Below are 63,596 nucleotides of genomic sequence, written 5' to 3'. Positions count from 1 at the left end.
GATGGAAGAGAAGAGTCAAGGAAGACATCGCCAGAGGGAGCCAAGGACTCCAAACGGGGGAGAAGAGGGGCTGGGGTGGCAGCCTGTGCAGTCCCGCAGGTCAGGGATGCAGAGCATGGTGTGGGGGACGTACGGGGTCACACCAACAAGTGTGACGAAAGCGCCCAGTTTATTGTAACCTCTCGAATTAAGCAACGCCTATTTATTGATGTTTCACAAGAGAGGAGATTGGCTCCCAGAGGGTCCTCCAATGCTAAGCTGAGACTTTGGGGAGGGAGGGAGGTCGGTCATTAATTACTAGGCACTTGAGAGCTATCAAGTTTTCTGAGCAGCGGGTAGGGATGATCCGGTCACTTGAATGTTCAATGTCTAAGCTGGGACTGAAATCCAGGTACTGTCTCTAAATCCAAAAAAGCAGGGGGAAAGGAATCCCTTATTAACCCAACATACACATGGACACGATGTAAACCTGGATCTTGGGCAACATTGGCAAATGACTCTTACAATGAAGTGGAAAGAAGTTTCAAAAAAGGCAAACATGATGCAAGGAAAAACTTCCCGACATTTATAGTTGCCCCAAAGTGATTCAGATGGACTGATTGGGGGAGTTTGGAAAGAAGGGGATGTTATATAAGAGCAAGGGCTGAATGGCCACACGTTGGGTTTCGTGATCGGGTGCCGTTTGAACTAAATGACCTCCAAGATCTCTGAGTTGACATTCATTAACTTCCCAGGAGAAAATGGCAGCTCAGCCAGGGTTTTATCCGAAGTTTTTCATGACAAGGTAGAAACGCTAAAACCTAGAGAAATCAAGACATGCCTTAATAGCTTGATGATGTGAGAATACATGCAAAGCAGAACTCACCTTGTTGTAACTCAGCCATTACACTGACATACTCTCAGAGACCTGTCTCCTACATTTACGTGCCTGCCTGCCCACACTGGCCGATTCCAGGCTTTTGAACCCACAAATGGACACAAGGACTGCCCCTCTGAGGCCAGCCGCCTACAAGTACAGACACCCCACCCCCAGACTGAGGCCAGCCCCCTACCCACACAGAGGGACACACCCATCCCAACCCTGCCTGCTTCCCGCCTTCGGCCCCCAAACAGCCCGGCTAGCTGAGCTAGAACCAACACAGCTGGCCGCAGCTGGCCGGGCCCTGGCGGTAAAGGTCAGGAGCATGGGCAGGCCCGGGAAGACTCTTCCCGCCAGCGAGGAGCCAACCCCGGGGCTGGTCAGAGAGGGAGCCCCGGCTCGGGGAAGTGGCTTAGCCCGACCTCTGTGTCCTCCCCACCCGGCGCTCCCCCTTTTCCTGTTGGGGCCCCCAGGGCCGCTGTCCCCGCTCCACTCCCTACCCCCCACCCCATTTCCCGCCAGGTGCTTCCTCTTGGGCTTTGCCAAGCCACCCTACTCCGCGGCTGCACTCCTCTAGGTCCTGGGTTGGCCATCGTTCCTCCCTGGGGCAGGAAAGTGAGCGTCGGGGTACACAGAGTGGAGCTTGAGAAGTCAGTGGGGAAAAAGGTCTTCCCTCCCGCCAGCCCAAGGAATGCTTCCCAGTCTGGTCCTCATCCTAGAACAAAGAGAGAGAGAAAGGGGGGGGGGTCTGGGATTTGCCCAATGCCTGGCCCAGCTGGGGAAAGGTTCAAGGTTGTAAAGGGATCAGGAAACCCCCCCATTACCCCGGGATAAGATTGGGAGCGGGCGGGCCGCCCTCCCACAATCCAAACCTCATCTCTTGGCGCTTTGGTCAAGTGGGAAATCACCCCCCGGATGTGGGGAGGGGGAGGGCCGAGTCTCGAAATCAGAGTCCCGGGTTCCCGGTAAGAGGAGGGCCTGGGGAGTGGGGGAGACGTGGACCCCGAAGAAGCGAGGCCCGCCTGCAGTGTGTCTGAGGCTAGAAGGGTCATAAGCTAGGGAGGGGGCTTCTGGAAACACAAGGGCGCCCTTGGCTGCCCAGGTAGCCCCCCGCTCGGGGGCTGCCCAGCTCCACTCCTCACCCCCCTCTTCTCTCTTTCTATCCATAAAAGGGAACGGCAGGGAGCCGGGCCGGGGAGGGGGCAGGGAGCGGGCAGGGAGCGGGCAGGGAGGGGGCCGGCCCCGCTCCGCGCCCGCTCCGGAGCTGTCAGGGGTAATGGAAGCCAGTTGCTTCGTGGTGGGGAGGGGGCGGGGAGACGGGAGGAGCAGGGCTCAGGGGAGCCCAAGAAAACTGCCCGAGCTGCCCTGATGCTGGAACCCCGGGGTGGGGTGGGCAGCCAGACGGCCCCGCACACCTGGGGATTCCCTGGGCGCGCTCCAACAAACGCCTCTCTCCCTCTCCCACCCGCCCCCCACTCCTCCTCCCCCCCAGACTCCGGAGGCCGTCTTCAACCTCCACTTCTGCCGTAGTCCTACCAAGCTCCCTAAATCTTGGACCCCCACCCGATTGTCTTTTCCTCTCCCCGATCCTGGCCACTACCAGAAGCCCCACAGCGACTCCCCAGGTCACCCTGACCCATCCCCTCAGGAGGAAGAAAAAGATTTCTTTCCAGCTACAATTTTCCCCTTGGGACAGCCCACCCATAGAAACCGAAAGAACCTTCAAAGTGTTTTGTCATTCCTAGTCCAGCTCCTCTGGATCAGTTTGAGGGCCCAGTGTGAGCTTGGGATCCACTTCCCAGAAAGCGGAATTCTTTTTCCTCCCACTCTGTGGACTCAAACCCCTAGGTTGATTCTGTTTGGAAGCTGAAACTCCCTAAATATAGAGAGCCAAGCTAAAACCAAACTTGTTGGGATTGCTTCAGGTTCCCAGGGCCAAAGTGGAATACACCCATCTCTAGGGGCCTTGGAGCATTTTCCCAGGTATATATTCATTCATTTCAGTGTGTTAAGTGTTTCCTACCTAGAAAGCAGTCCCACAGAATCACAGAATTTCCTAACTTGAAGGGACTTCAACCCAAATCTTCAAAATTCCTCTACAATGGACCCTACAAGTGGCTATTCAAACTTCACCTGAAGATCTCCAGTGGCAGGGGTCCCACCAACTCTATCAGTTTGGGACAGCTCTAGAAAATGCTTCTATTATTGTTGGGGGGGTTTTGTTGTTATTGTTGTTTTTTAGTTTTTGCAAGGCAATAGGGTTAAGTGACTTGCCCAAGGCCACACAGCTAGGTAATTATCAAGTGTCTGAGGCCAGATTTGAACTCAGGTACTCCTGACTCCAGGGCCCTTGCTATACCCACTGCCACCAGCCCCCCCTATTGTTTTCTTTACAACTTTCACTTTCTTTGTTCCTAATTCTGTTGACTTGGTCTATAAACAAAGTAAATCTAATCCCTCTTTCAAATGACAATTTTAAAAAGCAATAATTATGTCTTCCCTCCTCACAGAGGTCTGAAAGAAAAGGGAAGGCAGGGTTATATTTACCACCCTATTTTATTCTCCACTCTCTAGGGTTTTCTATTCCCTGCAAATGACCAAAGAGAAAAAAGTCCCCCCACCCCCCCACCCCAGATGGGTAGGATTTGTCTGGACTATTTGACTTAGACTCTAGGAAAACTGAAATCATGTGTGATATACAAGGCAGAAGGGTCTACAGCTGAGAGCTAGAGAAACTGGGGTGAGAGATATTGAAAGGAGTTGAAAGTTTGTAGGAACTACTGTATGATATTTCCCAGAAACCAATAACTGAATAAGGCATAAAGTTCAGCACAGCACTTAGGAAAGAGAGTCACAAGTCAGCCACAAGCAGAAGACTGCTGTAGAAAAGTTTCAAAATGAGATATCCTCCCCCCACAAAAAAAACCCCCATAAAAATCATGGTTAGTAGTACCAAAGCTCATGGACTTGTCTAGGGATGGTGAAAGCAAAAACCCTGCAGTTCAACAAAAGGATGATATAAGATCATGGTCCTCAGCTCTGGAGAGCAGTATAGTGACAAGGAAAGAGCATCTCATTCAAAATTATCTAGTTTCACACCCTTCATTTTATACAGGAGGAAACAAAGGAACAAATAAAGGTAGAGATTATAGCAAATGGCCAAGTCAGAGTTCTAAATCAAGGCTTTTCATTCTTTGGGCTTTGAAGGGAAATTGATTTAAGCTACACTGGGAGATATTAGGGGAGGAGACTAGGCCTTTGTCCTTAGATTTAGTTCAATGTCTTGAGTTTACAAGTGAGGAAGTAAGTACAATGAGTTCCTTATTGAAGGTTGGGCAGCTAGATGGCACAATGGATAGAGAACTGACCTTGGAGTCAGGAGGACAGGAGTTCAAATCCAGCCTCAATCACTTGACACTTACTAGCTGCATGACCTTGTGCAAATCAACTTAATCCTGATAATCTCCCATCAAGGACCTTCTCCAGTCATCCTGAGCCATATCTGGCCACTGGACCCAGATGACTCTGGAGGGAAAAGAGAGGTTGATGACTTAGCACAGCACCCCCTCACTCAAATCCAATCTATGTACTTGTCATGGCATCAGATGTCATGGTCATCTTCAAGAATGAAGGACAAACATCATCATCATCATTCAGTCACACAAATGATAAGGAGCAGAGCTGGGATGATGACTTGGAATCCTGTGTTTTCTCCATTGAATGCTTGTGTTACCACTTATCTGTGGAACCTTAAGCAAGTTGCTTCACTTTGCTGGACTTCAGCTTCCTCCTGGGTAAAAGCAGATACAGTACTTATTTGATCTGGAGACCTGGATCAATTGATTCCTGCAGCCTTGTTGATGGAATGGCAGCTAATATTTTTACACTGCTTACTATAACTTGGTACTAAGTACTCCACAATTATCATTTTATTTGATCCTCACCTCAATCCGAGAAGATAAGTGTTGTTGTTGTTATTATTATTATCATCATCATTATTATTATTATTCTCATTTTACAGATGTGGAAACTGAGACAATGTAAGACCAATGAGTTGCCAGGCTCAGTGAGCTAGAGAGTGTCTGAAGTCATATTTGAATTCGTATCTTCCTGATTCTAGGGCTATAGCTCTACCCACTGCATCACCAAGCTAAATGTTAAGGGAGAACATAACAAACAAAATGCTGTGGTCTTAAAATGAAGTATAAAGAAATATTTACAGTGTGCTACCCCTTTCACTTTTTAGTCTTGATGGAATTAAGAGAGCAGTCATATGAATAGTAAAGATTATTTTTAAAAATGACATGCTGGACCCCCAGTGGGAACATAAATCCATTGTTGGTAAGTCTGTGAATGAGTACAACAATTCTAGAAAACAATTTGGAATTATACACAAAGGGTTACTAAACAGTACATACCCTTTAAACCCAGCTCTAACACAGATCTCTATCCCAAAGAGGTGAAACAAAGAAGAAAAGGTCTTATATGTACAAAAATATTTATAGAAGCTCTTTTTGTGGTAGCAAAAAAAACCTGAAAACTAAGGAGTAATTGGGTAATGACTGAACAAACTGATTTGTAAATGTAGTGGAATACTGTAATACTGTATGAAATGAGGGTACAAGATGATTTCAAAATAACATGGAAATTTTTTCATGAATTGGTATAGCACAGTGAACAGGACCAGAACAATTTATATTATAAAATCAATAATATAGAAATGAACAATTTTTAAGACTTAAACTGCTGAAGCCAAGACAATTTCTGTGACAGCACTATAAAAACAAGCAACTCTGAAAGCTGTTTAGGACTCTCATCAACAAAATTATTATCTATGATGAAGTATGCTTCATAGAGAAGTGATGGAGTCAGTGTTTCAAACAGAAAATATGTATGTGAGGGAATTTGTTTTGCTTGACTATATACATAATGTTTTGAGGAATTTATTTTTCTTTTTTCTTTATCCTTAAATGGGGGAGAGGGAGGGAATAGACAATAGATTTCTGTTCATTTTAATTTTAAAATTTTTTAAAAAGAAATTAGAGGACAAGGGGCAGCTAGGTGACACAGTGGACAGAGTACTGGCCCTAGAGTCAGGAAGACCTGAGTTCAAATTCTGCCTCAGACAGTTTATAATTACCTAGCTGTGTGACCCTGGGCAAGTCACTTAACCCCATTGTCTTTGCCTTGCAAAAACAAACAAAAAAAAGAAATTAGAGGACAGTCAGCCATCTACCTGGCAGAAGGCTTAACTATGTTCTTGGTAACAGGGACTAGCTAAGAGAATATATATATGGTGATAAAGTGGAAAGAGGCCTAGAATTGGAATCAATGGAACTAGGTTAGAAGCTTCTCCCTGAAATTAGGGCCCATCTTTTGACAAACAATGATATCCCTCTAGTATGTATGCTTAAGGAAGCACAGTCCCTTAAGAATTAAAGTTGAGGATTACCCAAAAGGCAATAGAGGTATATAGTGGGTACAAGTGAGTTTTGACATTTTAGAAACAAAGAATTCTTGCAAAGTAACATAATAGATGTCCTCAAGGAAATATGTAAGCAAAAAAGATGGGCTGGCCATATGATAAGAGAGAAGGATAGTGATGGACAGCCCATGTTCTCCCTAGTTTCCTCAAGATGTCAAGAAAAAAGCATATTGGGTGGACCCCCTCTGCTGAATTATGGAGAGACATGAACAAGAGCCATAGGCCAGAGGGTCTTGATGGGATGGAGGTAGGGGATGAGATGAATTGTTGAAGGGAAGAGCCAGGTCAATGAGACCACTGGAACACTGTCATATTATCACAAATAAGTATTAATAAAGTAGTACTTTAGTGAAGAATAAAATGAAGGCTATAATTATTTGACATTATTATTATTATTATTTGCCCTGACACTTTGTACTATCTGCTGCACATGAGGAAAGAGGAGAGAAAAACTGGAAGGAATGGTAAGACAGACTGTGGTCCATACTGCCCAAAGCTTCTTGCTATGAAGTCCCACCCAGGTTGGATTGCCACCTAGACTGGAATGGCCCCAGTTAAGTCTCATTTAATCTGTGGATCTTTCTTCCCATATTAATATGGACATCTGAGAAAAGAATAGTTCATCATATCTATTTTTCTACTGGCTTCCCTAGGCCTGGGAAATCTGAAAGTGCCAATTAGTATGGCCTGGTTACCCACTGACATTAAACCTCTACCATAAGCCTAATGAAGATAGGAGAAGAAAAATAGCATATATGATAACGCCAACCTCCCCACCTGGTGTTCCAAAAGTGTTAGTTTAGTTTTAAGCTTTAATAATTTGACAAACAGAAATGCTATAAACTTTTTTTAATCATTTGAAAACATAATTGTTCAAATTTCCTTTGAACTTTAATTTTGTGCATATTAAATTATAAAAAATTTTAATTTTGACACAATGAGCATCTGATTATTTTATGTGCATGATATGCACAAAAATTTCTGTATGATGCTTTCTCAGGCTAGTGGATGTGGTATAGGGTCCCCTCAGTCATCTATCTCCATTAGATTTTTTCTTGTGGAGTCATATCAAAACTGTTATCTATGCATCAAAATTTCACTCCTTGGATTCTCTTAAAGTCTAGGAATCCTTTCAGTCACTGAGCAGCAACTGATGAAAGTTTTACAAAGTTCAGAAACTCCAAAACATGATGATTATGATGAATTTTAATTTAAAAAAATCAATATTTTTAAAATTAGCCTTAATTAGCCTTTCAAAACTATATGACGACTTAAGACACTCCCTGCATGTGTCTCAGAATTTTATAGCTGGAACCTCAGTAATCTAGTCTAATCCATATTCAAAAAGGAAACCCGTTCCTGCATTCACTCTAGCCCTCCTTTCTCTCAGTTTCTGCTAATCAACCTGTCCTTTAAGTCTCTTTCCCCTTAGCTCTCAGCAGTATTGAGACTTACTAGTTAGTTACACAAAAAGTTGTGAACTTTTTGTAATAACTTGTAAACCTTTTGTGTAATCTGTGAATTAAAATCAGCCTTTCTTAAAAAAAAATCCACCATAACATATCTAAAAAAAGATCATTCACTCTCTGCTTGAAGACCTACAAAAAGAGAGAATCCTCTAGTTCCCCAAAGCACTCTTTTCCCCTTTTTGTCGTTATTCATTTGTGTCTAACTCTTTGTGACCTCATTTGAAGTTTTCTTGGCTTATAGTGATTTGCCATTTCCTTCTCCAGCCTATTTAACAGATGAGGAAAGTGAGGCAACAAAGATTAGGTGACTTGTCCAACTAGTATCAGTGGCCAGCTGTAACCTTGGATATGAGGGTCTTTCTGATTCCAAGCTCTGACTTCTATACACTTTACCACCTAGTTGCCTCATTTCCATTTTTACCTATGTCACATTTTCTCTATCACTTTCCCAGGTCGAGACTACCAACAAAACAATAAGTCAAGCCCTGTGTTGTGGCATCATAATTTTTTTAGCCAGTGAATTTTTGTTAATAGCTTATTCCATTAAATTGTATGGTTTAATTAATTTTATTGAATTTATTTTCTATTTAATCGATATAAAACTGGTTAAATTTGGTTGAGAGTTTGAATAGATATTTATTCTGTGATCTATTTGTAAGCTTCTTGATTTTTTCATAAATGTTGCACTTATATTACTATTTAAAAGATATTTTTAAAATTTTGCTTCTAATCTGAGACATTAAAGCTGTGAACTCATCCAACCTTGCTGGAGAACAATTTGGACTTATGCCCAAAGGGCAATAAAAATAAATGTGCTTATCCTTTGATCCAGCAATACCACTACTGGGTCTATTACCCTGAAGAGATCATGAAAAAGGGTAAAAACATCACATGTACAAAAATATTCATAGCAGCCCTGTTTGTGGTGGCAAAGAACTGGAAATTGAGTGAATGTCCATTGATTGGGGAATGGCTGAACAGATTATGGTACATATACATTATGGCACACCATTGGTCTATTAGAAACCAGGAGGGATGGGAATTCAGAGAAGCCTGGAAGGATTTGCATGAACTGAAGCTGAGTGAGATGAGCAGAACCAGAACATTGTACACCCTAACAGCAACATGGGAGTGATGATCAATCTTATCAAATTCACTCATTCCATCAGTGCAACAATCAGGGACAATTTTGGTCTACCTGTGATGGAGAATACCATCTGTATTGAGAGAAAGAACTGTGGAGTTTAAACAAAGACCAAAGACTATTACCCTTAATTAAAAAAAAAAGGTATCTTATGTAATTTTGCCATCTCTTATTTTTTTTTAAGGATATGATTTCTCTCTTAACACATACCATTTTGATCAATGTATAGTATGGAAACAATGTAAAGACTATCAGACTGCTTTCTGGGGGGGTGGGGGGAGGGAAGCAAGACAGGGAAAATTTGTAAAATTCAAGAAAAAATAAGAAGAAAGAAAGGAAGGAAGGAAGAAAGAAAGACAAAAAAAGAAACAAAAAAAGAAAAAAGAAAGAAAACTTTGCTTCTAAATAAAAAGATATTGGAGAAAAAGTACTTTTAGTGACACCAAATTTATTTAATTTATTTGAAAAATGTCATTCTTTCACTGAGAATTTGTGGCAATTACAATACTCCAATGGCTTTTTGCACTCTCATGAGGGTGCTTCACTGTTTCAAACCCCAAGGGTTTATATACAAAGGAGAGAACTGGTACTACTCTTTTCAACCCCCTCTCCCCCTTTCATGTAGCTCAGGGACCCCTCCTCAGCCAATTGTCTTTGGAACTTTAGCACCTACCTTTCCCTTCCCCCATCTGACCAACTTCCAATAGGACTTTCAACACCATCTTTTGTAGTCCTCATCCTCCTTGACTCTCAAAGGGTTTCAGGAAAAGTTACCAAATGCTTTTTCCAAACTCCCAACTCCATTAATCCTAGCCATCTGATTTGTATATTATTTACATCAATGCTGACATCCACTACTAGATGCCCCTAATGCCCTACTAATTGAAATTCAATATTTGTCTGCCCTCTCTATCTCTTATGAGATTATCTGTCCCTCATCCTCTTTCTTTCTTTCTTTCTTTCTTTCTTTCTTTCTTTCTTTCTTTCTTTCTTTCTTTCTTTCTTTCTTTCTTTCTTTCTTTCTTTCTTTCTTTCTTTCTTTCGGATTTTGCAAGGAAAATAGAGTTAAGTGGTTTGCCCAAGGCCACACAAGCTAGGTAATTGTTAAGTGTCTGAGGCGGAATTTGAACTCAGGTACTCCTGACTCCAGGGCCGGTGTTCTATCCACTGCACCACCTAGCCGTCCCTGTCCCTCATCCTAATGAATGGCCTCCACCTGCAGTCAGTTTCCAACAAACCTATGCTGATGATATCCAACAGTTCCATCCACAGGGTATCCCATAACCTCATTATAAGGATATTCAAAGTCCTACTATATGAGTATTCCACATTGGGAATTCCTTTTGGGAAAGTATTCTAAAATATTCTGAGGTATTTGGTATCACCTACTCCCAATTGCCTATGTCTCCCACTTTTTTCTGCAACTTCCTTCCAGATAGTTTTATATGAATGTTAATCATCATCTCAAACTTGGTTCAAACTCAGTCATTTTTCCACCCTAAACCATTTTCTCCTCTGGACTGTACTAAACTCTGTCATCTTTCCATCCTAAACCACTTTCTCCTCTGGACTGTACTTCTCTGCCTTCTAAGAATCCTAGAAACATAGAATTTTATGAATTGAAAAGAACTTTGGAGATCATTTCTTTAGTCCAGTCTCTTAACTCCTTCCCATTGAGAAGCTGGTTTCACTTTCTTTTCCAACCATTCCTACTCCTAAAAGTGTGTCCTCCTCACTTCCCAGGGGTATGCCAGAATGAGCTCAAAGTGACTTTTTTGTTTTGTTTTGTTTTGTTTTTGCAAGGCAGTGGGGTTAAGTGACTTGCCCAAGGAGACAAAGTTAGGTAAATATTAAGTGTTTGAGGCTACATTTGAACTCAGGTACTCCTGACTCCAGAGCCAGTACTGTATCCACTGCACCACCTAGCTGCCCCTCAAAGTGGCTTTTGAGAGTCAGTTATTGGGGTGGACAGGTGGTGCAGTGGATAGAGAGAGCACTGGCCCTGGAGGCCAGAGAGACCCGAGTTCAAATGTGACCTCAGACACACAATAATTACCTAGCTGTGTGGCCTTGGGCAAGCCACTTAACCCCATTGCCTTGCAAAAACTAAAAAAAAAAAAAAAGAAGTCAGGTATTAAATCTGCAGTGTGAGCATTTACATCTCAGAAATTGCCACAACTCAGGACTTGATTTATTGTTTTGTTGGTAGTCTAGGCTTGAAAAAGTGATAGAGAAAATGTGAATAATGCAGATTAAATGTTAAAATATATGGAAAGTTTTTTGAGAGCTGGTGATTAAACATTTACTTTCCTATAAGACTCCTTTTAAGCTTCCTTCAAAACTCAGCTCTTTTGGTACCCCCTTTAAGAAGACTTTCCTGATGCCCTTAATTCCCCCTCTTCCTGAAATTATATATGTGTGCATGTATTTGTATACTATATATACACACGTGTACATTAAATATGAATTTACAAATTAGAGATAAACTCTATGAGGATAACAACCATTTTTCAGTTTGTTTTTCTACCCTTGCACATAGTAGGTACTTAAATAAATTGCATTGGACTGAACTGAGATCAAGAGGCTAAGTAATCCAAGTCCCCCATAGAGGCTAGTTAGCTCTTCCTTCTCTCCAGAATCTCTTCTCCTCTGTGTACTAAGCAGACACAAGTTCTCAAGACCCTTTCCCATCTTGTCCAGGTATCCCTTTGTAGCCCCCACCACCTCTGGCAGAGAGTCACTCTCTAAAATAGCTTTTGCTCATGCTGCTGTCGCTGCTACTCTGACTCCCTATCTGAGTGGCTGGCCCCAGGTTTCTCCCGCCCCAGCTCTGGCCCTGGCTCCATATGGCCCCGTCTGAGCGGCTGGCCCCCTGCCCGGCGGCAACTCCACATTTCTGTCCCCCCCCCTTTTTCCTCCTTCCCGGCGTTAACAAGAAGCAGATGTGGAGCTGCTGGAAGGGGGGTAAGGGGGTGGTAGGCTGGACCTCCAGCCAGACTGGGGGGAAGGGAGGGAGAGAGGCAGGAGTCCAGGGCCCCGCCCCATACAGCCACCCTCACTCAGAGCCGCCACAGGGGCACAGCTTCACCATCCCAGAGGAACCAGTGAGCACAGAATGGGGCAAAGAAGGTGACAAGGAAATCCAGAAGAGTGGGGAGCAAGGAGAGGACTGTGAGGGGGCCAGGGAGAGTGGCTTGAGGAGTCAGACCTAAATAGGTAAAGAAGAATTGGGAGACTAGGTGCAGAAAGAATAGACTCTTCTGTAGGGGAGAGGAGAGGAGAGCGGAAAGAAGAGAGGGAGGAACAGAAAGAGGAGGGGGGAAGGATCAGGACAGGGGAAGGACAAGGAGGGGGCGTGAGGCCCTGCAAAAACTTGTGGCTGGCAGGAAGCTGGGGTGGGGAAGAGGGGACAGGGGTTGTCTATCCTTCCTGAGGAGCGTCAGGATCCCCCTGGGACTGAGGCAGAAGCAGCCAGCGGGGCTGGGATGTGCAGCTGAAGTGGGGCACAAAGTGGAGCCTCCCCAGCATGGCCCCCACCTCACTCTGGAGCTGCTGCCTCTGCTGCCTGCTGGCTGGGGCAGCCTGGGCTGCCAGCTACCCGCCCCGGGGCTACAGCCTCTACACTGGGGGCCGGTCCCTCAGTCCCGGGGGGCCACAGGCTTCAAGTGCCCACCGCCCAGCTAGTCGCCACAGGTAAGAGGCCCATTGACTCCAGTCCCCGCCGCTCTGCAGGGACTTTTCCTCACAATTTTTCCACCATCTCTGCCACCTTTTCACCCTGGGGAATGAAACCAAGGCTTGGGTGGGGTGAGGAGTGGGATCTCAACAGGCCATGCCATGCATTCATTGACCTACACCCAGTTTTGCCTGCCATGTTTATAAAGTTTTGGGTTTAGAAATAAAAATTGATGTTTTTTGCATGACTGCACATGTATAATCTATATCAAATTACTTCCTTCTCAAGAAGTGGGGAAGAGAGGAAAAGAAAGTGGAACTCAAAAAAAAAATGGGCCTTAAAAATTGTTTTTACATGTGATTGGAAAAAATATATTTTTTAAAATGTCATATCAGAAATAAATCGGATTGAATTAGTAAAGGCAATCCAGAGTGGATGACTTTCTAGCATACTCCCAAGGGTTTCCTACTCTGGGATCACATCAAGCTTGGCCCTACTCTACTGGGACAGCCTTTTCATTCTGTAGCCTCTGATTCCCCTAGCCCACCCACAAACCTTGGACAACAGAGGCCTCACATACTCTGAAAAAGACTACTACACAGCACGTAGTAGGGCAGGGAGGCCAGGACTAGAAGGAACAGTCCCTGAATTCATTTCTACTCTTTTGTTCCTAAACAGTGACTCAATGACTCCCCACTCCTTAATCTGTTATTGATCCTATTCTCCTGGCTACTCCTTTGCTGCCTTCTGACCCTAACTTAATCCTGAGAGGCCCTGTACAGATGGGGGGTGGGGTGGGATGAGGTCAGGAATGTGGGACTACTGAAAACTGGAAAGGTTGTGTATGTTTAAGAGGTGGGGAGGAGTGGGAAGGGAGTGGTGAGTAACTATTAGTGAATGCCCCCATTATCCTTATCAGTTCTGGGCTGTGACCAGCAGAAAAAGGGAAAAGCCCTTACCCCCCCCCAGGTCCTAGGGCAACATCCGGTAGGACAGACCTCATACACATAAGCACACATAAACAAACTCTTATAGAGAAACACAGATATAAACACATGTTCATACTCTGGCATTCGTAGTTCTTATAAGGTAAAAATCATTTAAAACTCTAAAATTAAATGGTTCCATTTATAATTCTATGCCCATGAGCATTTATATGCAAATGCACAGACTCCCAGGCACATGGCAGTGCATATGGACAGACATTTTGCCCTGCCCCCTTGGAGCTCCCATCTACATTAGGAGTACTTTCTGCAGAGCAGGAGGTACTAACTTCTATACTGTGCATGCCCGTTCTAAAAAGTTTTTCCATGGTCTATTATTAATCAAGAAGGTATGGGGAGAGAGGCCAGTGGTCAAGGCCCTGCCTCTATATAGCTCCATCCCTTTGCCTTCCTCCTGGGGTCCTTGTCCCAGTGCTCAGGCCTTGATGGTTATGCCTGCAGGAACTGGTGTGCCTACGTGGTCACACGGACAGTGAGCTGCGTGCTAGAAGACGGGGTGGAGACCTTTGTCAAACCCGACTACCAGGCCTGTGGCTGGGGCCAGCCCCAGTGTCCCCGAACTATCACGTGAGTTGCCTGGGCCAGGAAAATGGAGGCTGGGGTGGGAGACCAGACCAAGATGGAGAAACCAGGGAATTTGACCCAAGGCCAAAGAAGTAATAATGGGACTGAGCCTGGAAGTGGAGGTCAGAGCCATTTAGAGTCAGTGGTGCGCTGGAAATAAAGGCTGGAGAGACTGAGCTGAGAACCCACTCAGGGACATCTTGCTGCCCCCTTGTGCTGCTTTTTGTTTTGTGAGTCCAGTGGGCTGAACCAGGGCATGGGAGGAAAAACAAGGATGATGGTAAGGCCCAGGATGGGGGGGTTCTCGCTCAGATCCAGGAATCACCTGGAGCCCATAGCAAACTTTCTCACGAGTCTGGTGGCTTTAAGAAAATAAGAGAAGCAACAATCAATAACAAATGTTTACTGAGCAAAGTTTTGTCTCCTATATACAAAAGATGTATAAAGCTGAATCAACTGTCCCCAGAGAGCCAAACATGCTCGCATAAAAAGATGCCTAATGGTACATGATGGTCTTTTTCCTTCTATCTCCACTTATCTCTCCCTCAGGTATCGCAACTTCCTTCGCCCTCGATACAGAGTAGCCTATAAAACAGTGACGGACATGGAATGGCGGTGTTGCCAGGGTTTTGGGGGGGAGGACTGTAGTGAGGGGCCAACTCCTGCCCTGGGCACTACCACTCCCCATCCTCGGCCTCATTCAGCCCGTCCCAATCTCTCCGGGTCCAGGGCTGGCAGTTACCTGAGTGGGCTTGGAGGAGAAGGTAAGGGGAAAGAAGATGGAAAAGCCCTGTCTGAGTAATATGGGGCCAAGGCATTGGAGGCAGGGACATTATCTCTGAAAATAGAATTTTTTTTAAAAGTGGGGGGGGTAAAATGAGCTTGATGAACAATAAACTCCCAGACTGCCCCACCCCCAAACCCCAGAAGCAGCAGCTCCACCCCCGATGCAGGGAGGAAAGCAACTCCTCTTTAGTGGGACCTGTGGGGCTAGGAGAAGCACTTAGCCTGGCTCCCTTGGGGATGGCTTAGATGACCCTTTTTACAAAGGTGCACAAAAAGACATAACTCCCCAGCTCTAGTGAGCTGGTCTGCAGAGACTCCCAGTCCTTGCATGCACCTCTGTTGATAGACTACAAAGTACAACGTGGACTTTGGAGACCAGAGGTCCCATGGTGTGATATTCTGTGCTTTGAGCATCTCTTCATATGCATGATGGCCCCCTCAGACTGAGCCTTTTCTCCTTTCTTCTTAATTATAACAATTATTAAGTAATTATTAAGAGTACCAACTTTCTGAGGCATATCCTACCCAATGAAAACAAACAAGAGAGCTTCTCATGAAATGCCTGCCTTTATTTTTCTATTTCTGGAAGATGGGGGTGGGTGGGGGTTCAACGCCTCCTTCAACTCCTCATGACCCTATATGGGGTTTTCTTGGCAAAGATACTTGGAGCAGTTTGCCATTTCCTTCTCTGGTAGAATAAGTGAACAGGGGTTAAGTGACTTACTCAAGGTCACACAGTTAGTGTCTGAGACTGGATCTGCACTCAGTCTTTCCTGACTCAAGTTTCTACCCACTAAGCCCCCTTGCTACCTCAATGAGATGTCTATATTCACCTGGAAAAAAGTTGGGACTGGAACAAAATCACTGATTTTCACCTCCTCAGTCTGTTTGGTTACAATTTCTACTCTAATCCCTTTTGTAGGACCTGGGAACTCTGAGAAATTCCAGCAACTAGAGGAGAAAGTACAAAGCATGTCAAAAGAGCTGCAAGGGCTTCAGAGCACCCTGCAGGGCCTGAGTGGGCGCCTGGGAGAGGAAGTCCAAAAGGCTGTGGAGGCAGCATTTAATGGCAGACGCCCACCTGCTGATGCGGCTGCCCAGCCTGGGGTGCAGGAGACCCTCAGCGAGATCCAGCACCAGCTGCAGCTGTTAGAGAATCGCATCTCCACCCATGATAGGGAATTGGGCCAGTTCCACAGTGGAGGTGGTGCTCTGGGCCCCGGCCTGGCCAACCCTTCCCCAGTAGAGAAACTGCTTCAGGAGATGGAGCAGAGGCTGCAGGAATCCTGCTCCAGCTGCATGGATGGCCTGGATGACTTCCGCAGGCAATACCAGGAGGACCAGGATCGCCTCCATGAGCTAGAGAAACTCCTTGGTTCCAGAGAACAGCAACAGAGGGAAGCCATGGAACAGTTGCACCAGAGACTGTCTGGGGGCTGGGTGCCCACTTCAGGCTGCTGCGCTCCTGATCTAGGCCAGAGGCTGGGGGATGTGGAACGTCGGCTGGATGTGGTGGCTGGCTCTGTGCATGTGCTGAGTGGTCGGAGAGGGGGAGAGCTTGAGGGGGCAGCTGGGCAGGGAGGCCATCCCCCTGGCTATACCAGTCTGGCCACTCGCCTCTCGCGGCTGGAGGATCAATTCAATTCTACCCTGGGCCCTTCAGAGAAGACAGAAGGTGACCATGCTGTCATCGGAGGCATGGGACATTGGCTTCAGGGAGCCAAGGGGCAGCTCACCAGACTAGAACAAAGACTGACCAACTTGAGTCAGGAACTAGACTCCCGGCTCCATGTGCTAGAGGAGCGGGTGGAAGGGGCTGTGCAGGCTTGTGGACAGCTCTGCACTGCTTACCCAGGGACCCAAGATTCACAAATCAGTGCCATCCTCAGTGACTTGGAGAGGAGGATTCTAGACAATGAGGGCCAACTGAGACTGGTGGGTTCCAGCTTACACAAGATGGGGGTGGCTGGAGAGACTTTACAGGCAGCTCTGGATGGACTGGAAGGGGAACTGGGGCGGATGAGGGATCAGCTGGGTATGCAACATGAAGGGCCTGGGGACTTGCTACTTCAGTTGAACCAAACAACCGGGAGGCTGACCCAGTTGGAGGAGAGAATGCAGGACAGAGAAGGAGATTGCCTGAACTGCAGTGAACTTCAGGGGGAATTAAACCGGTTAAGGGAAGGAGTAGAGCGCTGTTCTTGCCCTTTGTTGCCCCCAGGAGACCCAGGAAGCAGTACAGGAGTGGGGGGCCCTGGGCGGGGCCCATTAGATGGCTTCAGTGTTTTTGGGGGCAGTTCAGGTGCAGCCCTTCGGGCAATGCAAGGGGAACTCTCAGAGGTCATCCTCACCTTCAGTTCCCTCAATGATTCAGTGAGGGAAATACAGACTGCAGTGGAAGGCCAGGGGGCAGATTTGGCTGACCTGGGAGTCACCAAGGACAGGATCATCTCTGAGATCAACCGACTACAACAGGAGGCCACAGAGCACGCAACAGAAAGTGAAGAAAGGTTGCGCATTCTAGAAGAAGGGCAAAGTCAAGTCGGACAGTGCCCAAACTTTGAGGGACGACTGACCCGGATTGAAGGCATATGTGAACGACTAGACACAGTGGCTGGAGGATTGCGGGGCCTTCGAGAAGGGCTTTCAAATCATGTGGCTGGACTCTGGGCTGGCTTACGGGAAACCAACAGCACTAGCCAGAACCAAGCTGCCCTGCTGGAGAAACTGCTAGGTGGCCAAGCTGGCCTAGGCCGAAGGCTGGGAGCCCTTAACAGCTCTCTGCTCTTTCTGGAAGAACAGCTGCATCAGCTCAGCCAAAGTGACCTCTCTGGTAAGAACCCTTTGAGAGGGGGATTGGGGAGGAGGTAATTGTCTGGGAGTTCTCCTTTTCCTGAGGTTCCTTGTATCTACCTGATCTCTCATCTACTCCTCCTATCCCCTCCAATTCCCCTAGAACTGACTGTCCCTTTTCAGAAGTGCTGTGCTAGAGTGCCAGGCTCTAGGCTTCAAAGCATTCAATTTAATTTGACCAACATTTATTGTTCTTCCTGAACAAAAAAAATGCCTTTCCCCAGAGAATTACATTTGAGTGGGAAGAAATGATATGTACACAAATAAGCAAATATAACAAAAATAAAGTAATTCTGAGAGAATTGGGAAAGGTCTCAGATATCAAAGATGACACCTGAGCTGACTTGAGGTGAGGGTTTCTAAGAGGTGGAGGTAAGAAGGAACTGCATTCTGATCAACTATGAGGACAGTTTTGAGTCTTTGTAGGTAAGATAGAAAACACCATCTACAGTGAATAGCAAGGAGGTCAATTTGGCTGGGTATGTGAGGTAGGAGGGGTTACAAGGTGAAAGCAGCCTGTAAATGGGTTAGGAGCCAGATTATTAGGGGCTTTAAATGCCAAAAAAAAAGAGAGTATGTAATTTGCCCTAGAGGCAATAAAGAATCACTATAATTTCTTGAACAAGGGGAAAGACAGGGCTTTAGGGATATCCGTTTGGCAGCTGGAAGATGAATTGGAGAAGAATGTAATCAATTTTGGAGCTTTATTGCAATACTCCAAGAGAGAGGTGATGGACCAGAACTATAATAGTGGCTGTGTGAATGGGGGGAAGGGAACAGATGTAAGAGATACTGTGGTAGAATTACCAAGACTTGGCAACTGATTAGAAATGGCAGGTAGAAATAGCTGAAAAACTGGGTGACTGGAAGGATTGTGGTACCTTCCATAGAAATGTGGAAGTTTTGGAAGAGTAATGAGTTCATGGGGAAATAAAATGAGTTTCACTTTTGACATTTGAATTTGAGACCTCTATAGGTCCAGTAGGCAATTGATGATTTGGGATTGGAATCCAGGAAACAAATTAAAGGTTCGATACTTAAATTTTGGAGTCATCTGCATTGAGTTAATGCTTGAATCCATGGAAGCTGAAGCAATAATCAAAACAGTGTAGAGACAGAAGACAAAAGGGCCCAACACTGAGTCCTTTGGTGTACTCCATGCAAAAGGAGAGGTATGTGGATTAAGATCCTGCAAAGGAGATTAATTAAAAAGAGGTAATCAGTTAAGAGAAATAGAAGAGAACATCATTAATACTCAAGGAGGAGAGAGAATCCAAGAGAAAAGAAATGTTAAACAGTGTACTGCAGAGAGGTGGAGATAGATAACAATTGATAACAATTTTGACTATGGGGTAATCCTGAAATCAATGGTAATTTTAGAGCACTCTCAAGTGAATGTGGGGACAGGGGTTTAGGGGGATGACTAAAGTCAGATATGGAGTCAAGAAGGTAAGGAGTAAAGAGTCAAGGAGAGAAAGTGAAGGGAATAAGATTTCTTTTCTATGAATTTAACCATGGAAGGGAGACAAGATATAGGATTGATACCATGAAAATATGGCAAAAGTTTTTTAAGGCTAGAGGAAATCTGGACATGTTTGTGGGCACCAGAGAAGGAATTGATGGACAAAGATTGAAGATTATAGAGTGAAGGATAATTAAAGGGGCAAAGATCAAGAAGTGATTCAATGGAATGGAAGGGCTATAAGTAAATTGGGAGATTGGATTTAAGAAGAGAAAGTAATAATCCCAAACCACCTCTTGTAGGTGATCTAGTGACACAGTAGGATTGTAGTAGATAAACAAATAGTCAGTCCACATGCCACTGAAAATCAACTCATGTGCCATCTTTGGCCTGTGTAGACTAGATATGATATGTACATGAAACATCCCCAACCCAAGTAGAGATCCCCTTCACATATTTCTCACCTATTTCCTAATAAATCCTCAGTCTACATAGGCTAAGCCTGTCCTGTCCCCTCCTTGACTGTGTCTCATCCACTTCTCAGTTTTTGTCACCTTTTTCCCTTTGCAACCCCTTTCAATGCTTCATTTCACTCTGTCTTCATTCTTACAGGGCCAACAGGGGAGATTGGGCCACCAGGCCCTGTTGGAAAGCCAGGGCCTCCAGGCCCTATGGGACCCCCTGGACCACCTGGCAAAGATGGTAAAGAAGGACCCATAGGACCACCAGGTATGTGACATTTCATTCAAAATTAGTTTGACCTAAGGGGATGGCTAGGTGGCATAGTGGATAGAGCACCGACCCTGGAGTCAGGAGTACTTGAGTTCAAATCCGGCCTCAGACACTTAATAATTACCTAGCTCTGTGGCCTTGGGCAAGTCACTTAATCCCATTGCCTTGCAAAAAAAAATTAGTTTGACCTAGAAAGTACCCACTATAATTTTTCTAGCCTACTACCATGTAGCAGAAAAAAGAACTCAGTGGCTAAAGCAATTTCTGTGCATTCTAATGTTTGACCCTAGAAGGCAGAACTAAGAAAAGTGGGTGGAAATTACCAGGAGGTAGATTTTTGGCTCAGTAGGAGGAAAACCTTTCAATGAGAGCTCTGTAAAGTGGAAAGGCCAACCTCAAAAGGCAGTAAGGTCCTTTCTATTCTGTAAGGATCATCTCAGTTCCTTTTATTCACACACACACACACACACACACACACACACATCTTAGTAGGTGATTTTCATAAATATTTGTTGATTGAGTGGGGTTTTTTTTTTTTGGTAAGTCTTTAGAATGGATTGAATATCCAAATTTGTCAGGATACTATTATGAGGATTTATGCTTGATCTATGAGGATGGCCAAAATGTGCTCTGACAATCCTGTAAGATGCAACATAATATGATGGAAAGTGCATGTGTTGGAACTCATGACTGGGGTTCCCATCACCATTCTGCTACTTCTTAGCTGTGTGACAATGAAAAAGTCACTTAACCTCTCTGAGCTGCACAGAATCACTGGCTTGGAAAGGACATCAGCAGTCATCTAGTCCAATTCAAACACAAAAGAATCCTTACTAAAACTTTCCCAACAAAGTAACGTCCAACCTTTGCTTGAAAGACTTCCATGAAAGGAGAACAGTTCTCATCTTAAGGAATTTTTCCTGACAGCAGCCTAAATTTATCTGTTGAATGTGAACCCATTCTTTCTGATTATGCTGTTTGGATCTAAATAGACAGCTCCAAATGATAATTCTTCAAAAACTTGAAGAAAGCTATCATACTCCTCACTTTCTTCTCTTCTTCCTTCAAGTGATACCCATCAGTCATTTAACTCCTCTAAAATGACATATTTGATGACTTCTTCCACTTCTATACTTGTGATCTATCCAATCTGGAAATTCTTTGAGTGAACTAAATAATAAGAAAATGCATATTATTTTTGTATTAACAATGTCTCCCAGTGCTCCATAGTGTTATGGAAATGCCCCTGAATTTTTGAAGGCTCTACCAGAAGAGTAAAGCTATGACAAACCCCATGAAGCTGAGGACAATTTGACTGGTTTGGTGCAGGGTTTCCCATGACTGTTGTTCAAGGCTCAACCTCACTGTGTGAAGAGGCTCTTTACTATGTTGACCAAATACTGATGAATCTGTCAATTTTTTCCACATCTACAGTCAACAAGCATTTATTAAGCTCCTGCCACTGTTTAAGTAAAAAAAAAAGGATAAAGACAAAACCCCAAACATCCAGGTCCTAGAGAAGAGGCGCTTAATGAGTCAGAAAGAGGTTGCCCCCTGAGTTGATAGGAACACCCCCACTGGACAAAACACCACAGACCTTTTAAGTCTTGAAGTATGACTCAGGTTGTTGGAAAAGGAAAAGAGTCCAAAGATTGGAGGACTAGGACTTTTCAGTCTGAAAAGGGGAAAAACCTAGGAGCTTCTCGGTCTCCCCCGGTGATTCTACTTAGGCCAGCGCTGGGCGGTTTACTCCTTTGTTCCACACTCGCTGAGCTGTCTTAATTGTTGCACCTCCTTCTCCCACAGGTCTCCCGGGTGAACAGGGTATGTATTCTCTGGGGAAGCGGGTCTGCCCTTTCTAGAGCCAGCAGCCCACCGGGCCCGTCCAAATCAAGCGGGAGGGGCCACACAGGACCGGCATTTACTGGGGGAGAAGAGGGCAAAGTCGAGCTGGGAGGGCAGGCGGGTGCGGAGTCGGGCCCCGGCCCCGTAACCCCTGGGCCCCGGTAACCCCTGGGCCCCTTCCCGCCGCAGGTTTGGAAGGCGCGGCGGCCCCTCCTCTGCCCCGGGTGTCTTTCTCAGCCGCGCTCGGCTCCCCCCGCTCGGAGCCCGGCACGGTTCCCTTTGACAAGGTCCTGCTCAACGACGGGGGCTGCTACGACCCCGAGACAGGTGAGCGGGGCCTGCGGGCGGGGCCGGGGGGGGGGGGGGGCCTGGGCTGGGGCCCCGGGGCGGCCGCTAACCCGGCGCCCCGGGCCTCCCCCCAGGCGTGTTCACGGCGCCCCAGGCCGGCCGCTACCTGCTGAGCGCCGTGCTCACCGGGCACCGGCACGGGAAGGTGGAGGCCGTGCTGTCCCGCTCCAACCGGGGCGTCGCCCGCATCGACTCCGGCGGCTACGAGCCCGAGGGGCTGGAGAACAAGCCGGTGGCGGAGAGCCAGCCCAGCTCGGGCGCCCTCGGGGTCTTCAGCCTGATCCTGCCCCTGGAGGCCGGGGACACGGTCTGCATCGACCTGGTGACGGGGCAGCTGGCGCACTCGGAGGAGCCGCTGACGCTCTTCAGCGGAGCCCTGCTCTACCCGGACCGGGACGCCGAGAGCTAGAGCCAGCGAGCGCCCGCGCCGCGCACCCCGCAGCCTCTGGGGGCCCGGCCGCCTCGGGGGCCCGGCCGCCTCGGGGGCCCGGCCGCCTCGGGGGGCCGGCCGCCTCGGGGGGCCCGGCCGCCTCGGGGGCCCGGCCGCCTCGGGGGGCGGGGCGGGGAGGGGAGGGAGGGGAGGGGCCCGCCACCTCAGAGACTGCTGCCAGGCCGCCTGCAGGGCCCCGGCCCGGCCCTGCCTCTCCCGAATCCTGGGCCTTGACCTTCGCAGGCAGAGCTCCGCTCCGGGCAGCCTCCGGCGGGGGGCTCGGGGCTGGGCGGCTGGGGGGGGGCAGGGGCCCCACGCCCCGGCCCCGAGCCCCCCGACTCCCCCACTCTCCCAGCCCCCATCGTACTAAACTATTCAGGAATAAAGACTTTTTTTTTTTTAAGAAAATGACTGTGGTCCTGACTCACGTGCGACGGGGGCAGCGGAGGGAGGTGCCGCGGGGGCCCGGCCCGGGCCGTGCTGTCCGGGGTCCTGATCCTCCCCGGGGCCCGGGACTCGGGCCAGGGCGCGCCTCCGGCCCCGAGGGCCGGGGGAGCCCGGCTTTGTTTCCTCACGTGGGGTGAGCGCCCCGCTCCCGTTGGAGGAGGGCCCGGAGGGCGCGCCCCGCCCCAGCACCCTGGCGCCCCCTTTCCCTCAGCCCGGGGAACCGGCCCGAGAGCTGGGGCCCCACGGAGAAGGGCTGCGCCCCGGACGGGAGGTGGGGGTGGGGGAGGAGCCCCCGGGAGGCGGAGCCGGGGAGGCCCCGGGTTAAGAGGCCGCAGGAGGCCGCGGGCTGCAGCCGCGCGGAGCCCATGGAAGAGAAGCGGATCCTGTGCGTGGGGCTCGTGGTGCTGGACATCATCAATGTGGTGGAGAAGTACCCCGAGGAGGACGCGGACAGCAGGTAGGGAGGGGGTCGGGCCTGCCCCCGCTCCCCGCGAGGGGGCTCCTCCCGCGTTCCGGGGACGCCGGGCTTGCGGACCCAGTACGAGCATCTTTTTCGAATTCCTTGAGTTTTCCCCTCCCTCCCCCCGGGGCTGCAGTGGGGAGGACCCTCTAAGTCATTCAGACTTGAGGGTCAGAGGGAGCGGGGTGTCCTGCACTGGGGGGGGGGTCACCAGACAGTCCGGACTCCGACATGATCCCATGCATCTCTGCACCCCGGCGTCCTCACCTGTGAATGAGGGAGGTCGCCCCAGTGACTAACAGTGAGAGGCCCACCGGACATTCACCCAGATCCTTGACCTTTGGGGGCACATACATGCTCACTCCCTTCTCAGTGAGGGTTTTGAGAGAGAAACAGAAACAGCGAGCGGCTTCTTCTTGGAGCTCCGGCACCAGGTAGGCCTAGAAAGGCCGAGTTCCCTCCGGCACTGCAGGCTTGAGAGGTCTCCTGAAGAGTGACCATTTGACCCATTAGAGAGGATAGACCCATCCCCAAAGAATTAACCAACTAGGAAGTTGGCAGAAACGATCTCCAGGAAATCACGGTTAGGAGCATGGTTAGGCTTCCTATTGGACAAAATGGCATTTTCACTTTCAGCACAGAATCCTGGGAGGGCTCTCCAGAGAAGCATGGTACCCTGGAGAAAACATTGGATTTTAGTTAGGAAACCTGAATTTGAATCCCCGCTTACTGCTTTTGTGTCCTAGGTCAAGTCAAGTTATTTAACTTTTCCAGACCTTCTTTTCCTCATCTGTAAATTGATAAGATTGAACTAGATATCTAAAAGTTCTTTTAAGTTCTAAATTAATGATCCTATGGTTAGCCTATCTAAGCTGACCTAGGTGTATCTATAACTGTCTAGAGAGAGAAAGAGTTCAAAATAAAATTCTAGAATGTTTTTTATGTTTATTTCCTGCTTAAGCCTGGCATTTTCAGAGAGTAATGAATACTAAATTGGGGGGTCAGGAGGCCTAGACTCCAGGGCAACTGACTGACTATATAACCTCTCAGTTTCTTTATCTGAAAATTGATCATAGTCATACCTCATTTTTATGTTTGTATTCAGGAGATAATGTAAAAAGAGTTTTGAAAATAAAAGACAATCCACAAGCAATAAAGGCAATATTCTCACTAATCTAATTCCCTTCAAATGCAATAGTGTTCTCTTGTCTTCTGTGAAGACAGAAAACTGGTTGCCATCTTCCATCTGATAACATTTTGTAAACTTGACACTTTATAAGTGGATCATCTGTTAACTTTTTCATCTACAAACTAAAAAAATTACTGTTTTTAGACTATTGTTTCTAATTGTAAACATTTTAAACCTTAATTTATTATTATTGATTCATATTCTTCTGAGAAAAAAAGTTATATTTTTTTAAATTGTAAATTTGACACTCTTACCTTTTTTTGAAGTAGTTTTGACTCTTCAAACTACAGGAGTTGATGCAGTTACCAGAAAGGTTAATGTAACAATCCAGCTGTAGCTTTTTGGGGAGGAAATAAGGGAAAGTGAAGACAGGTCAGACACCAGGGGCTTGACCAAATTGTTTGGTTTCTAATTAACACACTTGATATCATCACTAGGAGGCATGCATCTGATTCTTCACACTTGCTGAGGGAGATTGACCTTGGAATACATGGAAGAATCTGTTGAGCCTTAGCCATATTAAGAACTGAGAGTGGAGACCTGAGCCCTTTTTTTATGGTCAGCTTCACCCCTCTAGTAAAGGATTCAGTCATTCAACATTAAACACCTAGTGTGTCGTTAGATAATGCTAGGTGTTGGAGGTTTAGAAATAAAAATGGAACAATCTTTATCTTGAGGGATTGAGGTTGGGGTGAGAGGGGTTAATGTTCTAGATTTTGAAGTTAACAGTGGTCCTCTTTTTCCTTTTAGGTGCTTGACCCAACGATGGCAGCGTGGTGGGAATGCCTCCAATTCCTGTACCATCCTTTCCCTCCTAGGAGCTCCTTGTGCTTTCATGGGCTCCTTGGCTCCTGGACATGTTGCTGAGTGAGTATGGAGAAAACCGGGCTTATTAGAAAAGCATTATGGGAGTTCCCTATAGAGTAGAGGCAGAAGAATGGTCCCCTAAAATTAACTAATAGGCTTTGCTCTCCCAAGGATTTCATTTGCCATTTTTGGACCTTAGTCTCATCTTTTAAAATGAAGAAATCAAAAGTCCCTCTGTACTTTCATATGGGGAGGGGGGGGATAAGAGAAAAAGTGTCCCTGTGGAGAATTATTTGTATGAGGTTTTAGCTCCTGGAATATTTAATTAGTGTTCTCTGTGTGATAAGGCTTTGTTTCCAGAGATATCTAGCCCTTTGCCCTTGCTTGTTTCCTTGGCTGTTCTCTGCTGGCTTTTCCCTCTATCTTCCATTTCTCTGCTTTCTCTTGGCTCAATCAACACTCTTTTCTACCATTTTAAAAACTGTCTTTAACTAATAGAATGTAAGCTTTCTGAATGCAAGGACTTAAGATTTTTGTCTATGTACACAAAGTACCTAGCATCCCACAGTGGGTACTTAATAAATTATTATTGCAATAAATGAATATATTACTCTTGAATAAAATTTCACACTTTTGGATGAGAATAGAGAGGACCTTAGCAACTCACCCTCCCTTTCCTTTCATAAAGAGAGGATTCTCCTTGGATGTGAATAACTGAAGAGTCCTACAAGGGGAAAACAAGGCCAGTTTTTCAGGGAGGTTCCTCTTTGCTAAATACACATTTAGTTTATCTTGCTGCTGAGGGTCCTGAACCACTGAACAGGGTGTCCAAGGTTTCCACAAAGTACATAGTAAAGCTGCAACTTCTACATCTCCCCGGCATCAGTTGACCATTACTACAGCATGTGGGCCACATTGCCCGTTTGTCAAAGAATTGCTAATGCCCAAGAGCCCTTTGACCTTAGGGTCTAGATTCAGCAGGTGTTTATCAGGAAGGTGAGGCCCAAACTTTGCCCATTCTGGGCAGCAAGGCAAGCTGCCACGTTTCTGAGCTGTGGTGCACCAGCACTTTGTACCCCCAGCATGATTACACTGTTAATCTCAGTAGGAATCTTGGTGCTTTGGAGAGAATGCTACATTCGTGAGATGGCTTAGGAAATCTTAAATGAGTAGTGACCAATAGGGAAGTGGATTCAAGGTATCAGATTTTAACTTGCCATATTCCAAAGCTTAATTTCTTATCAAACCTTTATATTTGGGGCCAGGTTCATTCTGGCTGTTGGCTCTTCTGGGGGCTCCCAGAAAATCATGAAGATCAGAAAACATCCAAAGCTCCTCAGGGGCTAGAGGATGGCTTATGACTCTCCCTGTTCTGGGCCTTAGACTAGAAGGCCTACTCTGTACCTTTTGGTTACATTTCTAATTGGACAAGAATACCTGTGGGAAGGAAATTTGAATCAGATGATACTGACCACAGCTAGTCTAGTGGCTACCTGCTGAATAGGCCAATATTACCAGATGCTCTAGAGGAGAAGAAACAACAGCTCCTTAGAGTATCCTAGAATCCTAGAATTGTAGGGCTTCAAAGGGACTTTATGATACAGAGTCATAGGCAGGATTTTTGTATTAATGAGGCTCTAGAAATAAATATGTAACACAAAAATGACAACCACTGAGGGTGGGGGAACTTCCAGCTGAGACCTGAGTATCCCAAAATGTCCTTCCAGAGTACCATGTGGATTTCATGTGGATTCAAGCTGGGGGACAAAGTATCACTTTGATTATTAATCATTAATTCTGCTCAGGTTTTGGCACAGAGGACAGGAGGCAGTTAGAGGGCTCGGTGGACAGTGTCGGACCTGGAGTCAGCAAGACCTGAGGTCAAATGTGGCCTCAGATACTTACTGGGTAGGTGATCAGGACAAATCACTTAACTTCTGTTTGCCTCAGTTTCCTCTTCTGTAAAATGAGGATAATCATAGCACTTAATTCCCAAGGTTGTTGTGAACATCAAATAAAATAATAATTCTAAGGTACTTAAGGACAGTGCCTGGCACATAGTAAGCATTATGTAAATGTTATCTATTTTTTTGTTCAAAATGTCTCTGGACATCAGTCTCTTCTTTTGTAAGATGAGGAGGTTTGGACTAGACAATCTCCCTTTCAGCTCTAGTATTTGGATTTAGGATTCTCTAAAGGAAGAGGTTAGATTTTGTTTTGTATACCTAAGCTCCCTCAAATAAAACTATCCCAACTCCCTCCCCACTCTCCTTCTCCATACATACCTCTGCTCCTTCCTGCCTCTCATGCAGCCTGGGGTGATTCCAGGCTTAGGCTTCCTTCCCCAGGTCTTTGCCTGCATTGCTTGCCTTTCCTACCCTTCGCCTACTTTCCAGGGTCCCAAGTGTCAGCTCCCCTCCTGCCCCTAGGCCCCTTGTCAAACTGTTCCCCAGTGTGGTACTCCCCCCACACCTGGCAGCTTTGTCTTGGATGACCTTCGCCGATACTCTGTGGATCTGCGCTACACAGTCTCTCAGCGTGTGGGCTCCATCCCCATCTCCACAGTCATCATCAGTGCAGCTACTGGCAGCCGTACCATCCTGCACGCTCACAGGTGTGTACATCTGTTTTCATCAACAAAGATGTGCTAGGGCCAGGACAGGACTCTTGCCAGACAGTGCCCCAGGTGTCTTAGGCATGCTTCCAATCACCATAGGAAGGCCATGCCATTCATGGGCTCTAATTTGTGTCTCCCCTACATCCCATGACCTCATGCTCCACCCCAAGCTTCCTGGTGGCTGACTTTAAATATCGGGGCGTGGATGTGTCGCAGGTGGCATGGCAGAACAAGGGCGAAACACCTTGCTCCTGCTGCATCGTCAACAACTCCAATGGTTCTCGTACCATTGTCCTCTATGACACGTAAGGCTAGTCCCTGGCACAATCCACCAATCAGCTTCTCTTCCCTCACAGATCACTGTGGGCATCTCTGCTGTCCACTTCCCTGACCTCTCTCATTGCTTGAAATTGCCCCTATACTGAGCCAGAAAGTGATTTTAAATCATCTCTAATTAGGGCAAAGTTGGGGGGTTGGGGGAAAATGATTGGATATTGCTAAATCTGATGGTTTGGCCCTTGCTTAACATCATGGATGGGTGGGCATTTAAATAATTTAATTTGTATTCTAATTCCTTCATAATTAGCTAATTGGTCCTCTGCATTAAAGAAAAATTCTCTTAAAGCCTGTTGGGCTTGTGGGAAGAAAGTGTTATATGATGGAGGGCAATGTGCCCATTCTGTTTGAGGGAGATCAGCGCATTCCCCTCATTCTCAGTAGCTAGGCCCAGTCCTAGAACTGTGTTATCTGCATCCTGTTTAGCATCAAGGGTTCTGGAGGCAGAGGCATCTTCCCTTCCTTGGATTTTGACCTGGCTCTCTGTAATTGCCTCAAGATCCCCAGGATTGGAGAATGAGAGTTGTCCTATAGACTGCCTGGGGTAAACCACAGCTGCTTAGAGATGAGTCTTCTCCTAAGCTTTGCCTTCTGGGAGGATGGACTAATTATAAGTGAGATTGCCTTGGTTGTTAATGTTTAGGGTCCAGGAAGAGCCTCCAGCTGGTCTTTCCTTACCCCACTCCCCAACATGAATACAGAAGTGTTGGAGGACAGGTATGAGACTCTTGGCTGAGCTGAGAGGAGTTAGGTAGACAGAAATTCAGAGACTTTCATGATCCAAGGTCACTTTTACCCATCCAGAGCTCATAACATGTGCTTTGCCTGAGGAATAAATGGGATCATATTCCCCAATTCCCATCAGGAGCACGGATGCTCTGGGCCCCAGGGGCAGTCAGATATTAACCCCCTTACCTGAAGATGAGCTTTAATATCCCAGTTTAGGTAATTCATAAATAAAATGGCTATCCATTTCAGGGATTCTTCAGTCCCTCACAGGTCCTCAAGAGAATGAGATATGACCTAAGATGCTGGTTTACAATTCAGAACCTGAATTCTGAGTTTAATGCATTAGGGTAAATGCCAGCAAGGATTTAGGGATCACCCTATCTTGGCAGGAAGATTCAAAATAATGGATTCTCTCCACTACCTCATTCTTAAACATATCCTTTTCGAAAGGTCTGATCTTTCAGCAGTGTGATGTTGATTAAAACTTTGGTGGCGGGGGAAGGGCTATGGTGCAATGCAGTACTAGGACTGGGGAAATAGAAGGCCAGAGCCTCTTGGCTTCTCTGATTATTTCACATGTCATTTCTCCCCCTCCTCCATCTATTGCTCACTGTTCAGAAACTTGCCAGATGTGTCAGCGAAGGACTTTGAAAAGGTTGACCTGAACCGGTTTAAGTGGATCCACTTTGAGGTAAGCCCTACTTCAAGTTACTAGGGCCTCAGACTGACACTTTACTTTTTTCCATTCTATTCTTCCCAAGAATACAGACCCAGGGACTTCTTTGTTTGCTGACAATTTATTATCTGTTTCTATTATCTGTGGTAAGGGCTAACTAGCCTTGGGTCTTGGATCCCCTAAGAACCAAGAATGAAATTAGGAAATAGACCCCTAAAAATCTCCCTTGTAGAGTCTCAACTCAATGAAACTTGAGTTTGGACTATAAGTAAGGTTCTTCAGAGAAAGACTTTCAATTCTAGACTAATATCTGACTACTTGCTTTTACATTGAGAAGATGAGGAGTAGAGAGCTCAGAGCTAGTCTTAGTTGATACCCCTGGGGTTCTTCCTGCCATAATTGGCAGCCTTTTATTTAATTGGAAAAAAAAAGTACAAAAGGTAGCTTAGCCCTCCCAGATCTAAAATTATATTATAAAGTATCTGTCATCAAAACTGTCTGGTATTGGCTAAGAAATAAGAGTGGTGGACCAGTGGAATAGACTAGGTGTAAAAGCAGGAGATGATTATAGTAATCTGCTGTTCTGTTTGATAAACCCAAAGAGTCCAGCTATTGGGATAAAAACTCTCTCTTTGATTAAAAACTGCTGGGAAAATTGGAAGTTGGTATGGAAGAAACTTAGATTAGGCAGCCTTTTGAGGGCTGTTGAGTTGTCCTTTGATCAAATTGGAGTTTTAGGTCCAGCCCTCCAACTCTGATCCCCACTCCATCAAGATCTCCCATTAGGGGCGGCTAGGTGGCGCAGTGGATAAAGCACCAGCCCTGGAGTCAGGAGTACCTGGGTTCAAATCCGGTCTCAGACACTTAATAATTACCTAGCTGTGTGGTCTTAGGCAAGCCACTTAACCCCATTGCCTAGCAAAAACCTAAAAAAAAAAAGCCCAAAAAACAAGAGCTCCCATTAGACAATTTGTCACTGGGTAGGGAAAAGCTGGTGGTCAGTAGCCCTGAGAGCAGAAATTGGAGACACCAGCTATGTCCCTTGATCTCCACAAAGGATGGTCTGATTCTCTCTCCCTGCTTCCTTGCCTTCCTAGGGCCGGAATGCATCTGAACAGGTAAAGATGCTGCAGCGAGTAGAGCAGCACAACAAGAAACTGCCCCGAGAGCAGCAGATCAGGATATCTGTGGAGGTGGAGAAGCCAAGGGAAGAGTTATACCAGCTCTTTGCCCATGGGGATGTGGTAAGTGCCTTAGGAGACCACAGTCAATAGTTTCCTCCATGGCATTTGATAGCACCAAGTTCTCCTTACATCTGTTGCTGGCAGGAAAATCCCATCCCTATCATCCTGCAGCCCTGGGAGATATAGTAGACAGGGGCCTGGATGTGGAGTCAGAAAGACCTGAATTGGTTTAGATCAGCTCCAGAGGCTGTATGACCCTAGGTGATTGAACTAGAGAATCAGCTCCAGAGGCTGTATGACCCTAGGTGATTGAACTAGAGAATCTCTAAGGTGCCTTCCATCTCTGAACCTTTGATCCTGTGATTTACAATCCTACACTGTATGAGAAAGGGAGAATCAGAGGAGGAAGAGCAGGGATGCTGGCACCAACCAAATCTTAGGCCCTGACCCCCAGGCTGACTTTTTATTAAGAACCACATATTGGCATAACAGTGATTTATTGCTCCTTGGGAATACCTAGTATCTTTATCCACTAAGTACATAGTTCAGGAGTCCCATGTCCCAGAGGTCCACTCTTGGTGACATTATCATCCCCTGGAGGCTTGGGAATGGGATGTGGAGAGAAGTGGCAGCCAGCATCCCAGGCCAGACTGGCCATGATGGGAACAATTTTCAGCCATCATACATGGAGACCACTTCTGCCCCAGATCCAGGGACTACTTGGGGTGGTAGATCAGTCTATTCTGCCAACATCCTAAAGGTCTAAAATGAATTGAGTTCATCTCTTTCTCATCTACTGCCCCCCCCTAAAATATCTCAGAAACCCCAGAAGGCCTAGGGCCAACCCTTGACTAGGGGCCATCCTGGGTACTACTGTTAAAGGAGCTACCTCTGTTTGCCAGTAAAATACAAATTTTTTAAGAACAGGGACAATTTCATTTTTTTAGTTGTTTTTGTATTTCCAATGCCTGGTACTTAGACTGAGTTAATGTGTGTTGAATTATTCTAAAACATGTACCTAGAAAAAGGCCACAGTGTCCTTTGATCATAGCCTATGATTACTTATTAACTGGACAGATCAAGAAGTCTACCTTGGAAGACTTTGGTAGTAGTAACAATCTATAAGCACAAACAAATAATAAGACCTAGTGTTTGCATGATGCTTTTCATGGTTCAGGAATTACTTTCCTATATGTATCATTTGATATTCACCTGTGATATAAGCATGCCAAGCACTGCCATTTTACAGATAGGGAAACTGAGGTTCAGAAGAGTCCCAAGCCTGGCTTAAGGAGCCAGAACTTGAGCTCAGGACTTTTGATTCCCAGTCCAGTACACTTTCTGATTCACTCTGTTCCCTCCCATTATTCAGATTTGGCCAGGGTTAAGCTTGTAAGAGTTGGGCAGCTAGGTGGTGCAGTGGATAAAGCACTGGCCCTGGAGTCAGGAGTCCCTGGGTTCAAATCTGGTCTCAGGCACTTAATAATTACCTAGTTGTGTGGCCTTGGGCAAGCCACTTAACCCCATTTGCCTTGCAAAAACCTAAAAAAAAAAAAGATTGTAAGAGCTGGGCAAAGGGTAAGCCAGGGACAGCCCAGAAGTTCTATGGTTGAATAGATAAGGGACAGTGTTAGGGGTTGGTGTTAACTCATCCTCTCATCTGTCTCCTTTTTTACTAGGTTTTTGTCAGCAAGGATGTGGCCAGGCACATGGGATTCCGGTCAGCAGCTGAAACCCTAAAGGGGTTGTACAGCCGTGTAGGGAAAGGGTGAGCTGGGATTGGTGTGGAACAGGGTGGGGCTCCTTAGGGATTCCTGTCCTTTGGAATAAGCCTGGGCCTTTGGGTAAAGAGGAATTAGTGTTTTTTACTTGGTATCCAGGATGGTACATGAAAGTCTGTAGTTGGGAAATACCTGGCCTTGTCTGTATCTCTGGGCTTTCTTCCCATATTTGAGTTCTCTTGGGTAGCTCCTTGGGTGCTGAATGGAGTATTCTATAGGGCTGTGCTAGTATGTGCGTGGGCAGAGGAGGGGGCAGACGCCTTGGGCCCTGATGGACGGCTCCTGCACTCTGATGCATTCCCACCACCCCGAGTAGTAGACACCCTAGGGGCCGGAGACACCTTCAATGCCTCTGTCATCTTCAGCCTTTCCCAGGGTGAGTGCTGCCATCCAAGCCTAAGGGCAGGGACTTGGGAGGGTGGAGTGAAGGGCTATAATGGTGAAGCTAAAGACTCTTCTGGTGGATGGTCAGTGAGAGCTACTGAGCTACTTGTCCTTCCTCCAGGAAAAAGCATGCAGGAGGCATTGACTTTTGGATGCCAAATAGCAGGCAAGAAGTGTGGGGTACAAGGCTACGATGGAATCGTGTGAAGGCACCAGACATCCAAAGGCACATCTGCCAGCATTGCTGGGTGTCTCTGCCTCCCTGGGGTCAGGACCAGCCAGATTGTTAAGCATATGCCAGCTGGTCTGGAACTCTCTAGCCCCAGCACACCCCTGTTCTCAGCTATCTCTGGCTTGAAACCAAATAAACATTCTTCCACTCTTTCACTAAATCAGTGTCTTGCCTTCAGCATTTTGTAGGAATTCAATCTAAGACTGGAGGCTCTGGAAATGTTGCATGTAATGCTCTGAGATTCATCCTGGCTGGAATAACTTCATCCACAGATCAACGCTACCTACAGATGAAAAGCCTGGGTATATTCTCTATGCCAAGGACTCATGGCAGGCTCTAGGGCACATTCTTTTTTTTTTTGTTTGATATCTAAAATTCCAGGGAGGGGAAAAAAATTGATTTGCATTTACATGGCATTTTCCTTCACTAAAGTAGAACACTACCTATGATACAGAGAGGGTCAGGGATCCCCCATAGGCTAAACTGGGGGAGCACAAATTCCTACCTCTCCCACCAACATGAGCACATTTCCAGGAGAAGCTTAGAAACTCTGCTGTTCAATGTCCAGCCTGGCTACTTTTGGACACTCATCTGCAAGCAGTCACAGCTCCCCTTAAAGGCTGTCCTCCAGGTAGGAGAGGCTGCCACAATATCCCAGGTCCCTGAAATGTCATGGCTCACATTCATATACCACTTTAAAGTTTGCAAGGAGCTTGACATCTCATTTGAATTCCACACCCACCATAGAAGATGGGCACTAAACTGAGCTAAAAGAGATGAAATTACTTGCCACACAGCTAGTAAATCTTTGAGGTAGGATTTGAGCTCAGGTCCTCATTACTCCAAATCCAGAACTTTATCCAGATCCCAACTGACCTGCCTGGATGGTAAAAAGTAACCCCATATTGTCCCCATCCCTGAGTGGTCCAGATGTTTGTTCTCACCCATCCAAGAAGCCTATTGGAACTCAGATGGTGATTTCCTGAATGGAGCTTGGAGTTCAGTAGCCCTTCAGTTCTCCATGGGATAAAAGAGCCCTGTTATCTCCTAGGACCTTAGATCAGTCCCAGGTCATCATTGATTCTAAGGTGAACCTGGGCTGGTTTGACCTTGACAAACTTGGTTCTGATCAGAAAGTGTGTAGAAGCCCCCACTACAGACAGAACTTAAGGAGTTCTACCCTCTCTGCCTTCAAATCTCTTCCCTACTGGCCTGTCCTACCTCAAGCCCCACCATCAGAGTCCCTTCTTTATAGTGATGTGTCTAAAAAACAACCCAAGGTATTGAAAAGAGACTGAATTGAGAAGTTCATATTTAAACTTTCTCTTGCACCCACTAAGTATCTGGATGATCTTGTCCAAATCACTTATGTGGTTGAGCCTCAATTTATCTATAAAACAAGCTTTATTAACTTTAAGTGAGCCACTATTCTTCACTCTGCAGAGATGTTGTGAGCAAAGCACATTATATGTTGTTAGCTCTAGAAATCTGGGATATCATTAGAAGTGTTGAAAGGAGGGACACATGAACATGGATTTAAGCTGAGAACACTGGGAACACTGAGGCAGGACAGGTGAGGTTTGAAAGGGAGAAAATGGGCTCAGGGAGGGATGGTGGACACCCAGAGGTAGCGCAAGTTCAAGGAAATAAGAGAAAAGGAAGAAAAGGGATTGGAGAGTATTTATTGGCAACAAAAAGAAATTTCTTGTTTCACAGGTTAGTCTAGGGCTAGCCTAGCTCAGACTCTGACTTTTATATAGTGTTCCAAATTACAAAGAAACTATGGGTCTGTGTATCATAGAATTACTTAGAGCCATTTGCCTACCTACCCTTTTACCAAAGCCCTTCACCCATGTATCAAACTGATTCACTTGGGCCATATGAGTAGCCAAGTGTCCATCAGCAAACACTATTCAGTTCTTGGTCATTCAGCACAAGCTCATGGGCACTGTGCCCAGATCCAGGTGCTACCTGCATTTTTTGGGATGACAGTTGAGTTTCAGAGTAGGTTATCATTATTAGTTAACTTGAACTCTGGGTTCTCCATGTACCAAATGAAGGGCTGTCACCATGTTAGGACCAAGAAAAGAGTGGGCTGAGACAAAGTGCCCTAGGGAAGCACCAGGAACTTTTTGTTCCCTGCCTGTCACACTGAGACACCTCTCTGATGTCTCCATGTGAGCCTGAGGCTTCCAGCACTGTGACCTAATCCTGAAGGCTCACATTTCATCATTCTCCAGCTGAACTGCATGACCTTCAAACTCACCTGGAAGCTCCCTAGGCTCCAAATGGTCTCCTAGCTCGAGGGTTCCCACTTCATCCACAATAATCTCCATCCCTTCTCCAATCTCCCCTAAAGGACCCTTGACCTCTTCTCCAGCTTCACTTTGGTATATCACTTCCCCTCCAGGGCCTCCTATGGCTTCCTCCAAGCTCCTGGCTTCCTGCTCAGGGTCTGTGACCTTCCTTCCATTCTCCTCTTCAGGACTTATGGCCTCCCCCAGGTTCTTGGCCTCTTGCTCAGGATCTGTGACCATACCATCCTCCTCTCCAATACCTGTGGCCTCCCCCAAGCTCCTAGCCTCCTGCCCAGGATCCACATCCTTTTTTCCATCTTCCCCTCCAGGGCCTGTGGCTTCCTCCTGGTTCATGGCCTCCCTAGTGTCTTGTTCTAATAGCTTTATAGCCAACATGACAGGACTGTCGACAAGTTCTGAGTCTTGGGGAGGCAAAACAGAGGATTCTAGTGGATCCTTGGGTCCCAGAACATCTCCAGGGAGGGTGAGCAGTTCTGCAGGTGTCACCAGTCCATCTCTGTCCAAGTCCTGAGTTTCCAGCACTTTGTCCACAACTTTGATCACCTGTAACACAACCAGGTTGGTTTGTTGTCATTGCCAGGCCTCAAACCTGCTGGACCTTGGAACAATTTAAAGATGTTCCCAGGATCATCATCACTAACCTCCCTGGGTTTCACCATAACTACCCAGAGCCCTAGAGAGCTATGGACAGGTACCAGAGCTAGAAAACAGAAAGTTCTCTAGCCAGGTACCTCAAATAGTTGTTCTTACCTGACTTGTAGAAGATGAAGCATGGGCTTGAGGAAACAGAGCTTCTTTCAGCATAGCCAAAAGCTCCAGGCCATCCAGCTGTCCACTCTGGTCAAAGTCGTGAAGTGCAAAGAGATATAATAGGACTGCGGAAGAAAGGCTGAATTAGGGGAGGTGCTGGGATGAAAGAGGACAAGATTGTGGAGGGGTCCAATGACTCCCCACCCTAGGTCCTTTGGGACACTCAGGTAAGTCTTTTGTCTATCTTTATGGACCCAAGCTCACCCTGTTCTCGACTCAGTTGTTCCGGGTCTCCAGGAGCCTGCCCTAGTCCCTTCAGGTAGTTCTTTAGCAAACTATTGGAAGAACAGAAAATTAGACCTCAAGCTTCTAGCCCCAGGGCCTGCCCTCTGGGGTATCCCCTTTCTCCCTGTACCATACCCCAGTTTACTCACCCAAATTGTTCCTGGTCTGACTGAAAGGGGTTAGATGGCAGATACAGTCTGGCTTCAGCCTCAACCCTGCAGAGAGAAGCAAAGGAACAACAGTTTACTGTAAAGTTACCCTCCTGAGGCCCCCTCAATTTGCCTCAGGGTGTTTACCAAGTCCCTTAACCAAAGGGAGCCAAAGATACTTCTCAGCATAAAAAAAAGTGAATGAAAAATGATTCCCTCAAAAAGATCCCTAGAAACAGGGACCCAGGAAAAAGGACATAGCAGCCCACAAGAGCCTTTCTTGCCCATCAAGGGAGAGTTCATTCTGAGGCCTGGGGTTTGCATCCCAGTTCTACTTCTTTCTACCTGGGTGATCTCAGACAAGTCACTTAATCTCTTTGGGCCTCAGTTTCCCCATTGTAAAAATGAAGGTGCCCTCTAGGTTCCTTCTAGCTTTAGAGTATGTATTCCCTTCTTTTTTGCAGCTACCTGGTGATCATACTCACATACTGTGTGGGTGTGGGTGAGTCTCTCTTTCTCAATGGTGGGGGTGGATAAAGAGAATGAAAATAAGGGCTGCCTTCAGGTCTATAAGATTCAGAGGAAATATTAGCCAACACAGTTTTGCTGCTGACATGCACTCGGAGGAGAACCTCCACTGACGTAGTTTGGCAACTTGACCTTCTCAGGTGCTCCCCATGTTCTCCCTGCTCCCAGCCCCACAGCTTTGCCTCCCTCTTCCCACAGGTGATACCTGCCCCTACTTACCTGGTAGCCCCATCCTTGGGAGCAGCCTGACCCATGGGTACCAGCCACAGCAACAGTGATAAAGACAGCATCTTCCTGAAGATGAAACCAAAGATCAGAGAGTCAGGAAGTAGAGGGTTTATCCCTCTACTGTCAGTGTGGTATAGTGAAAATGGCATAGTGGATTTGGAATCAAGAGAAATTTGAGTTCAAATCCTACCATATAGACATTAGTTATGTGATTAGTGAACAAGTCTTTTAATAGTCTCTCTGAGCTTCACTTTCCTCATCTGTAAAATGGGAATAGTAACTTCTATAGTGCCTAACAGGAACATTGTAATGTAAAAAACACTTTATAATCTTAGAGTGCCATAACAATATTATTACTATTATTCCTCCCAGGGGCCAATTACAGCATTGTCCTTGGTAGAGAATAAGGTACCCAAGGGAGGAACCACAGAAAGTTAATGCTGGAAGAGTCCTTTAAGACCCCCAGTTCAACTCCCTCTTTTTACAGCTAAAGAAACCAAGGCTCTGAGATGAGAAACTTGGATGAGATAATCCCCAAAGGTTACACAGCTAGTTAGTAGCAGAGAAAGGAATAAAATGTCTTCTGACTTGAAGATCAACACCTTTTCTAAAGCTTTTTCACTGCCACCAAACCATTGGATACTTACCTACTTTTCCGCTCTTACCATACACTTGTCTTTCTTCTAGATAGCTTTTTTTTAAAGGTTTTTTTTTGCAAGGCAAATGGGGTTAAGTGGCTTGCCCAAGGCCACACAACTAGGTAATTATTAAGTGTCTGAGAACCAATTTGAACCCAGGTACTTACTCCTGACTCCAGGGCCGGTGCTTTATCCACTACGCCACTACGCCACTACACCACCCCTCATACACTTATCTTTCTTGGGGGTTCCTCAGCCCCTATGCCCAACCATTCTGTTCCTGGGGTAGAAGAACCCAAGAACAGAGTAGGACAGAAAAAAAGAAAAGAAATGCACAGACATCAGGGGAGAAAAAGAGATAGAAAGACCTAGTTAGTAAGCCAAAGACAAACAAACACAGAAATTAAGAGAGAGATGAGTTTATCTGAGAGAGAAAAAAATGAGAAGCAAAGACAAACTATCACTACTGTAAGAAACTGTGATAGAACCAATAATCTCTAAATTTCCATTCACTTTTAATTTTCTAGGACTCAGGAACATCTGGGCTTGAAGTCTGCCTCAAGACATTCACTAGTTGTGTGTCATTTTCCTTATCTGTAAAATGGGAGTGATGATAATAGCACCCACTCCCTGTGTTGTTTTGAAATTAAAATGAGATAATTGTAAGAGCACTTACAATTAATTACACAGAGACTGGCACATAGTATTAGCTATTATTATTGTTCCTGTTACTACTATCATTTTTACAAAGACAAAAATGAAATGCTTTACCCTAAAGGAGTTCACGTAATATTAAGAAGAATTAATAAAATTGTACTTGGGAGAACAAATATAATGTTATATAACTGATAACTGAACATATTCCTAATTAATGGGATGGGGGAAGGAGGTAGAATTATAGAGACAGAGTTCTCTATCACTGGAGATGTTCAAGCCAAGGGTAGATCTCAGTGATGTCATAGAGTGAAAACAATAGGTACAAATTGGAATAATACAGTATGAGCAAGAGACTGAGACTTGGTGGTAGACCTATACTCTGACCTCTTTCTGTGGAGAACTGTGTTCTAGTCCTTTGCAAAGAGGCATGTGTTACCCAGACTCTTGATAGAGTAATTCCTTGATCCCTAAATGACCAGAGTTGGGACAAAAACGACTGTATAGTCAGGATGGGAATCCCTCCCCTCAGCTGGGGAGGAGTTTACATCATATTAAGGGACTGAGGGCTAGAGGGAAATTCTACTCTTTTTTGGGACTCTGCTAGCTCTTTTCTGGACATTGGTAGGTATAAGGGGTAGAGAGGAAGGTAAAATATGACTCAAATAGTGACTTACATAACAGTAAGAACAGTTGTTTGCCCTACATGACGTTGAGTCCCTGGGTCTCTTCATTCACCCTTGAGTTTCTTCTCTAAGCCCAGTTGGGAATCTGAAATCTTGAGAGATGGGATTTCTAGCCTTGGCAGCTATCTCCCAAAGACAGCTAGGGACCCCAATGTTGGCCCTCTATCCACAATGACACTATGACTATGACTTGTTTTCCCCAAATACAACTTTAGTTTTTGAAGAGCTATTTTTTTTAAAATTTCCATGAGAAAAAAAGACATAACTGTTCTGCTTGTTGATTGCTAGGAGCAGTGGTTGTTACTAAAGATGAGTTACACTTCCTAAAAGTAACCCTTCCCACCCCAACCCCCAATTAAGGAATGGTCGGAAATATGACAAATGGCAAAGCAATATTTCAATTATTCAAATATTCAACTGGGTCTGTGATTTCATCATTTTGTGAGTTCAACAATGCAGAGTACAACTCCTCCATGCCTGTTCCTTCTCCTCCATGGTTTCCCGAAAGTTGTCACAAAGTGTCTGCCCAAATGATAGAGGACCTAATTTTCTCCCATCAGAAAAGTATTAACTAGTAGAATACATTGGCTGTCCTTGCTCTATCATCTGACCCTGCAATAGATTTTTGGTCTTTTTAAAATGATGTCTCTTACTCTTATCCTTTCTTTAATAGTTGAATTTTATTTTCTTTTCAGTTCAAATCCTCTCCTTTTTCTCTCTCCATTCTGTCCCCAACCCATCATCAGTATTACGGACATGCAAAACAAATTTCCACAACATCAATGCTCCAAGAAAAAGAAAAAAGAAGAAAATATGCTACAGTTTGCACTTTGAGTTCATTAGTTCTCTTTCTGGAGGTTCATAGCATGTTTCATTCTGAGTCCTTTGGAACTGTGATTGGTGGGCATGTGGATCAGAGCTACTATGTTTCAGAGTTGATTATCTTTACAAGATGGTGGTTACTGTATAAATTGTTTTCTTGGTTCAGCTCATAATCCCTCTAGGTTTTTGTTTCACTCTATTCTCTCTGCTAGAAATGCCCTTCTCATCCTCATCAGTGCTCAGTGCTTCAAAGTCTGACTCAAAAGGCATTTTTGGATTATCCTTTATGACACTCCTTTCATTCCATCTTGCACTCTAGTCATTTATGGAGACCTTATCTTCCCTACCAGGTTTCAAATTTACTTTAAACTAAAGGGAGCTATAACTAATTTATTTTTAAATTCTCTGTAGGGTCAGTTCTCAACTCGAATTTATTTTATAGACAGCATTTTAAAGATTCAGAATCATAGATGCTCAATCACTCAATAGAATATATAAAGGGCCTATGTGCTAGGTATTATTCTAGCCATTGGTATACAAGGACAAAAATGAAATAATATCAGCTCTCAAAGAGATTGCATTCTAAAGCACCTGAGGTACACACAATATACTTATTAAAGTAGATGCAAAATAAATATAAGGGAGTTTGGGGAAGGAAGGCACTAGTAGCTGAGTGGGGTGGCGGACAGGAAAGGTTTTATTTAAAAAGTAGTGCTTCAACTGAGAGCTTTGGAAGAAATTATGGATTCTGAAGGGCAAATGGCTCTGTATAGAGCACTAAGCCTGGAGTCAGGAAGACCTAAGCTCAAATCCAGCCTCAGACACTAGCCATGTGACTTGTGGCAAGTCACTTAACTTTGCCTCAGTTTCCTCATCTGTAAAAAAGACCTGGAGAAGGAAATGGCAAACCACTCTGATATCTCTGCCAAGAAAACCCCAGGGTTTTCTGGAATTCAAATGCAGCCTCAGACACTTGACATTAGCTGTGTGACCTTGGGCAAGTCACTTAACCCTGATTGTCTCACATTTAGGGCCATCTCCAGTTGTCCTGATTCGTATATGGTCATTGCACCCAGATGACTCTAGAGGAGAAAGTGAGGCAAGTGATTTAGCACAGCACCCCCTCACCCAAATCCAATTCATTTGCTTGTCATGACATCACCTCCCTGAATGTCAGGATCCTCTTGAAGAACAAAGGATAAATATTATTTACTAAGAAAACCTCAAATGGGGTTATGAAGGGTCAAAAATGACTGAACAACAAATGGATTCTAAAGGTAGTAGGTGAGGAACAAGTACATTCCAGACATGGAAGATAGGAAAATCATTTTAATAGCCAGGTGGAGGATGACTTGGAGAGGGGAGAGAGAATTGGTGCAGGGAGACCAATGAGAAGGCTATTGCAATAGTCCAATTGAGAAGTTATGATGGCTTGAAACTCAGTAATCTTTTTTATAATATCCTTGATAGGCATTCAAGAAGTGGCACATCATAGAATTGGGTTTCTAATTATTTCTGAATTAAGCTCTGCCTTCTCATAACTTCTATTCACTGGTCCTAATTGTCCTCTGAAACGTCTTATTTCTGTATATGAGACCACCCTTCACATATTTGAAGTCAGTGATTTTCATATAATTGTTTACATCATTGTTCTTCAAATCCTTTAAATGTTTCTCATATGACCTAAAGTGTCAGTGAACCTCAAAGGTGGATTTGTAGTCAGGAAGAAGTGAGTTCAAATCCTATCTTAGACACTTTTGTTGGTTGTTATTGCTCAGTCATTTCAGTTATGTCTAACTCCATTTCCTTCTATGACTCATTTTTACAGATAAGGAAAGTAAGGCAGATAGGATTAATCAAGTTGTCCACAAAGCTTAGTGGCATTTGAACTTAGCTCCTCTAGATTCTGGGGCAGGTATTCTATTCACTCTGCCAGCTAGCTGCCCTTAGACACTTACCAGTTCTGTGACTTTGGGCAAATTACCAAACCTCTTTCAGTCTCAGTTTCTTCAGTTGTAAAATGAGATTAATATAGCACCAACTTCTCAGTTGTCATGGGAACCAAGTGAGGTAATCTATGTAAATCGTTGCAAACCTTAAAGTATTATATCTGCTTTTATCTGGTGTTCAGCTCCCTTCCATTATCCTCCCCAACATGGATCACCCGCCTCTGAATATACTGTAAGCTTATCAATGTCTGTCTTCATGCGTGGACCCCAGAAGGAGAAACAGTGCTTCCTTTCTGATCAAACAATTCCCAGAAGAGGATGAGGCTATCACTTCCTTGTTCTAAATCTTTTATTCAATTAATTCAAGCTAGTATTTTATCAATTGGGATGTTTCCTCAGCGGCATCACACTATATTAGCCTTATCTTATGATACAAGGTTCCCGGACTCAAACCTTCATCACACCGAAGAAGGGACCACACAGACCCTGGCTCTGCCTTTCCCTGTCACTGTCATTGTCACAGTCACTCTTATTCTGGTGGCGGACCCTCTCCCAACTAGACGTTGGAACCCTTCCCTTCCCACATTCCTGCGCGCAGCCCGGCCCGCTGCCCAGCCGTGGGACTCCGGACCAGCCCCAGACTCACCTGCTGCCAGGGCTCCCGTGCAGGCCGGACAAGGGCTCCTCGGCTTTGTCTCGCCCGCCGCGTCCCCGCCCCAGGTCCGCTCCACGTGGCCGCTCCACGTCGCCAAGCCTTTCCCTCCCTCTGCGGGCACGGGCACGGGCACGGAGCCCCGAGGCAGAGGCAGAGCGGGAGGCTCCAGCAGACCTCTGGTCCACAGGGCATGGGAAGACAGCCCCACCCCACCCCACGCAGCCTGCATCCTGGGCATCCCATCAGTCCATTCCTCCCTCCAACTTCCCAGCTCCCCCGAGGGGCGTGTGGGGGGGATGTTGTATTGGGTATCTAATAACCCTATGTGCCAATGAGCTTGAGAGACAGGAGACAAAGGGAACTGGCGGGGCGGGGGTGGGGACAGGTAACTGTGTCCCTCGCTGGGCGTACTTCGTGGGGGAGGCGTGTGCTGGGTGGGCAACCATAGGACAGCAAGGCGGGGGCCGTTGCTGATGGAAGTGCACCGAAGGCTCGTATCTCTCTGTGGTGTCTGCACTGTGTATGTGAAGAAAAGCGTGTAGTGGGGCCGTAATTATTCGTGGCTGCGTCTGTGGTACAGATGGATGTGGAGCCGGATTCCGTGGGGGATGTACGGGCTGCGTAAACACCACTATCAGAGAGAGAGCGACCACTATCAGAGAGGAGCTACGGGGGGCGAGCGGCAGGGGCTTCTGTGCGTGCCTGAGGGAGGGGCTTCTGGAGAGTGTAGTGATCCTGCGGCTCCGTGGCTCTGGCGGGTGCAGCCCCCGCCGCTGGGTGGGAGTGATGGGCGCGTGGGGGAGGGGCGGGAGGAAGAAGAGGGAGGAAGATGGGACAGGTGAGGAGGTGGGGAGGAAGAAGAGGGGCTGGGGGAGAGACAAAGGGAGGGAGGGAGAGGAGAGAGGAGGGAGGGAGAAGAGGAGGGAGGAAGAAGAGGAGGGAGGAGGGAGGAGAGGAGGGAGGAAGAAGAGGAGGGAGGAGGGAGGAGAGGAGGGGGAGGGAGGGAGAAGAGGAGGGGGAGAGACAGGGAGGGAGGGAGGGAGATGGGACAGGTGAGGAGGTGGGCAGGACCGGGAGGAGGAGGAGGGCAGGGCGGCCCCCCGCTCCGGAGAGGACGCGCGGGCTCGCGGCGGTGCGTGGCGGCGCCGGGGCGGCCCGGGCGTGGCGCCGCTGGGGGAGCGGGCGGGAGCTCGTGCCGCCCGGGCCCGGGCCGCCCCGGGGTGCCTCCTCGGGGCCCCGCTTTGCTCTAGACGCTCCCCCTCCCGCTCACGGGGCCCTACTGTCCCGGCTCCAGCAGCCGGGGGTCCCGCGGGGGAGGGGCCCAGCTGGGACCATCGGGGGCGGGGTCCCGGCCGTCCAATGGCGTGCGCGGGGCGGGGCCCGGGTTCGGGGGGCGGGGCTTCCCTTCAAAGTTGAAGACTCGCCCTTGGAGCCCGAGCTGGGCAGCTCGAAGCGAGCTTTGGGCTGACGATGCTGACCGCAGACCCGGGCCCGCAGGACGGCGCCTGGAACGAGCTCGTCCCCTTTCTCTTGGGCCTTAGCGCCGCCTTCTACCTGGGCTACTACTGGGCATGTGTGCCCCAGGTGGGTGCGCTGCCGGGGACTCCGGGCTGCTGGGGCTGGGAGCAGGGCCAGGGATGCCATCGAGCAAAGTGCAGCCTGGTTGTGGGGTACGTTGCAAAAGTCTTCGGGGTCACCTGACTCCTTCCCCAGGGTTTCTGGGGGACTAGAGCCAGCTCTGGCGAGCCTTTTCCCATCTGTCACACAGGGATTTTAACTGACAGGAAGGACCTCTGCTCCATTTGCCTTGGAATCACTTGAATCCCCTAAGAAGGAGTGTTTGCAGGTTCTCTCACCTTTGGACCGTAGCTTTGGGATAAGTTCTCTCTCGGGCACCTTTGTTTTTGGACAGGGGGATGATAGAAAGGAAACCAAGGTCTCTCTGTGCATTAGCTTTAGCCATTCAGGTGTATGTCGGGGAAAAAAGGTAAGTACCCTGATCGGACATGTAGGCTACAAAGAGTAACCCTGAGAAAGTCCTAGGGATCAATAAAACTGCCTTCACTCTATATTTTCCTCTTCCCATGATGGCTCATCAAATTGGTCATTAGGTCCACTGGGTGAAGGGCAGGCAGGGCCTTCAGCAGCCTATGGCATTGGTTAGTTTGCTAAAATCCAGTGTTGGCTACTATTAGGGCCACCTCACCCAGTTTAGAAGTGGGATAAGGTAGCCTCACCTTGTTTGAATGCTCAAAGAGCTGCCACACCCAGCTTAGGGATTGACTGGGTACCTGTGTCTAGCTCTTGCTCATTCAACCCCTCTGATTAGGCCCTCCTCTCATCTAAATAGTGGGGAAAATATAGTCAGGGAACTGATTTTTTTTATAAACTGACATTTTAATTTGGTTTAAAAACATTCAAAATTTTAAAGTATTATCTTTTAAAAATATTAATCTAAATTCAAAACTGTACTCCCTCTTCAATTTTCACTAAACTTCTTTGTTACAGGGAGCCAGGTCTACCAGGATAACTTTTAACAATCGCAAGGCACTCCATCTCCTTACCAGCAAAATAAAAAACAACCCTAATTTCACCTCTGTCCTTTGGAAAGATATTCTAAGTTCCTTCTTTTGAAGCAAGTTCCATTTATTCTGATCACAAACATTGACAAGAATGATTCCTCACTAAACCTTTTTTTTCTCTCTCTATAACCAGGTGTATAGAAATTCCTGACACATTTTATGGGTCTTAAACCACCTAATTTGAGGTTATATATGAAGGAAAATTTTCAATTTATGTTGATGAACGTAAGTGTTAAGAAAGACTTAGAGTTAGAGGTATTATAGAAAAAGCACAGGACTTAGAATTAGGCAAAAATCCAAGTTAAATGCCAATTCAAACACTTAGCATGAGCAAATCACTTAGTCTGAACCTGTGTCCTTGTAAGGTATGGATAATACCTGCAATACTCATCTCACAGGATTATTGTGAAATTAAATGAAATGTGTGTAAAATGCTTAGCAATAAATATCTTAATAATATGCAAAAACATTGGATATGTATTTAAGTAATAGTTGTTCTTTTCTGAGTAGCAACGATGGACTTGTACTGGTACAAAAACACACTTACCTCCTTGTGATCCACAGTTTTACTATATGGCCATGAATCATTTTGCTAGGGTGGCGCTTATATTCTATATAGGAATCACATCTATTACTTTATTAGTATTCCAGAATAATTAATCGTCAAACATTAATTAAGCACCTAGTATGTCCAGGCACTTATACCTCCTTACAAACGGATATTAAAGTTTACTAGCTGGGTGACTAGGTGGTACAGTTATTAGAGCACCGGCCCTGGAGTCAGGAGGACCTGAGTTCAAATTTGGCCTCAGACACTTAATAATTACCTACCTGTGTGGCCTTGGGCAAGCCACTTAACCCCATTGCCTTGCAAAAAAAAAGTTTACTAGCTTCAAGTTATAGGAACATGGCAGATCTCAATGGCCATCAAATGAGTATGATCTCCCTATGCTCTAATCCTGCCTTTTTGATTATTGCAGTGGTCTGAGAGAGAATTGTGTTCTATGATTTTCTAAGACCTGCACCAGAATTGGGATGGATGTTTCTGAGGCTAAAGCATTTTGGCCTTCTTCTCTACACACATGCTCTCTAGTTGGCTCAGACCTCAGCTTTCACTTACTATGGGGAAAATATGAGGTAGTAGGGATGAAGAATTGAGAACTATTTCCTATTACCTTCATATCATTCCTACTGCACCTCTTATGATCAGCCTGACAGTGATGGATAGGTATTCCCTTGACCTTATTTCACCTCAGTGTCATCCAGATGCAGAGACCTTGAGAAAGATGCCTTCTTCCAAGGCCCAAGAAAAAAAAAAGAACAGAGAAAGGCAGTGAAGGAATATTCAATCAACAAAGTGTATGCATTACAGGCTTTTAATGGAAGTAAAAGAGAAAAGTGGGAGAGATCTGGCAGGTGTTTATAAATTTAACTTAACTGAGTACCATAGCAGTTTTGGACATCCAACCTGATGGGAGTTGATTAGACCAGCCACTTTCCCACAGGAGAGATGGTGATAATGTAACTCAAATAATCAAATTGATCCATAACCACTCAAGATTTTTGTCTAATATCTTCCTGTCCTGGACAGTTGAGGGAGTAGATGTTCCATGTTATCAAACATGGTTGATAGATGTGTCAATTAGTTTTGCTGAGCTGCAGTTTTTGTTTTTGTTTTGCTTTTCTAAATTGTTTCAAGGGAAAGAAAGCTCAATATACAGAAATATATATGGTATTTAAAAGGGCATAAATAAAAAATATTTGACTTAACTAGCTACATGGAAAAAAGGTGATAATGAATTGTTGATCAGATTATGATATGCTTCTAGATGGACAACCTAGAGAACATGTGTGTGTTTGTATCTTGAGAAGACAATGCAAATGAACAATGAGTTGAGCAAACCTAGAATTAAGTAGGAGGAAATGGATAGGAAGTCTTCAGGAAACTACTAACTTTCATGACCTCTAGTTTCTCCTTGAAGGTAAGGCCCATCCTCTACCAACACTAGTGGTGTTGCATAGCCAACAAAATTAAAAATTAGTACCGTTCAGAGCAATGGAGAAACATGAACAAGAGATGTCATTAAAGGATAGGTTAGTCAAGTAAAGAGAGCAAAGGATAACTGCTAACTTGTGTGTTGCACTGGGACACCTCTTATTATCAGCAGAAATGGAGGAAGGCCTCCAGTACACTGAGTGAATCCCCTCTGGAAAACTTATGGGAGAACATGGACAAGAGACTCCACAAGATGAGTAGGAATGATGGGTTACAATCTGTACCACTGAAGGGAATCTAAACATCTATGCAATAAAGGATTCATTTGAGTATTTGAGGGATGTAATGGGAAGGCATAATACCTAGGAAGACTGAGCACAACTCAGATAATTGTAGAATCCTAAAGGAATTCTACCAACACCTATTTATTCTTATCTGACCTATTTTCATGACTTCTTTGAAATTCTGCTTACCCTAGATATTAGTTCATCATTAAGAGGCTTCCATTTGAGACCCTAGTAGAAAGAGTGCTTAGATTTGGATTTAGGAAGACCCAGATTCAAATCCCATGACAGACACTTGTGTAACTAGACAAATCAAAATGTTTTGATTTCCTTTGTAAAATGGAAATAATAGTATCTACATGTCAGGGTTGCTATAAGCATCAAATAGGAAAAAAATGTAAAGGTTCTCTCTAAACTTTTATTTTTTGCAAATTTTAAATGGTATACAAACATCAACTATTATCATAGGTCTACCTACAATCCACAAAATTTTAGGCCACATAGAACCAATCTATAACCTGAATAGAACTGGATTCCCATCATGGGTTTGAGCTAATTTCCCAGAATCAGGACAAACTAGGGGTGGTGGCAGTGAGGCAGAAGCATATCTCCTTGTATACTTTACTGGGAACAAGTGTTCCACCAGTAGGTACAAGCCCTGTAATTAGTGAGAGGTGAGTATGGGTCTTTGTTCCCTGAAATCCTGGACCAGATTGATAGCCAGTCATTGGGACTTTAGTACTGATAACAATCACTTGGATGTCTTCAAGTCCAATGCAGTGCTGCCCTGGAATTATATTAGGATCACTTATGAGGTATATAACATTCCAAGATCAAAGAAAATGTTTTTGGTTGGGCTTCCCCTGTCATGCTATATGTGATTGGGCTCCTAGCAGTTTTTCAGACTGAGGGTGTACAGGAGCTACCATTAAACCAGAGAAGATGCCCTCGCCCCTACAGGTCACCCTGGTCAAGACCACATTTATGGATCAAGGCTCAGAGCAGACTAGTCCCTGGGGATGGATAAGGAGCCATTCATCTGGTTAGTCCTCCACTAGAGTCTGGTGCTACACCAGCCTTATCGTATGAAGCAGTGGTGGGTCTAGACGGGAGTTAAGAATGAGATAAGACTGTGTTCTGTGGTTACAGAAGCCTCGGCTGGTGGCTGGGCCCCAGTTCCGGGCCTTCCTGAAGAAGCACTGCCCTATTATCATGGAAACATTCTACCCTACGCCCTGGTGTTTCGAAGGGAGGCTTCAAACTGTCCTTCGAGTCTTTGTGCAGTCCCGGCCCCCTGTTGCCTATCGGAGGTGAGAAGATCTGAGAAGTTAAGGAATGACTTTACAAAAAAAAAGGGGGGGGTGGAGTTCTATTTAGCTGTCTTGACCCCATCCCATCCTCTCTGGACCATGGAACCTGCGTACAACTCAAAGCACAAAAGGGACCATTACAACTACAAATAAGACTAGTTTGCCCTCCTGCCACAATTCCACGTTTTCATTCTGTGATTAAGGACAAAACCTCTATTTGGGCAATGGATGGGTCTTGTAGTTCAGTGTTGTCCAATTCAGACACCCTTGTGACAATATATTTACTTAGAAAATCACAAGTTAGTATCATTGTGTGTTGTATTTTTATTTATTTTGTAAAACATTTCCCAATTACATTTTAAATATGGTTCCTGCCACACTTGAGAGTTTTGCTGGCCAGCTGTGCCTTGCCAACCAGCCAATCATTATCTAGTAATAACTTCCTCCCCTACCTTCAAGTTGCTAAATCACATTAAGGTTGGTCATTTTTATTAACTCAGCTTTGGAGTTCTGAGGAGAGCATTATGTTACATGGGTCTAGAGGTGGAGTGTTAAGAGAATTCTTGGAACAAACATCTAGAAATCCCTAGGTATACTTCTGTATACAATCTTCCACAGTGAGGTGCTCCAGACACCTGATGGGGGACAGCTGCTGCTAGATTGGGCCAAAGAACCTGAGAACAGCCAGTACCCTGACCCTGTCAACCGACCTACTGTGTTACTGCTCCCAGGCATCACAGGCAGCAGCCAGGAGACTTATATCCTTCACTTAGTACACCAGGCCACTCTAGATGGCTATAGGTAAGAATGGTAATTGAGGGTGGTTGGCAGGTGTCTGTGTACTCCAGGATTGAGAAAACAACTGCAGGGAGGAGCGTGCAGAGGGAAGGGCAGCTTCCTTGAAAACAGGTTCTGGGAGGGACATGCTACTGGGAGGTAGAGAAAATTCCATGGACGCTAGACTTGTGTCCCTCACGACTAGAATCTCTGTGCAAAACCACCCCAAATAATATAAAGGCCTTCTAGGGCAGGTCCGGCTGAGATGTGCCTGTTTGTGCTATAGGACCGTGGTATTTAATAACCGGGGCTGCCGTGGGGAAGAACTGCTGGTGAGTTCCAATCCCCTTTCTAGCATTAAGCGCTCACCCCTGACCCCATCGTCCTCAGCAGTCCTGTAGCCTTGTCTCCCTACAGACCCTGCACCAAGACTCCCCTTTTTCCACCTTGTCCTACTGAGTTACTTCACCACCTGGAGCCCTGACCCCTTCTGTCCATTCCTATCTTCACGTCACACTATTTGTCCTCAGACCCACAGGGCCTTTTGCGCTGGTAACACAGAAGACCTGGAGATAGTTGTGAATCATATAAAGCACCAGTATCCACAGTCCCCACTGCTGGCTGTAGGAATCTCACTAGGAGGGTAAGAGTCAATTGGGTTATTACAGCTGTCCTAAGAGTTAAGAGACTGCAGTCCTTCCTAAGCAGAAATCTGTTCCTTCTTCTACTCATACCTCCATCAGGCCTCTGGCCCTGGTCTTTCTCAATAGGTCCAACTCTTGGCAAATTGTTCCTCTTCCCTTGGCTAAGGAATGCTTACTTTATTGCTGATTACCTTCTCTATCTCCTCTTTAGTGACTGACAGCGAGTCTAGACCTGCCCTTCTTGGCTCTGATTCCACTCTCTTGCAGGGTCCTGGTGCTGAACCACCTGGCACAGACAGGAAGCTCAGCAGGGCTGGTGGCAGCGCTGACCTTGTCTGCATGCTGGGACTCCTTTGAAACTACACGCTCCTTGGAGACACCTCTCAATGCACTGCTCTTTAACCAGCACCTCACCGCTGCGCTTTGCCGATTTGTGGGCCGGTAGGGCAGCGGCTGGGTGGGGAAGGGAGGAAGTTTTAGTTGAGTTCCATGGTGCCTTTGGCTACTTAAAAAAATAAGGCAGACCTGGTGGTAACTGGTGTGGGAGAGGAATGCTAAGTGAGGCTGGAATTAGGGAGATTCCTGGAGACAAGAACCCACTCCTCTGATACAAGCACTCTACTACAGACACAGGAAAGTGATCGAAGAGAAACTGGACGTGGACTACGTGCTGAAGGTAGAGAGCCAACCCCCTCTGACCCATCCTTCAGAGCTCCCTCCCTCCTGTCGATCCTTAGCTCACTTCTGTCTCTGTCAGGCCCGTACCATCCGACAGTTTGATGAGCGCTACACCACACTGGCCTTTGGCTATAAAGATTGTGATACCTACTACCATTCTGCAAGCCCTGGAGCCAAGGTGGACGCAATTTGTGTCCCTGTGCTCTGTCTCAATGCGGCAGATGACCCATTTTCCCCACCTCAAGGTGAGCCCCTTTATTCTCAGTAGTGAGAGATAGCATGGAATAAGGGAGAGTGCTGGAATCAGAAAAACCTGGATTAAACCCTTGCCTCAGACCTTTCTTTTAGTGGAACACTAGTCCAGTCACAACCTCTCTGAAGTTCACTCTTCCTCTGTAAAACGGGAATAACAATAGCACCTACAGTTCACAGGATTGCTGTGAGGCTCAAATGAGGTTGGCAAGGTAATCTACAAACTTCACAGTGTGACATATTAGTCTTTAGACCCTAGAGAGAACTGGCCCCAGGGCCCAGCTGCAGGGGCTGGGGCAGGCCACTTCCATAAAGTCCTGGCTCCTCTTGACTTAGCTCTCCCTTCCCTCCTCCCACAGCTTTCCCACTACAGGCTGCTACCCACTTGCCACATGTTGCACTGCTGATTACATCCCGGGGTGGCCACATCGGCTTCCTGGAGGGGATGATCCCTTGGCAGTACTGTTATATGAGCCGCCTCTTTCACCAATATGCTGCCGCTGTCTTCCAGCATGCAGGAGAACTGCAGCCCCTCAGCGAAACCCCACCTTCCAAGGAAGGTCAAAGGCTGTCAAGACTCCTAGGAGAAGAGCCATAGATCTCAGCTCAGCTTCCCCTCATTTATTAAACTTTAACTTTTACTTGTCTGACTCAGTGAGGTCCCTTCTCCCTGTTATGGCTAGGAATGGCCCAAACTTACAGTAGCTACAGCCAGGCTGGCTAGCTGTGGACCAGGTGATTCCTGTTTCTTGCTCTGGATGCTAGGAATATTTTCTTGCCCTTTTGACATTTTCTGTAAACTTCCACATCTTTTATTTGTAGTAACTGGTTTAGCTGAGCTTCTTCACATAGGCAGATAGATGCTAAGTGATGACATCCCCCACATAATAACTAGGAGAACTAACAACTCAGGAAGGCTGGGTGAGTTGACCAAGGGTAGCCTTTCCAAAAGAAAACTGCGGACCCTCTTCTCCACCCTCTTCCTTCTACTAGTGTAGTCTGATGATCAATCCCCACTCGAGGTCCTGGAGACAGATCTGGTTACTTCTTTACCCTGCTGCCCATTCTCCCAAGTTCCTACTTGTTTCAGTCTCCCCTTATGTGAATGAAAATTCAACAAAATAAAAAACCTATTGCTGAGGCATTATTGGTCTGCTAATTTTTTTTTTGAAATCTCCAAGTCCCATTAAGAGTTAGCTAATTTTTTTTGGAAATCTCCAAGTCCCATAAGAGTTAAGGACTATGACACTGATTTAATCTCAGTGGCAATGAACAAGAGCTGCATGGAAGAGGAGGAGGTTGAGATTATGTTCACTTCGTCACCAAGTAGCGAGAGGGAGATGAGCCCCTCAAACAAAGTTGGGGTAGTACACAGCCACCAAGGCTTTAGACATCTTCACATTGATGAGGGGAAAGGGCTGGCTGGCCCCTGGCTGGCAGAGGCTGTGCAACATCCACACTCCAAGTGAGGTGGGGACAGCTGTCACATTTTTGGTCCTCTCAGGAACAGTTTCAGCTCTGCTCTTAGAAGGAGCAATGAATGGTACCTCAGAAATGGTTGTCTTAGATGAATAAGAATCCTGTGCCAAGAGCCTGAGGTTCAGCAGCATTGATTCTTTAGGTGATGGAGGCCACTATTCACATTCCTTGTCTTTCTGTGGCAGCTTCAGCTCCAGTCTCAGTGGAATTAGTGGTGCCTTAGGCCTTGACTGGCTCTGGTTCTCTTCAATGTCCAGGGTCTCGAGCCCCAGGAAAACAAGGAAGGCTAGAGAAAGCCTGGAAAGGTATTCTGAAGCAGCAGGATGGCCAAAATGACGAGCCCAGCACACAGAAGCAGCAACAACCACACAGGGACACTCCCTAAGAGAAAGTCCAGAGAATAAGCACAGAGGTCTCAAATCTAAGGCAAGAAACAGCCTACTTGGGGCAAACAGCATATCCTGAGAAAAATGGCAGTGCTTCCAAGAAATGATACTATACTTTCCCATTCCCTCCCACTCCACTTTCTCTGCCAATTCTTCACATCAATTTTCCCAAAACTCACGTCGACTGGGCAATAGATGCAGCTGGCATCGACTGTCCACAGCCACAGAGAACAATGCCGCTTCGTGAGACCCCAGCAACTCTTGGCCACGCCCCTGCTCTGGCATGAAGGCCACATCTGTCACTACAATGCCGTGAGCCTCCCGAATATAGTAGAGGCGCTAGAGAGAGGAGGAAGGCAAGCTCAATTGTGAAGGTCTGTTTTGTCCCTTCTCTCCGTAAGCAGAGCTATTCTCTCCCCCAGACAAGACACAGGTACAAACACTCCATTCTCACTTCCCTTCCTTAGGACCACCTCCCTCTTGATAGTCATGCTCTCCTATTTACAATCCTATCTTGCCCATTTACCTGGAGGGAAAAAGATATGTAGATGGCAACAGAACCAGTGACGGTGCCTAGGCCTAAGAAGGTGCCTGATTCACTGAAAAAGCATAACATTCATCAGTCTTATGGCAACTGCAGTGATCTTCATCCCCCAAATTCATTCTTGATTCAGGACCCCAATTCCAGCGTCCACCAACCCCATCACCGGTTCATACCTGACACTGAGGCAGGAAATGACTTCATTACCGCAAGGCTGGGTCCGAAGGGGCAAGAAATTGTGGCCATCCCAGGCTGTGAGGTAGCAGGGTGGTGGCCGGCGCAGACGCTTGTGGGGAATCTGCACTGTGAAGAGCCGCAGCCCAGCAGGCTGGTCTGGCACCCACCCAAACCTGGGGGCCAGGGGTGGTGCTATTCAGATCCCCACAGAGTTCCTCTTACCCTCTTCTATCCTCAACGGACTTGAAAGTGGAATTTTCAAGGACCAATGGCAATTCCCAACCCAACTCTACCCCAGCTTTGTTTTCTGCAAGCTTCTGGGTGGAACTAATCACTTTCTCGCTCCTCTAGGGTCTTTTCCTCCCCTTATACAGAATCCTCCCTATTTACCCCTCCCTCGTAAGCCCCCACACCTGCAAGCTTGATAGCGGTATGGTGTATCAGGTAAAGGAGGTAAGTTCTCATCCCAGTGCAACCCTGTCACCAACTGGTCCCTCTGCCACACACAGGCTTTAAAATCCCAACCTACTGTCACCATCTGATGAAGAGGCAGAAAGGACAGGGAAGGGTTATTATTGAGACACGCTTTACTGCACAAGTTGAACTTCTAATTTTTTTTCACTCACCTTGTCACCCGGGCCCAAAGTCAGGTCTTCAATCTCCCCCTCATGAGCTTTGAACTCCAGAACCTTTTCAAGGCTAGGCACCTGCAGTCAAAATGGAAATATATAACTGATCACAATCAACTCACAAAACTGGCTTTCTCTTCCCATTCAGTACTTAATTCTCTCAGACTATTTCAGGACTTAAACAGCAAATTCACTCAAGATCTATTACAAATTAGACCTCACCCCAATGCCACATTTGCCTGTCCCTAGAAATCCTCCTACCTGCCAAACTCGAACAAAGCCATCAGTGCCCCCAGTGGCTAGCAAAGTATTGTCGTGATTGAAGCACACAGTCTTCTGCAGCGGATCGGAGCCAAAATCCGTCTGCACAGACTGCAAGTTCTCTACATTCAGCTCCACCCCCTCTCGTGGAGTGGATGCTCCCGTGTCCTGTGCTCCAGTGGCGGCTCCCGTCCCCTTCCTCTGCCGCGGGCCCTGCTCCTGGGAACCTGGAATCACAAACTGCGGTTCTAGATGTCTCAACAGTTCCGCTTGGCTCTTTCTGCAACTTCTACGGTACACTGGGAGGAGGGGGGCTATTATCTGTCCCTCCTCGGAGGGTCCGGGTAGGCTAGGTGGGGTGTGAGCAAAGTCAAGAGAGCAATTCCCTAGTTCCTCTGCTTCTCACCCGCGCTGCCTCGCTCGTCCCTCGTCTCCCGCTCCTGAGGTTGGAACTGAAGGAGCTGGCAGCGGGCATCCTGGCCCGCTGCGAGAAGATCGCCCGCCAGGGCAAGGTTCATGGTGGCTTTAGTGCCCGTGTCGTGGGAGTGCAGCAGAGAGGCGCTCAAAGCCCCGCCGATCTGCTCCAGCTGCAGGAAGTGCTGCGGAAACAGAAGCGGGTGAGGCCTGCTCGGGCGGCCCCCCACCCCGCCTGCAGGCCCGAGGACGGGGTGCAGCCGAACCGGCGGGAGGGAGCCCGGCCCGGGGGTCCCCGGGGGGAGGGGGCGGGAGGCCGGGGCTCACCACTCCGTTCTTGATGCCGGTCTTGGCAGCGCCGCCCCCGCCGGCCGTGATGAGGAGGCCGCTGCTGGCCGCCACCCGCAGGGCGTACAGCGGGAACGGCGCCCGGTACAGCTCCGGCGCCCGGCGCCGCCCCATCCCGCCGCTGCGCCGCTCACGGCCCGGGCATGCCCGGCCGAACCCGCGCCGCTCCGGCTCCGGCTCCGGCCCGGGCCCCGCGGCAGCTTCCCGATCCCACCGCCCTGCGACCGAACCCAGGCTACAAACGTCCGCACTGCGCAGGCGCGCCCAGCCCACGGGCTTTCACGCGCAGGCGCGGGGTGACGGTACACGTCAGCACAGTCCGGCCGCCGTTCGCCGAAATCCGAGTCACGTGAGCGAGGCACCGAGACCTGAGGGGTCCTCTGTGCGCCTGCGCAGCCCGGCCGTCACGCTCCGCCGGGTACCGGAAGTCCTCCTTTACAACCACCCTTGAAGGAGTAATGACCGAGGTCCGAGGTGAATGGTTCCGGCACAGATTAGGTGCAGAGGTCGCGGCTCTGGGGACGTGAATTCTCGCGAGACTGAGGTTGAGCCCCGGCCCAAAAGAAGGCGGAAGTGGCGCGAAAGAAATGTGGCATTTGCTCCAGTTAATTCACATTTCCATATCCGCAAGAGCACTTTTATGCATGAATCTCATTTGTTCCTCCCAAGGAGTCTCAGATAGAGGCCTCTTAATACGACTTCCGGGCAGGCAGACTTCAGTATGGCCTTGCTGGGAAGGGGGGAGGCAGCAGCTCTGGACTCCAGAAGCGAGGAGGAGGCCACGGAGGCCGCATCCTCATTGACGCTCGGCTTGGGTCACTCGTTCCGTAACCAGCACCTGCGGCTGCAACCCCCCGGGCTGGAGGAACCCACGGGCCGCCAGTGTTTTAGGGCCTTCTCTTCCACTCAGGACAGCGGCTGGAGACGTCCCCCAGAAGAATAACGAGAACCCTTTGTTCCCGAGGCCCGGAGGCGGGTGCTGTGGAGCTCCTAGAGCCTGGTCAGGCTTGGGACGTGCCGCAGCACCGGGAGCCCTTAATGGCCTTGTCGGCTCTTGTCCTGCCCGGGCACAGTAAGGCTGGTGACTGCAGCTCTGCCTCTCGACGACTTCGGCTGGGATGCCCGGCAGCTAACCAGGAGCTCCAGCACCGGTAACTGCATCCTGAGGGCCGAGAGTTCGGAGCATGTGAACACACGCATTTGTTGTGTTTTACATCATCTGTCGCTTGATATTCTCTTGCTGCTACAATTGGTGGGGGGACTTTTTATTCTAAGTAAACTTTTTTTCTTTTAATTCTCTATGATATGAGGTCATATGACATAGACTGTTTGGCCAGAAAAAAAGTGAAGGGGGTGGGAAGTGAAGTTTATAGAGTTAGGGGGTTAAGAGGTTTGCTCCTTTGCTCCAGCATTATTCTTTTAACACAGAGTTGGGTAGATTCTTGGGATGGTCATTTGGGATAGTTACAGCTAGACATTTACACAACACATCTTTAATGTTTTGAGGTTTACAAAGTGCTTAATTCACAGCAACTCTGGGAAGTCAGTAATACATGCATTATTAAACAAGGGAAGTAATAAATTCTATATTTTGCCTTAATTAAATTCCCAGAGAAGCTTTCTTGGTGTTCAGTTCCAAAAGCCATTATTCAGGAAAACTATTGGGTATCCAAAGAAAGGTGATCAAGTAGACCTGAAGATCCTGCCACAAGAGGAGAAATTGAAGTACTTAAGGATGTTTAGCATAAAGAAGTATTTAAAGGGCTGTCATTGTTAAGTGATTAGATTTGTTCTGCTTGTCATAAGAGAGTAGAACCAGGAATGAGTTGCCAAAATATATTGAAAAAACTTCCTAACAGTTTTGTTTTCAGTTACCATTTGTGACCCCTTTTAGGGGGCTTTTCTTGGTAAAGATGTTAGTTTGCTTTTTCCTTCTCCAGCTCATTTTACAGAAGAAGAAACTGAAACAAATGGGGTCAAGTGACTTTCCCAGTGTCACATAACTAATGTGAGGCCACATTTGAACTAGAGTCCTCCTGATTCCAGGCTCAGTAGCTAGTCACTTCACCATCTCTTAATAATTAGAACTATCCTAAAAATTAAATTTAAAAATAACTGCCTTTATAATGGGTTCTCTCTCATTAGAGCTCTTCAAGCAGAGAATGATCACTTGTCAGGGATACTGCAATGGGGATTTCTGTGCAAATCGCATTTGATGATCTTTTAAGTCCCTTCCAATTCTGAGATTCTAGGATTGTTATCCCCATGGTGCAGTTGACAAAATTGATGCTCAGACAGATTAAGGGTCTTGCTCAGGATTATACAGCTGGTAAATATCACAGATGAGGTTGTAGGATCATAGATTTAAAACTAGAATGGACTTCATAGGTCATCTAGGCCGATCTTTTCACTTTACAGATGACAAAACCAAGCTCCAGAGAAGTTAAGTGAATTGATCAAAATTGTACAGGTAGGAAGTGGCAGAGCCAAGATTTGAACCTGTGTTCTGATTCCAAAACCAGAACTACTATACCACTGTGTTAGACCCCAAATTTCTCCTTTTAAGCCTAATTACTTTCTATATACCATGTATAACCCAACATCCTTTGGAAAGGACTATGCACTTCAGGATATAATTACTTCTTCCAAGAACAATTCATATTTATATATTCTTTGAGGTTTACAGAGTACTTTCCTGACAACAATTATAAGGTATATTGGGACAATTAAGGACAAGAAGTTTATTGAATTGTTCAGTCACATAGCTAATGCATATGGGAGATAACCTAGGACTTCTGATATAAAATTTATCATATCATATAATTCACTATATCCTTCCACTATTTCATACTACCTTACCTAATTCTCATGGTGTTACTGAAACACTACTCCATATTTCCTTGCTTCAGAACTTATCTGCCTCTGGGACTTCTTGTGCTCATGGAAAAAAATAAGTTGCTGGGTATTGGGAGAGATTGGGCATTTTTTATGAGGTATGTTGAGGGGAAAAAAATAGAGTGCTTACACTAAGATTGCTCATACACACATATATATACCATACACACATTATGTTGTATCCTCTTTATTGTTGACTACAGAATAAGGGGCAAGTGCTGGTGGTATTGGGGAGATTCTATAGCACCCTTTGGCCATTTTTAGCTTGGGGACAGCAGACTCCATAAAGGACTCCCAGGATTTCGGGATGGAGAGTAGACATGGACCCCACCCAACCATCCCTTCAGAGTGTCCCTTGGGCTCCCAGTACTTTGGGGCCTGGGCCTCAATAAGGGGAAGGGGACCTGGGCTGTGCCCGGGCAATTGTGCCCAGGTTCTTGCTTGGAGATGAAGTGGGGGTGGGAACCTCTGGGCATGTGGGCATTTGGGCTGGAGGGAAGGGGCTGGACTTTGGGAAAGCAGGACCAGGGTCTGGGACCAGCAGCTGTAGAGACTCTGGGCAGGGGATGCAAGGTGGGAACGGAGGTTCTGGGGCTGGAAAGCTTTCTTCCTTGAGGCACTGGGCCTCGACCAGATACTCCAGCTCCTCGATCTCGATCTCTTTCTTGGGCAATAGCTCCAGGGCTTGGGCCTGATCCTGTTGTAGAAACAGGCCAAAGCCGATGCCTACGCGGAGCGGCCCAGACCCCAATGCCAGCCCTTGCTTGGAGGGCAGTAGTTGTGGAAAGGCAAGAAGCCGGGGTCCAGGCCAGTGATTGGGTGCTGGGCAGGAGGGCCCTCTTGGTTTGCGGCACACCAAACATATAGGATACTCCACGGCCGGGGCGGGTCCAGCGCAACCCTGCCACAGGCGCTGCAGTAGCAGAAGCCTCAGGTCCCTGGCAATGCGACGACGACCAAGAAGTGCTACCAGGTCCTGGGCCAGAGCTGCAGGTCCCCCCTGTTCCCCAAGCCCAGTCTCGCATGGCACGCATCCCCCTCCAATTCTGGGGGCTGTTGCACTACTGTGAAGCTGCTGAAGCTTTTTCCTTCTCCTTTGGCAGTCCTGGAGACCACCAGGAGAGGAGGATAGATTTCCTTTCAATGAAGGCGTACAGTCAGTGGACTCTGAAGGAATACAGGGAGAGGACAGTGCTCGGGGTTGATGGAGTTTGGCCTGGACCTGACAATATGTATGGGGATAGGTATTAGGGTGAAGTTGGGGTTGGGAGGCTGATTTGGGCCAAGAGGTGGGGTCCAAGAGGAACTCAATACCAGCCTGTGACTGTGGGGACAGAGAGATCTGTAGAACCAGTTGGTTGTTGTGCCTGGGCACCATCTCCTTGGTTTCTGGAGGAGGTGGATGCAGAGAAACCAAGGGTGAGGAGATCACAGTGGAATAAGACTGGTGTGGTTGACTGTAGACTTGCTGCGGTTGGCCTGCAATGTTTTGCTCCAGGCAATTGCAGGCCTCAGGACTCATTAATATTGGAGTCACAGGACTCTGTAGTGGTGGAGTCTGAGGATTTTGTAGTGGGTTAGGGCTCTGTAGTGGTGGGGTCACAGGGAGGGAAGGTTGGACTTGGAGCACAATGGGAGGTGGTGATGGAAGCAGGTGCCAGGATAGAGAGAGGGGGACTGTTTCCAATGTGTAGCACCAGGATTTTTGGGGGGGCCTGGGCTGTGCTCCTCCCAGGAGGCCAAGTTTAAGTTGGTGGTCTGTTTCTCTCTTAAACTTTGACCTTTGATAAGTGTGAACAAGAGCTTGAGATTCAGAGCTGTCACTTAGGATATAAGGGGTAGCAGGGATTTTCCGAATAAAGTACCGCCGACGATAAGGAAAATTAATTCGTTGGGACCTGCCAAAAAAGACAGACAGTGCCTATAGGTCTTCAGATCTGCAACTCTGCATCCACTTTTCTTTCTCCTCTTCATAGGACAAGTGCTGTTCTCTTGACATTCCCAGTCTCATTTGTGGTTTCCTCAAATTTTATTTCCCTCCCTCCTACAGCCCAACCCATACATGTCTGAATACTAGCCACTACTCACCAAGATGTCCCCAAATCCACGAGTTTGGGCCTCCTGGCTACCTTTGGGATTACAGGAGCTGTAAGAGTAGACAGAGACCTATTTCAGATTAGGGGTGCTTGATTAGAAATATATATATATATATATATACATATATATATATGAGAGAGAGGGGGGAGGAGGAGGAGGGGAGAGAGAGACACAGAGAGACAGAGACAGAGAGACAGAGAGAGGTAGTAGTGCTTGGTTAGAAAACTTGGGAGCAAAAAAAGAATAAAAATAAAGAAATAAAGAAAAAGAAAACCTGGGAGTAAGAAAGCAGGAAGGGGTATGAATAGGATCAACCAAAAAGAAGGAATGGAGAGTGACCTAACACTGATGGTCCTTACCTGGATAGGGGCTTCTTGAGCTCCAAGCTACAATATTCAGCAGTGAGGGAATCTAAGCCAGAAGAAAACTCAGTTAATAGCTGTGGATCATCTCCAGCCTCCAGTCCCATACATCAAGCTTAGTTAACCCACATTCAAGACCCCTGAGTTCATGTCCTCTACCTTCTGCCAGTTCTTTATTTTCCTTATCCCCAGCTGTCATCTCTCCAAACCCCAATTGCTTTCCTGTTCCTAAGTTTCCTGACTAACCGCCCTCACCCAGCTAAGATGGCTTAGCATCCCAAGCAGGACAAGCAGCAGCAGCAGCAGGGGGGCCAGCAGGAATGAAACATCTAAGAAAGGGAGACTTTCTCCAAGGGGCGGCAATGCCGCCCCCATAAGGAGCTGTCAGCCCCCCCTACTGCCAGGTGGGCTGCACTAACCTGGAACTCTCCACTGATGTCATAGTCAACCTATGCTGATGTCGCAGAAGTGCCTCCCAAGAGTTCCTAGTGATCCCCCTTTCAGATAAATAATCCAGCCCTCCTCAAAATGAAGTAGGAGAAACTGCTGTGTTACTGCTACATTGCTTCCAGCATTTCCCTTTATCTACTTTAAGTCCTCTCAGGCTGCTTGATGATCCCTCCACTCCAAGATGGACCTAATCTGGCTCCATCCTTCCATATCTTATCCTGGCTCTCTACCTGCCCTGTAGACTGGGTTGTTCAGGAAATGCCATATATAATGTACCCCCGTTTTAGTAAGGCTATTGACAGTCTTGTTTTATATCCAAAGACAAGATGGAAAAAAAAAGTTAACAATTAACATGTAACCTATTTTTTTTTTATTATGGTTCCTTTTGCAATCTGGTAAAGCCTATAGATTCCTCAGAATAATATTTTTAAATTCATAAAATAAAATGCATAGCATTACAAAAGAAACCAATTATATTGAAATCCAGTTAACCAAAATATTTTTTAAAAACAGGTTCACAGAACCCAGGTTAAGAATCCCTGAAAGACTTAATCTTCACCTTCAGCCTTCAGAAAGGCCTGAGTTTGCCTCTGTTCCTGTCCAGTTCAACATCAATCATTGGGCTGAAGGAATAGATCCAAACTATCAATCATTCAAGGACTAAGTACCTCCTGTGTGTAGCATAGGAGTTATAAGGGCAAGTTGAATACTTGTTAATCAATAAGCATTTATGAAATGCCTACTATGTGTCCGGTTCTTTGCCAGGCATTGAAGACATAAATTCAAGGCAACTAGGTGAGGTAATGGCTAGAGTACTGGATCTGGAGTCAGGAAGACTCATCTTCCTGAGTTCAAATCCAGCCTCAGACACTTACTTGCTGGTTGACCCCGGAAAAGTGATTTAATCCTGTTTGCCACAGTTTCCACATCTGTAAAAATTATTTGGAGAAGGAAATGGCAAACCACTTCAGTATCTCTGCCAAGAACACCCCAAATGGAGTTGGGAAAAGTTAGATACAACTGAAAACAACAGAACAAGAGGAAACAAGGAAAAATGAAACAGCCCTTGTTCTCAGGGAACTTGTATTTGTTTAGGGGAGGCAACACCTATACAGAAAGGCCCATATAAAACAGATATAAAGTGATGGGGATTGTTTTTTTTTTTTACTGTATTTTCATTTATTTTATTAAATATTTCTCAATTACATTTCAACCTGGTTCCCAACTTCAGTGATGGGGATTGTTAACCATAATTTCCTTAAGCTAAAGAAAAATGAAATAGCAAAATTAGTTTTTTAAATGAAGTTTAATTCTTTAGGATCTTATCAAAGCCCATGAGTGGATGGCACCCTTATTAATACCAACATTGATACAAATTTTAAGGGCATTTTGTACAAAATGAACAAAGAATCATAAAACTTTTGGAAGCCAACCAATGGGATCTCACAAAGATGGTATGGTTTTACAATGTGATTCTCTCAAATCTTATAATAATTTGCTTAAAATTCCTAGTGACAACAATTCCACTTTTGCTGAAGAGTAAATGTTTACAAATTACAATAGAAATTTTCTTTCTGCTCATCCAAGATGTCTCTTATCTTGAGTTTTGTTGGTCAGGTAAGGAGTTGGTGCTATCACTGAGATGACCAGTTAGTATTGCCACAAGTGAATTCAACATTGTAGGAAACAAGTGTTACATAGCAGACTGACATTTTGTAACTATTAATTAAAAGTTAAGAAACTAACTTCTGGGGCAGATAAAGCACTGGCCCTGGAATCAGGAGTACCTGGGTTCAAATGCAGTCTCGGACACTTAATAATTACCTAGCTGTGTGGCCTTGGGCAAGCCACTTATTAACCCCATTTGCCTTGC

At 46.4% G+C, this 63,596-nt stretch overlaps 6 protein-coding genes and 1 long non-coding RNA gene across 29 annotated transcripts; 3 read left to right on the top strand and 4 right to left on the bottom strand.

The window, feature by feature from the left end:
* Positions 1–11,985: 11,985 nt before the first annotated feature.
* Positions 11,986–22,681, top strand: EMILIN1 (elastin microfibril interfacer 1). 2 transcript variants are annotated; one of them, XM_074209850.1, is made up of 8 exons: positions 11,986–12,173; positions 14,079–14,204; positions 14,751–14,965; positions 15,910–17,820; positions 19,915–20,031; positions 21,841–21,858; positions 22,069–22,206; positions 22,302–22,681. In XM_074209850.1, the coding sequence occupies exons 3-8, from the start codon at positions 14,806–14,808 to the stop codon at positions 22,634–22,636; spliced, it is 2,679 nt and encodes an 892-aa protein (XP_074065951.1). In that variant the 5' UTR covers positions 11,986–12,173; positions 14,079–14,204; positions 14,751–14,805; the 3' UTR covers positions 22,637–22,681. The 2 variants fall into 2 exon arrangements, with proteins under 2 accessions (XP_074065951.1, XP_074065950.1); XM_074209849.1 differs by having other exon boundaries at positions 11,986–12,650.
* On the bottom strand, positions 21,464–28,462 carry LOC141504703 (uncharacterized). Of its 5 annotated transcripts, none has more exons than XR_012473458.1 (7): positions 27,846–28,462; positions 27,466–27,519; positions 25,008–25,090; positions 23,919–24,240; positions 22,821–23,831; positions 22,334–22,603; positions 21,464–21,958 (listed from the first exon to the last, which is right to left on the bottom strand). It is a non-coding gene; the product is annotated as an uncharacterized LOC141504703 (long non-coding RNA). The 5 variants fall into 5 exon arrangements; XR_012473459.1 differs by having other exon boundaries at positions 28,033–28,462; XR_012473457.1 differs by having other exon boundaries at positions 27,466–28,462.
* KHK (ketohexokinase) lies at positions 23,439–33,659 on the top strand. Of its 7 annotated transcripts, XM_074209867.1 has the most exons (10): positions 23,444–23,561; positions 25,504–25,620; positions 27,366–27,468; positions 27,990–28,174; positions 28,348–28,482; positions 29,861–29,933; positions 31,016–31,162; positions 32,782–32,870; positions 33,102–33,259; positions 33,389–33,659. In XM_074209867.1, the coding sequence occupies exons 1-10, from the start codon at positions 23,470–23,472 to the stop codon at positions 33,472–33,474; spliced, it is 1,185 nt and encodes a 394-aa protein (XP_074065968.1). In that variant the 5' UTR covers positions 23,444–23,469; the 3' UTR covers positions 33,475–33,659. The 7 variants fall into 7 exon arrangements, with proteins under 7 accessions (XP_074065969.1, XP_074065968.1, XP_074065971.1 ...); XM_074209868.1 differs by lacking the exon at positions 33,102–33,259 and having other exon boundaries at positions 23,439–23,561; XM_074209870.1 differs by lacking the exon at positions 27,366–27,468 and having other exon boundaries at positions 28,040–28,174.
* A 1,484-nt stretch (positions 33,660–35,143) lies between these two features.
* On the bottom strand, positions 35,144–43,967 carry CGREF1 (cell growth regulator with EF-hand domain 1). Of its 2 annotated transcripts, none has more exons than XM_074209874.1 (6): positions 39,727–39,849; positions 37,749–37,823; positions 37,002–37,067; positions 36,832–36,902; positions 36,568–36,692; positions 35,144–36,360 (listed from the first exon to the last, which is right to left on the bottom strand). In XM_074209874.1, coding segments are annotated over exons 1-6 (981 nt in total). In that variant the 5' UTR covers positions 39,729–39,849; the 3' UTR covers positions 35,144–35,718. The 2 variants fall into 2 exon arrangements, with proteins under 2 accessions (XP_074065975.1, XP_074065976.1); XM_074209875.1 differs by lacking the exon at positions 39,727–39,849 and adding an exon at positions 43,153–43,967 and having other exon boundaries at positions 35,145–36,360.
* A 384-nt stretch (positions 43,968–44,351) lies between these two features.
* ABHD1 (abhydrolase domain containing 1) lies at positions 44,352–52,334 on the top strand. Of its 8 annotated transcripts, XM_074209860.1 has the most exons (10): positions 44,659–44,745; positions 44,930–45,007; positions 48,984–49,065; positions 49,173–49,333; positions 49,952–50,134; positions 50,397–50,442; positions 50,641–50,753; positions 51,022–51,195; positions 51,382–51,677; positions 52,044–52,334. In XM_074209860.1, exons 4-10 carry the CDS (start codon positions 49,236–49,238, stop codon positions 52,280–52,282), a joined length of 1,149 nt encoding a protein of 382 aa, XP_074065961.1. In that variant the 5' UTR covers positions 44,659–44,745; positions 44,930–45,007; positions 48,984–49,065; positions 49,173–49,235; the 3' UTR covers positions 52,283–52,334. The 8 variants fall into 8 exon arrangements, with proteins under 8 accessions (XP_074065959.1, XP_074065960.1, XP_074065961.1 ...); XM_074209859.1 differs by lacking the exons at positions 44,930–45,007; positions 48,984–49,065 and having other exon boundaries at positions 44,355–44,745; positions 51,382–51,430; positions 51,512–51,677; XM_074209862.1 differs by lacking the exon at positions 48,984–49,065.
* PREB (prolactin regulatory element binding) lies at positions 52,157–56,174 on the bottom strand. Of its 2 annotated transcripts, XR_012473454.1 has the most exons (10): positions 55,899–56,174; positions 55,564–55,756; positions 55,158–55,384; positions 54,894–54,974; positions 54,681–54,805; positions 54,267–54,440; positions 54,076–54,148; positions 53,729–53,888; positions 52,385–53,544; positions 52,157–52,264 (listed from the first exon to the last, which is right to left on the bottom strand). XR_012473454.1 is itself a non-coding variant. In XM_074209866.1 (9 exons), the coding sequence occupies exons 1-9, from the start codon at positions 56,031–56,033 to the stop codon at positions 53,450–53,452; spliced, it is 1,263 nt and encodes a 420-aa protein (XP_074065967.1). In that variant the 5' UTR covers positions 56,034–56,174; the 3' UTR covers positions 52,254–53,449. The 2 variants fall into 2 exon arrangements, 1 of the variants encoding a protein (XP_074065967.1); XM_074209866.1 differs by having other exon boundaries at positions 52,254–53,544.
* A 2,811-nt stretch (positions 56,175–58,985) lies between these two features.
* On the bottom strand, positions 58,986–61,687 carry PRR30 (proline rich 30). Of its 3 annotated transcripts, none has more exons than XM_074209855.1 (4): positions 61,529–61,687; positions 61,271–61,322; positions 60,903–60,960; positions 58,986–60,712 (listed from the first exon to the last, which is right to left on the bottom strand). In XM_074209855.1, exons 1-4 carry the CDS (start codon positions 61,646–61,648, stop codon positions 59,200–59,202), a joined length of 1,743 nt encoding a protein of 580 aa, XP_074065956.1. In that variant the 5' UTR covers positions 61,649–61,687; the 3' UTR covers positions 58,986–59,199. The 3 variants fall into 3 exon arrangements, with proteins under 3 accessions (XP_074065956.1, XP_074065958.1, XP_074065957.1); XM_074209857.1 differs by having other exon boundaries at positions 60,903–60,980; positions 61,433–61,620; XM_074209856.1 differs by lacking the exon at positions 61,529–61,687 and having other exon boundaries at positions 60,903–60,980; positions 61,271–61,395.
* Positions 61,688–63,596: the final 1,909 nt, after the last annotated feature.

The sequence above is a fragment of the Macrotis lagotis genome, chromosome 1 (genome assembly GCF_037893015.1).
Source record: "Macrotis lagotis isolate mMagLag1 chromosome 1, bilby.v1.9.chrom.fasta, whole genome shotgun sequence".
In the NCBI taxonomy this organism is placed as follows: Eukaryota; Metazoa; Chordata; class Mammalia; order Peramelemorphia; family Peramelidae; genus Macrotis; species Macrotis lagotis.
The sequence above is the reverse complement of the archived record's forward strand: the minus strand, read 5'-3'. Positions and strand labels throughout refer to the sequence as shown.

Bases quoted from the DNA above. Each gene is read 5' to 3' on its own strand.
- KHK (XM_074209867.1), top strand. From the start codon at position 23,470: ATGGAAGAGAAGCGGATCCTGTGCGTGGGGCTCGTGGTGCTGGACATC. The intron at 28,175-28,347 runs GTGTGTACATCT...CTCCACCCCAAG, and splicing joins ACCATCCTGCACGCTCACAG to CTTCCTGGTGGCTGACTTTA. The intron at 32,871-33,101 runs GTGAGCTGGGAT...AGTATTCTATAG, and splicing joins TACAGCCGTGTAGGGAAAGG to GGCTGTGCTAGTATGTGCGT.
- ABHD1 (XM_074209858.1), top strand. From the start codon at position 44,632: ATGCTGACCGCAGACCCGGGCCCGCAGGACGGCGCCTGGAACGAGCTC. The intron at 44,746-49,172 runs GTGGGTGCGCTG...CTGTGGTTACAG, and splicing joins ACTGGGCATGTGTGCCCCAG to AAGCCTCGGCTGGTGGCTGG. The intron at 50,443-50,640 runs GTGAGTTCCAAT...ATTTGTCCTCAG, and splicing joins GCCGTGGGGAAGAACTGCTG to ACCCACAGGGCCTTTTGCGC.
- PREB (XM_074209866.1), bottom strand. From the start codon at position 56,033: ATGGGGCGGCGCCGGGCGCCGGAGCTGTACCGGGCGCCGTTCCCGCTG. The intron at 54,975-55,157 runs GTAGGAGGATTT...TTTTGACTGCAG, and splicing joins GCTTTGTTCGAGTTTGGCAG to GTGCCTAGCCTTGAAAAGGT. The intron at 54,806-54,893 runs GTGAGTGAAAAA...CCTCTTCATCAG, and splicing joins CTTTGGGCCCGGGTGACAAG to ATGGTGACAGTAGGTTGGGA.
- EMILIN1 (XM_074209849.1), top strand. From the start codon at position 12,484: ATGGCCCCCACCTCACTCTGGAGCTGCTGCCTCTGCTGCCTGCTGGCT. The intron at 12,651-14,078 runs GTAAGAGGCCCA...TTATGCCTGCAG, and splicing joins CGCCCAGCTAGTCGCCACAG to GAACTGGTGTGCCTACGTGG. The intron at 22,207-22,301 runs GTGAGCGGGGCC...GCCTCCCCCCAG, and splicing joins CTGCTACGACCCCGAGACAG to GCGTGTTCACGGCGCCCCAG.
- PRR30 (XM_074209855.1), bottom strand. From the start codon at position 61,648: ATGGGGGCGGCATTGCCGCCCCTTGGAGAAAGTCTCCCTTTCTTAGAT. The intron at 61,323-61,528 runs GTGAGGGCGGTT...CTTCTGGCTTAG, and splicing joins TGCTAAGCCATCTTAGCTGG to ATTCCCTCACTGCTGAATAT. The intron at 60,713-60,902 runs GTGAGTAGTGGC...CTTTTTTGGCAG, and splicing joins GTGGATTTGGGGACATCTTG to GTCCCAACGAATTAATTTTC.
- CGREF1 (XM_074209874.1), bottom strand. The intron at 37,068-37,748 runs GTAAGTAGGGGC...TTCTCTCTGCAG, and splicing joins CCCAAGGATGGGGCTACCAG to GGTTGAGGCTGAAGCCAGAC. The intron at 36,361-36,567 runs GTAAGAACAACT...GTTGTGTTACAG, and splicing joins CTTCATCTTCTACAAGTCAG to GTGATCAAAGTTGTGGACAA.